Source organism: Coptis chinensis, chromosome 3, assembly GCF_015680905.1.
Source record: "Coptis chinensis isolate HL-2020 chromosome 3, ASM1568090v1, whole genome shotgun sequence".
Lineage (NCBI taxonomy): Eukaryota > Viridiplantae > Streptophyta > Magnoliopsida > Ranunculales > Ranunculaceae > Coptis > Coptis chinensis.
Window position 1 is genome coordinate 11,662,619 of NC_141458.1, and position 72,089 is coordinate 11,734,707.

The 72,089-nt window shown below is 35.3% G+C and overlaps 2 protein-coding genes, 1 long non-coding RNA gene and 2 pseudogenes across 4 annotated transcripts; 3 read left to right on the forward strand and 2 right to left on the reverse strand.

Annotated features, from left to right (window-relative positions):
• Window positions 1-12,279: 12,279 nt before the first annotated feature.
• LOC147507941 (cytochrome P450 71A1 pseudogene) lies at window positions 12,280-13,052 on the forward strand (annotated as a pseudogene).
• On the forward strand, window positions 13,000-14,101 carry LOC147507942 (cytochrome P450 71A1-like). Of its 2 annotated transcripts, none has more exons than XM_086600587.1 (2): window positions 13,000-13,116; window positions 13,326-14,101. In XM_086600587.1, the coding sequence occupies exon 2, from the start codon at window positions 13,329-13,331 to the stop codon at window positions 13,926-13,928; it is 600 nt and encodes a 199-aa protein (XP_086456713.1). In that variant the 5' UTR covers window positions 13,000-13,116; window positions 13,326-13,328; the 3' UTR covers window positions 13,929-14,101. The 2 variants fall into 2 exon arrangements, with proteins under 2 accessions (XP_086456713.1, XP_086456714.1); XM_086600588.1 differs by having other exon boundaries at window positions 13,088-13,225.
• Window positions 14,102-15,548: 1,447 nt separating this feature from the next.
• Window positions 15,549-18,243, reverse strand: LOC147507943 (uncharacterized). The gene is given in 6 exon segments (XM_086600589.1): window positions 15,549-16,062; window positions 16,552-16,623; window positions 16,716-16,795; window positions 16,910-17,215; window positions 17,217-17,702; window positions 17,797-18,243. Coding segments are annotated over 6 exon segments (1,623 nt in total). The 5' UTR covers window positions 18,121-18,243; the 3' UTR covers window positions 15,549-15,707.
• Window positions 18,244-23,567: 5,324 nt separating this feature from the next.
• On the reverse strand, window positions 23,568-25,232 carry LOC147507944 (uncharacterized; annotated as a pseudogene).
• Window positions 25,233-59,424: 34,192 nt separating this feature from the next.
• LOC147507945 (uncharacterized) lies at window positions 59,425-59,905 on the forward strand. Its single transcript, XR_015216268.1, has 3 exons — window positions 59,425-59,472; window positions 59,551-59,686; window positions 59,775-59,905. It is a non-coding gene; the product is annotated as an uncharacterized LOC147507945 (long non-coding RNA).
• The last annotated feature ends 12,184 nt before the right edge of the window (window positions 59,906-72,089 follow it).

The following is a 72,089-nucleotide window of genomic DNA, read 5'->3' on the forward strand; positions in this document are numbered from 1 at the left end:
CGCTTTAATTAAAAGTATTAGAATTTGTTTTAATAGGAGAAGAATTCTCGTTATAATAGAAGAGAAATTCCCGTTTTTCAAATAAGAGAGAAATTCTCGTTTTAATAGGAAATGACATGGAATTTTAATAGAGCTCAAAAAATACCCCTTGTGGGAGCTTTAATATTAAGATATAGATATAGATATCTAAGGATAAAGATAAATATTTGTTTCCTATTTTATCTCATACTTTTTCTTAACTAGCCATGACACGTGGACACTCTAGAAACGCTTCATCAATTGAAGAGGGTAGAGCTATAGGCCGGATCTTAGAAGTACGTACTTATTTTAAGTTAAAATAAGTACACAAGTAAAACTTCACCTAGAAAATGAATTCAAACCTAATTTTTTGTGGATATTATCTATTCACCATAAACATCATCTCTACAAAATTTTAAATCATTTGGAAATCTCTAACTTAGGCAAAAAATGATTGCAAAAATACTACTTTATGGACCGTTAGATTTCTTTTTAAAGATGACAATAATTTTTAACTAGGTTAGATGTTTCCAAATGAGCTCAAATTTTGTGGAGATGATCTTTATGGTATGTAGGTAATACCCACAAAAATTTAGAGTTGAATTCATTTTCTAGGTGATGTTTTATTTAATTTACTTATTTTAAAGTTAAAATAAGTATGTACTATATATATATATATACACACACACACACACACACACACACGCAGTAGGTTCCATTTACCACACTTTTTATACAATAGTTTATACCATGCCCACAACTTTACCTACATAAAATTGAATTATAAGCTGTTTAATAATAACTTTTAACACACAAGAGCAAATGATAAAGAATGCACTAAGAAACAGAGGAAATTGATGTTGGGGGAGATGAAACTGAACCAAGATAATGGCTGCCTACATACCCAAGATCTACTATCTAGGGATCAAGTTTCAACGTAGTTCACAATTCACATTATGAGAACAAATAGTTTTTATATGAATAAAGAGATTGAGTCCTACGAGGACTGTGTTTGTTTGTGTCAAAATAATTTTTATCTATTTGAACCTCTATTCTTATATTCTACAATAATGAACCTGGACATATTCATAAATATACCAGTTATTGGGTGTAGCTAGGATTAAGCCCTTGGGCTTAATTGATTTGAGCTAGATTCGTGGGCTTAATGAGCCACAAAAGGGGGTTCTATACAATAACCTAGTTTTTTGTGGATGTGTTCAACTAACCATGAAGATCACCCCTACAAAATTTCAACTAATTTGATAATGCTTAACTATTTGAAAAGATGATTGTGAAATTGTAAAATCTGAACCGTTTTAAAAAGAACAAAATTGAGAACGATTTTTAATTAGATTAGAGATTTCTAAATGAGCCGAATTTTTGTAGAGATGTTATCAATGGTTAGCAGATCATATCCACAAATTATTAGCACTTAACTCAGCTTGTAAGGGGATGTGGTATAAACTATTGTATAAAAAAGTATGGTAAACAGAATCTGCTTGATATATATATATATAGGCCCGATCTTAGAAGTACATACTTATTTTAAGTTAAAATACGTAAGTAAAACTTCACCTAGAAAATGAATTCAAATCTAATTTTTTGTGGATATCATCCACTCACCATAAACATCATCTCTACAAAATTTTAACTCATTTGGAAATCTAGGCAAAAGATAATTGCAAAAATACTATTTCCTAGACCGTTAGATTTCTTTTTAAAAATGATAACAATTTTTAGCTAGGTTAGAGATTTCCAAATGAGCTCACATTTTGTGGAGATGATCTTTATGGTATGTAGATAATACCCACAAAAAACTAGAGTTGAATTTATTTTCTAGGTGATGTTTTATTTACATACTTATTTTAAATATGTACTTCTAAGATCCATCTTTTATAAATATATATACGGTTAGGCTAGGATGACATTCTTAGCGTTACATACTTAGAGTGACATGCTACTGTTCACGTCCTTCAAGCCCAGCCCACGAACCAACAAAACACAAAACAGAATTTTTGTTTACAAACCTTCGTCAAACAGTTCAAACTCCAAACTCCAAATTCAAACCGAAACCAAACTCCAAAAACTCCACACTCTAAACTCCAAATTGATCACTCCACTCCGGCATCCCACTCTGACATCTCCCGTCATCGCAAGCTTACTTTTTTCAGGTTAGTTACTTCCCTTGTTTTGGTACTTTTCGAGTTTTGATATCAATGTTCTTCTCTCTGTTTTGTTCTACTAATAAAGCTATTATTCTTCTTTCTTTTTGTGGGACTTGTGTTGGTCTTCTCACTTGTTGAAATTTTTTGGTTTGGTAGATAAGAAAAACTTTGTTCAGTGAATGGACTTCAACGGTTTTGAGGCAAACCAACTTCTCTTTCATTCCATGCGTTGGCATTGTTGATTATTAGATATGGTCAATCACTCAATCCTCATATAGGCTTCACTGAATAGCATGAAAAACTAACTAAGGAACTGAATGCGAAAATAGGGGTGGATCCTGAATCATAATAAAAAACCGAAAACTTTGGATCGACCGAGGGACGATGTACTACTCTAATCATTCTTCAAAACACAAAGTGTTCACATGAACTTGGGTGGTAGTTAGAGTCAAAATAACGAACAACTATATACCAACTGAATATCTTACTCGTTCATCGCAAGCACATAGACTAGTTCACCACATGAAAGCGAAAATGAGAAGGCTATTGTATCACCTTTCCCTTGTTTTGGTAGTTTTCAGGTTCAGGTTTGATATCTGCTATTGTATCAATCTTCAAGCTTGCCAACTAACCTGATATAAGGGATATACGGTTAGGCTAGTACTATATCAAAAAATGTGTCAGTAAAAAAGAATCAAGAAAGTTTGGAGTTTCATGGCAAAGGTGAAAATTTGGAGTTTGGACAATACCGTATATCAGTGTATGAACAATACCGTATATCAGTGTAAGAGCTATAGATTTATCAGTGTATGCTTAAAAATGTAATGTATCCTTACATTATCCAATCTAAAAAATGTGGACAAGTAGTTGATTAGTCTACATACGAAGTTCACGAGAAGCTTCTCAAGAGTTTTGAGAGCTCAAGCTTGATTCATGCTTGTTTATTTGTATGGGTAAATTGAGTTTCCTGATATTCTTTGTTTATTTGTATGGGTAATTTTGAGAGCTCATGCTTGATTCATGCTTACCAATAAACTAATATTCTTCCTCTCTTTCATTAAATGCGTTTCATTGGTTTTATATATTGTTTTAGTCTCCCTTGTCATGCTAGTCTGATGTTGAATTTACCATGCAGGTATTATATAGTCTTGATATAATGGCTGGTGTTCATTGCGACACCGATATGAATCTGATAGAAATCGAAGAAGATGTAGTTGGTTCTTCGTCTACTAAATCTCCTGTTCAAAGCACGCCGATATTAGTTGCTCCGTATGTAGGTATGGCTTTTAGAAGTATTGACGAGGCAAAGACTTACTCTGAGAAGTATATGGTCAACAAGAGGGATTTGAGACTCGTGTTGGACGGACGGAGAAGAAGGGAACCGATGTGAATGTGGTTACTAATTGTTTATTTGTTTTGCGCGTGAAGGTGCCCTAACAAAGAGAGATTCAGTGAGATTAAGAAATACATCGACTATCGGTCGCGGTTCGCGAAGCTAAAATCGTGTTAAGAAAAGACTACATGAAGAAATATACGATGTCAGCATTGCTCATAATGAACATAGCCATAGTTGCGTGACTCCAGCGAAGAGAATTTGTATGAAAATTAACAAAACTATGCCTGAAGCAGCAAAGAGCTTGACTGAGATTTTCAGTGATAACAATTTACCTGTTGGGAAAGTGGCATCTGTTTTTCATGGGGAGGAAGTTGGGTTTACAAAGAAGGATTGTTGGAACCATCATTATGGTTTGTCTAGAAAGATGCCTAAAGAAGGTGATGCAACAGCCGTGCTAAACTATTTTATGCAGAGGAGTGCGGAGGATCCCCAATTCTACTACGCCATTGATCTAGATCAAAATGGGACTGCACTAAACTTTTTCTGGGTTGATGGGAGATCTTGAGTCCAGTATGAATACTTTGGGGATGTTGTCTCTTTTGATACCACATATTGTACCAATGCATACTCTATGCCTTTTGCCCCTTTTACTGGAGTCAACCATCATTTGCAGTCGGTTCAGTTTGGTTCTTGTATTTGTTGCTTGATGAGACAGAACATACATTCATATGGCTGTTTAAGGCTTGGCTTGCAGCCATGGGTGGTCGTGCGCCAATTGCAATTATCATTGACCAGGATAGAGCGATGACTGCAGCCATTGCTAAAGTGTTTCCTGATACTCGTCATCGTTACTGTCTTTGGCATGTTATGCAGAAATTCCAAGAGAAGTCATCTTTACTAAAATTGAGACATTGGTAAGCGACACGAAGAATACTATTTCTTTCATTATATGATTGCTGATTTTGAAAGAAGATGGTGTACAATCATAGAGAAAAGAACGAGTTAATACGAAAATCGTTGGTTGACAGAAATATATAATATTCGGGAGAAATGGGTTCCTTGTTATCTCAGTGACACCTTTTTTGCTGGTATGCATACGACTGGGAGAAGTGAATCGATGAACTCTCATTATGACCAATTTGTCAATTCGAGAACTACACCGATGCAGTTTGTACATGGTAATGAGAAGTCTACCGCCCGATTGCTAGGAATGAAAGAGATTTTGATTACCGCACCGAGCATAGTTCACGAATTGTGGCTGAAGATGCTTTCCTCCTTATGCATGCTGCGAAGGTCTATACGATTAGAGTATTCAATAAATTTAAGGAGCAACACCAGAAGACAAAGATGGAGTACAAAATTGATGGGGAACAGATTGACAGGTATGGAACTGGAAGCTACATGGTGAAATGGAGAGACCCGCTGAAGAAGTCTGTTTGGAAAGTGAGTTTCGATAGAGGAACTTTAGAGGGAGACTGCGAATGCAAGTACTTTCAGTTTATGGGGTTGCTTTGTGGTCATATGTTAAAGGTTTTTATGCGTTATGAGATTGAAGAGATTCCAAGGCATTTTCTTTTGAAGCGGTGGATGCAAAAGGCAAACACGTATAGAGCGGAGTTTGATACTGGATTAGTGGCCGGCCATGAAAACCATGAACCTTTGAGAGTGGCTCATTGTATCAAGGTTGCTTCTCAATTGGCTTACATTGCATCGCATACTGTTGAGGGTTATTCATATTTTATAGAAAAGATTGGAGAAATGGCTATTGGAGTTTCAAAGTTTAATGAAACTTCTTGCGAAGGAGATGCATATAATGAAGAGCCTCCAGTTGCAGAGCCTTCAATTCCTCGATTCTGCGAGAGCCTTCAATTCCTTCGGTTAATACCTCCACGAGGTTATTTGATTTTAATGTTTAATGTTATTTGATTTTAATGTTTAATTTGATATAAATAGTTTTTTTTTATTTTGATTTTCAAATCTTTATTTCAGATATTGATTTTGAATCCCAACATTTCTCAAACAAAAGGGAGGGGAAGAAGAGCGAGGAGAGATTTCAATCTCCCAAGGAGATAGCCCTAAACAATCCGGGGAAGAATGTGTAAATCCTGTAGAAAGATTGCTAAGCATGACTCGAGAAATTGTCGAGGAGAAAAATAACAAAGTAATCTGTGAAATGTAAGTATTTTTTGTGTTGTCAATACTTTCCACTATTGTATGACTTTCTTGATATAATCTTAGAAGTATGGAAGTATTAGAGGCATGTTTTTTTTTTTCATTTTGTTGTATAAATATCCATAACGGGATGGCCTTCGGACATATGAGATCCTGAGGCTTATGCATTTTATATTTTCCTTGATGCATTTTATATTTTCCTTCGGACGTGGTTCTTAGAACAAATAGAAATAGCGTGAACTATGATGTTTTTAATATGCAATTTTGAATTTTGATACTTCGCTGTATTGATTTGTCTTTAATTAGGCGATCTGACAAAGGTTATGTACTTGCAGTGTAAGGTCTATGGTGGCTTTAAATCTTCATAACTATGGAAGTTGAAGCCAGAGTATCTGGAAAAGGTACGTTCTTGGCTAGCAGGAGATCTAACTAGACATAATGATATTTAGACTATGTGGTTTTAAATCTATGTTTGAAGCTAAGTAGATTTAGTCGATCCTAGTGGAGTCTTTCTACTTACTAGTATAAGTTGTATTGTTAGTTGATATATACTCTCACATATGGAGGAGCATTTCTGTGTTCTAAACAAATAGATATATTAGATACTTGTTGTTGTAAATCTTGAATGTGGGAGGTTTTTGTACTTCAATTATATGTTAGGATTCATGTGTACCTAAAAGTTTGAAGTCTAATGGTTAGATATTAATCCGACATATAAAGACCCAATCGAGAGTGGATCAGGAGTATTAGGGGCAATAAAAAGTGTGTCTTGCGTCGTAACAAAGCGAGAGGATGTTCTTTCACATTAAGTCTGAGGGGTGGCGGTTTGTTTAGTGCTTGACATGGTTGGCACTCCATGAAGTGATCATAGTTTGCCTTCATGAGTTCTTTTATGAAGAAGTAATATAAAGAGCATAGTGTTCTAAAGTGCAGCTAAGACTAACCTAACATGAGAGTATTTGGATGGAATTGCATCCGTCAATTTGGTGTTGTTTCATGTCGACAATTTGATTATGTATGGGTTTTGTACCTTGCAGGTCTAAGACAATCCCTCGGACAAACCGCCCGACGTAGCGGCCTCAACCATTTTGTTCATATACAATGGAAAGCAAGGCAACAAGGCAACAAGGCAACAAGTTTTGGGGTATACAATCAGCTCGAACCATTTGCTTTCCGGCCCGGTAGGCGCAAAGAAGAAAGACTTGCTTTCCAACAAGATGGCAGGCGGGCAACAAGGCAGCAGCGGCACTTGCTTTCCAACAAAGCGGCGGCAACAAGGCAGCGTGATGCAGTCACTATAACACACCGATCCACTACAAAGACATGTGTTGTATTTGATTATGTTTGCTGTCGTCGGTGATCGCCTTTTTATCTTTGCAACTTCTTTGCTTAGGATTGATTGAGGAATGCAAATCTCTGTACTGATCCAAACTTCAACGCCTGTACTTTTTGGTTAGAAGAATTTCAATGTAATTTACAACTTTATGCTGTTAGGCAATCTTCTTGGAGTGCTTTCTTTTCATGTGGGTACGTGTACGTGTAAATATTAAGTGTATCATTTAATTTAGTTTTTAAGGTTTTTCAGTTTGAGCTTAGGCTCTTTTATTTGTAGTCTGTTGTCTTTGTATTGTAGGCTATCAAATATCTCGGTGCACTTCTTCTTCCTATTAACGAAACTTCTTTATACCAAGACGAAAAATATAAGTAATAAAAAAACGAAATGTAACACAGACCATTGAAGGTTTATGACTTGGGCAGAATGTGCCTCAAGCCTTTGAGAGAAAATTCATTCCCTAAAAGCCTCGTCCTTTTTTGGAAAACCTAGGGGCGAAGACACGAAGTCCTTTGAAAGTCTTAGTAATCATCAAGGTTTTATCACTATACCAAAATCAGTTACTACACTAATTCACTGCTTTCCACAATGAGATACATTATGTTGCCTTGAGAGGATGAGATTTTAGGGTGAAGAAAAAACAGAAAACAAGTGAAGTTGAGAGCTAAAAATACAAAAGGAGCATCAAGTTTTCCATGACTGACAAATCATCAGAATAACACTCCATTCAGGCCTCTTAGCAAGCCAGTCCACCAATTCAATGGCAAAGATCTCGAACTGAAATGTTGTATCCCCAAAGATACCGCGGAAATCTCCAAGCCGGCATAAAAGGAACAAAGGCGGCAGCCGCATAATAGAAGAATCTTTTGTCGGACATTCATTTGTTTCATTCGGGTTGTTGAAGATCACATCGACAAACAAATTGATTAGATTGCATACCATCCAAGATTTGAGAATACCCCTTCAACATTCTCAAGTGGAGGACCAAGACCAACATTACTTGTAAATGTACACATATTGGTCCAAAGACTAATACTCTTACATTCCTTGAGCATATCCTCATTGAATTTGGGAGGAAGGTCATGTACATAAATATACCTTCCTCCACACGGATCACTCTTATTCTCTATCGCTTTCAGCGCTTTCATAAACTGAAAACTCTCTCCTTCACTCGATCTTTCTTATTCAACTCTTTACCAACCCTAACTTCCGGAACTCCATCTACCCGACTCTTGGAAACTAGACCTTTCATAGTAGTTTCAGATTATCGGCCGAACCTCGAAACACGAAACTTATCAATGAACTCATTTTTACGGATTAGTAGAAGGCGGAAGCTTAACCGGAATCATCAGCGGAACCATTACCAAGTACAACAAAATGGAAATAAAACAACAAGAACCAAAACATGACAATCACCGGCTCCTTTTTGATGATAATTCCGGCCGGTGATTGTACTACTCTCTTCAAAGAACAAGATCAACAACACTTTTCAAGCCAACCGGATGAAAAAGCGTTGGCGGCGGCGATGCGAGATTCTCGAGCCTACTAGAAACTTTTCTCTAAGACACTTCAAATCCACATCGAGTTTCATAACACACATTCAACACACACTCAACAGATTCATAATAGATAACCGAAAAAATTCAACAGATTCATAACAGATTCTTAACAGATAACCGAAAAAATTCAACAGATAACAGATTCAACAGATTCATAACATATTCTTAACAGATAACCGAAAAAATTCAACAGATAACAGATTCAACAGATTCATAACATATTCTTAACAGATAACCGAAAAAAATTCAATGTAACGTGATTCAATGATTCATAACATATTCTTAACAGATAACCGAGCAGTTAGACCATCCTCTTCAAAACCATCAAAAGCACCATATCACCTTAATTAGGTATTTGATAATATAGATAACCACTAAAAGCATACACACCAACAACAACCTCAAAATGAGCATGCCGATCCAGTGAATAAATGAATCAGTATTTATCTTCCTTATAAAAATGGAAACTTCACTTTCGATTCCGAGTCGCAGAAAAGAATTTGTGGATGGAGTTAGTGTCTTTGAAAGGCGACGAATAACTTCCATAATTTATCTCATCCTCCCATATAAAATATCTACATCTATGTTCTATCGGTAAATGATATGTATTTCTTGCGCCAAATGAAAAACGCCGTTCGTTCAGATTCAACTCGGTTCTTGAAGTTCTATGGAATACGGTGCTTCCACATAATGGACACTTGCTCTTATTCATGGATGTAGAAATACTACGAAAGTTTAAAAGGCGATTACTATAAAATTCAACACGGACTAGCATGACAAAGGGAGACTACACGATTGATTTGAAAGTAATAAAATTTATTTCGATAAATTTGCCAATACAAATTTGCTTCGGAATCAATATGCCTTAAAATTTCATAAATATATAGCATTTGGAGTTAAATAATTTGGTACATAAGCGTGCAATATAATAATTTCACTTAAAGTTTTATTTCATGATTAGCAATTTTCATGCTATTCAGATTGAATCCTATATGAGGATTGAGTGATTGACCATATCTAATAATCAACAATGCCAACATGGAATGAAAGAGAAGTTGGTTTGACTCAAAACCGTTGAAGTCCATTCAGCGAACAAAGTTTTTCTTATCTACCAAACCAAAAAATTTCAACAAGTGAGAAGACCGACACAAGTCCCACAAAAGAAAAAGAATAATAGCTTTATTAGTAGAACAAAAGAGAGAGAAGAACATTGATATCAAAGCTTCGAAAAGTACCAAAACAAGGGAAGTAACTAACCTGAAAAAAGCAAGCTTGCGATGACGGAGATGTCGAGTGGGATGCGGATGGGGGTGATCAATTTGGAGTTTAGAGTGTGGAGTTTTTTGGAGTTTGGTTTTGGTTTGAATTTGGAGTTTGGAGTTTGAACTGTTTGAAAGAAGGTTTGTAAACAAAAATTGTGTTTTGTGTTTTGTTGGTTCGCGGGTGGGCTTGAAGGCGTGAACGATAGTATGTCACTCTAAGTATGTAACGCTAAGAATGTCATCCTAGCCTAACCGATATATATATATATATATATATATATATATATATATATATATATATATATATATATATATATATATATATATATATATATATATATACAAGACTCTTAGGCGGACGTCGTTTCTGGACTTTAGTTAAAACCGAAATTTCAAAATATAATCTCATGAAGGGTTTTCTCAAAACTCTCTCACTTTCAGCTCCCTCTTTCCTATTCTCTCTCCAACTTCTTTTTTCCACGGACAAAGTCAGCTCTAGTTTTTTTTTCTACAAAAAGCGTTAATAACCATGTCTTCTTCTTCTTCTCTTCATGTTATTCAACTTCACGATGCAAAAGTACTTATAGAGAAAGAACAAATAAAGTTTGAAAAAAAAGCTATGGATAGTAATGAAGAAATGATCTTTTTCTTTTCTTTGAAGAGATGGCCAGAGATCTTCATTCAACATTGAAACACCGCAAATTCTCTTTCTCAACTTTACTCTCAATCTACTAGTATGCAAAGATGCATCTTTGAATTTCGGGAAAAACATGCATTGGTAATATATGATTTTAAAACTAATGGAGTTACATTTTATTTCGATTTCTCTTTTAGTTATGTATCCAAATTATGATTTTTTCTTGCATGTGCACTTGATTTAGATGTATTGAAGTTTTCTTTTTCGATAATAGGATGAATGGGGTTATGTTGTATCTTTACGCGGCTTGCATGGTAGAGGTTTGTTTGAGTATGATTTGATTGGTTAGTCGATTGCCTGTATTGAAAAATGCTTGGTTTTGAATATGGTTTTTATATGGGATATTGAAATGAAATATTTATATATCTGATCTTGATTACTTGACATTATATAATTGAGTTGATTAATTAAGTCAATCTAAATTTCTCATTTATTTGTTGATTCATCTCAAGGCTTAGTCTTGATCAATTGTTGTAGTCAATCGGTTGTTATAATGCTATTAATTGATAGAGAAATCTTTTCTTATTTTTGTTGTCTTGGCGGTGAGGCGGTAAAGCAAGTCCAATGTAGATGGAGAGCTTTCTTTTGATTAGGTTGATTGGGTTATGGTGGCCTTAGTTTATCCGACTCCTAAGGCATGCTTTTGATTGAAAGTAATTCAAATTGCTTTCATGGTCTTTTCTTTGTTATAGATAGTTGTGGATACATGTGATTCTGCTAGATTTTGTCTGTAATTAACGAGAACACTTGTAGCTTGATTGTGTTAAATGGATATGATCGGTTCATAACCGTTGTCGCCAATGTTTTCAATTGAATTAAATTTACACTCTTTTGTCGTTTTAATGGCCTAGCTAGTTGTTACATTTAAATCCCCAAGTTCTTGGCACAGATTTGGAATTAGTGGTTATCTTACTGTACTTGAACTTAGAGTCTGACACGTAAAGGCGTTATACCGTAATAATTTGGTCAAAGATCCTAGAACAATAACGACCTAATTTGTACGTAAAATATTTGTTCTCCATGGAGGGGAGTTTCAAAAGTCAGTAAGAGAGGAACACTTACCTTCTCGATGAAGTCCCAACCAATTTCCTATTCAAAAAAATTGTTTAGTAGAATATATAGAAGATGAATATGAATCATGTTGTTCTCAGACCATTTTCAATTAATATTTTTCATGTGGTTTTGTTGTTCTCATTTTTGGAAACTTTTTATGGGTTTTTGGATTTAATATATACTTATGTTTGACTAATTAAAAATGGCAAAGTGATTTTTGTTATCTCTACTACTTATAAACAGGGTGGGGGCAGTTAGCCGAATACGCTGTCTTCGGTTATATTCGTTCGGTCTTTCGTGACGCCCCTGTTTCTTATTTTTTTGAGCCCGTTTTGTTTTTTTTTTCTTCTTATGTTCGGTTGGCCCACCTCAAACAAATATGAGAAAGAGACCGTAAAAAAATATGAGATGAGAGAGAGAGGCGACGTGCCCAAGGCTAGTATTAGTAGGATTACAGAACGTAGAATGTGATTTAGTAGTTTACTCTTGACAAGTTTTTGTAAGAGTAGAGCTTAATGTTCTCACTGGTCACGTACATCAGTGAGTTAAGTGCAAAAATCGTTTACATAATAATGGCGCTACCATCTATGGTGCTAGAATGGTTTGAAAACCAGCAAAGAACAGGTTTTAGCCATCCAGCATCCCTCTCTTTTTGTCTCTTCTTCACTCTCGTCTCTTTACTTTGGTTCAATCGAGTTCAGTGGCAAGGTCTACTAAGTTACCTCCTGCTCCACCAAAACTTCCCATTATTGGACACCTTCACTGCCTTGGTACGCTGCCGCACCGATCCCTTGAAGCTCTCTCCCGAAAGTATGGCTCATTGATGCTATTGCATCTGGGCTATACACCAACTCTAGTGGTATCATCAGCCGATATGGGTAGAGAAATCATGAAAACACACGATGGTATATTTGCAAATAGGCCAATTACAACAGCAGCGAAGGAGTTTCTATATGGTGGTAAAGATGTGGCGTTTGCACCACATGGTGAATACTGGAGACAAGTGAGAAAGATGTGTGTTATAGATCTTTTGAGCGTCAAGCGCGTGCGTTCTTTCAGATTTGTTAGGGACGAAGAAATACGCAATATGGCTCACAAGATTAAACAGGCATGTGACATGAGAAGGGATGTCAATTTAAGTGACTTGATTGCGGGTGTCACCAATAATGTTATTTCAAGGGTAGCTTTAGGTAGGAGTTTTGAAGGAGAGCATGGGAGGAGTGAATATTCAGAGTTGACCAAAGATGTTATGCAACTCTTTGGAAAGTTTAGCATGGAGGATATGTTCCCTTCTCTGGGATGGGTTGATGTGCTCACTGGGCTTAAGAGAAAAAATGAGAAAGACTTCTAAGGCAATGCATCAATTCTTAAATGAAGTAGTGGAGGAGCATCTGATGGCAAAAAGGATGAGGCTGATGAAGCAGATCAAAAAGGACTTGGTAGATCTTTTTGCTTGAATATGCTGAAGGTTCATCGTCAAAGATCGAATTTACTCGAGAAAATCTTAGATCAGTTATACTGGTAAGAATCTCTAGGATGCTATCTCAACTATTAAACCAGCAGAGAATCTCAAGCTGTGCTCATTGATTCGAGAACTGAGCCACTTAATTTGACAATCATAGCAAGAAAAGTAATTTACTTCTATTAACTATTACCGAGTTAGTGTAAACCTTGTATTTTAACTGAATATATTTAAGTCTATAACCAATCTTCATCATTCCCGTTTGCAGGACATGTTTGTTGCCGGAACTGATACTACATACACAACTTTAGAGTGGGCAATGGCTGAACTTATCAATCACCCGGATGTGATGAAGAAAGTACAAGAAGAAGTACGAAGAGTCGCTGGAAAAAATCCTACAGTCTACGAAAATGATATAAGTGAAATGGAGTACTTCAATTGTGTGATTAAAGAGACTCTTAGGTTGCATCCTCCTGTTGTCTTGTCCCTCCCAAGAGTATCTACCACAAGTGTAATCATAGAAGGTTACCATATTTCTGCTAAAACAAGAGTAATAATCAATATATGGGCAATATCAAGGGATCCCAAAATATGGGATAAACCAGATGCTTTTATCCCAGAGAGGTTTCTCAAAAATCCAATTGATTTCAAAGGTAAAGATTTTGAATACATCCCCTTTGGAGCTGGTCGAAGAGTTTGTCCTGGAATTTCATTTGGCATCGCATCTGTTGAATCCATTCTAGCTAATCTCTTACATAGATTTGACTGGGAACTGCCAAACAAGATGGATATAGACATGACCGAAGATTTTGGACTTAGTGTTAACCTCAAATATCCTCTTCATCTGGTTCCAGTTTCTCACTTTTCTTAGTATTGCTACCTGCCTACCAGGTGTTCCTTATTTGTTGTTGTATTTGTTTTCTTTTTGTTTTTGTAGAACCCGGCCAACTGGAGCTTCCGTAAACATAATTGCTATTGAACTACTAGTAATTGCAGCTTTGGTTCAGGCATTATCGTTATATATATCCAAATTTCTTTAGTGTCTGTGTGGATATTCCAAGTCCGGAGTCTCAAAAGCTGGCGTTCGTGAAATCCAGTTTAATTCTGACGCTGCCGGCCTCCATATCTTTTCACCTTCAAACTCATTCACCAATTTAGAGTAAGTCCAATATTTTGCTGAGCCAATGTGGAAGAATCCACTATATGTTATGTACCCTCATGTCAATTGGATCATCTGGATGCGAGGATTTTTGCCATGTAGATAATCATCGGCTCCTGGCCAAGACATTTCTGACCATGTCTTAGAGTTTTTCATATGTGAAGGGTGCGCCAGTTGGGGCAGTCCATTTTGTCATAATCTGAATATCAGAGATTTGAGCGAGGATGATCACTGGTTGCAAAGATCTTTCTCATGTAGATAATCCTCTGCTCCTGGCCAAGACATGACCATGTCATAAAAGTTTTTCATATGTGAAGAGCGCATGGTTGGGGCTATCCACTGTCCATTTTGTCATAATGCCTGTGGATTTACAAGTGTTTCTCTGAAGTCTTTTCACTTAAATTGCCTGGCCTTGAGACTTGCTTGGCAGTGGTCTATTTGTTTTTTTTTTTAATTTTTTATCGCTAGAAGGTCTATTCGTGCTTGCTTCTGTGTGGATTATAAAAAAAATATTTCTTATAATTTAGTAATATGTTTGAAAAACTTTTTTTAAGAGGCTACTTAGTCCCGTTGTATATATCTTGGAAGAAACTAATCTGAACTTCACCATCGCTGACTGTCTTTAGTGGCTACTGGCTAGCCACTAGCTAGCAATCACTAGTATTATAGTATATCCACAGGCACATGATGAAATGTGTATCTTGACAAAATAAGGAATAAAAGGTGTTCATACACTTAAAGTATCTAAATACAGGAAACATGCTATGTACTACTATTGTTGGAACAGCTTAATCAAATTCACTTCATCCAAAACAAGAACTTCCTTCTCATTATCTTCTCGCAATCATAGTCTAGATAAATCAGCCTTTGGACTCCAGAGGCTACTTAGTCCCGTTGTATATATCTTGGAAGAAACTAATCTGAACTTCACCATCGTTGACTGTCTTTAGTGGCTACTGGCTAGCCACTAGCTAGCAATCACTAGTATTATAGTATATCCACAGGCACATGATGAAATGTGTATCTTGACAAAATAAGGAATAAAAGGTGTTCATACACTTAAAGTATCTAAATACAGGAAACATGCTATGTACTACTATTGTTGGAACAGCTTAATCAAATTCACTTCATCCAAAACAAGAACTTCCTTCTCATTATCTTCTCGCAATCATTGTCTAGATAAATCAGCCTTTGGACTCCAGAGGCTACTTAGTCCGTTGTATATATCTTGGAAGAAACTAATCTGAACTTCACCATCGTTGACTGTCTTTAGTGGCTACTGGCTAGCCACTAGCTAGCAATCACTAGTATTATAGTATATCCACAGGCACATGATGAAATGTGTATCTTGACAAAATAAGGAATAAAAGGTGTTCATACACTTAAAGTATCTAAATACAGGAAACATGCTATGTACTACTATTGTTGGAAGAGCTTAATCAAATTCACTTCATCCAAAACAAGAACTTCCTTCTCATTATCTTCTCGCAATCATAGTCTAGATAAATCAGCCTTTGGACTCCAGAAAGGATTGTAATCGTGGGAGAAAGCTGACTCAGATCTCAAATTATCTCCATCACTCCCACTTAAGAAGCTACTGGGAGCAAACCATTTAGTGCTACTGCCGTTAGTAGTATAGTTAGTCGTGAAGGCAGACGACTGATCTTGACTAGCAAAGAGATTAGGATGATAGTTCTCACTGTTGTCATCGAAAGAAACCCATCTTGTAGAATCTTCTTGCTTATCTCTAGTGCCTTGTCTCAAATTCTCCATCTCACCAACATGATCCTTGAATTCCTTTTTCACCACATCTAGGACAACGTCACCATACCTGTCGCACCATGACCTGAAACCAACAGTATTTGTTTCTTCATTCAGTTGGTAACAAATATATTCTTAATCAAATTCAGTTCATATGAAAGTCCAATTGCTTCATTGCAGTTGGTTAAAAAGTAATTTTCCTAACACATTAAACAACGACATCCCTTTGTCCAAAACCAATCCATTTGATTAAAACCATAGGTCTTTCAAACGAAATCCATGACTGAAAATTGCTTAATGATCATTACTTTATCAACGTCATTATTTTTCGTTTGTGCATATAAATGAGAAAATGTGTTGAACATTGGCCTGCCTCAGAATTATGTTTGATATTTCCTCTGGTCTCTCAAAAACTGGTATACCTTGTTAAATTTGTGAAAATTATATGACAATATGACATGCTTGTGTTGGTATTTGTGTGATAGTAAGTAACTCTTTAGCACAAATGATACATCCATAAAACAGATTAAACTTGCCCAAAAAGTAATTTATAGTATAAGCGGAAGTTGCGTACTTGGGAAAAAACTTTTTCAGGTCTGCTTTATCGACGGGAAGCCTTGTTGAAATTGCTTCAATCTGATCGTTCCTGATGAAAACACGGACAGACGCTAAGTAACAATAATGGAGAAATACATATATCAATACACTGTACGTGGAAGTAAAGAGCTAAACATTTACGAGAATTGTAGGTTCGGGTTCTTTGTGCATAGTTCTGTTTGGATTCTCGACAGCTCTTTCTTTATGTTCTCTCCAAGTACCTTCAAAAAAAATGTGCAACAGCCCAAAATCAGGTTGATGAAATTCCTATACAAGTTTAAAGAACATATGAAACTCGGTAAGAATTTGAATAAAGTTTTGTGATAGGACCTAACCTTGTCGATAAAGAAATCGGAAGCAGAACCATCAGAATGAATCTTCTTCTTAATCAGTTTAGTGTCGGGGCCTTCGCCAATGGGGCTAGAAACAAGGTGGCAAGTGGTTGTAGAAACTTGGTCATCTGATCTTTCCCCCAAGGGCAGTGGAGCCGCTTCATCTTCCGAATCATTTTTTTTCCATTTCTTTAGTCCATCAAATCCCCATTGCTTCTTAGCCGATTTAGCCCCTCTTTCTTCAGGACCAGGAACATTATTCTCACTCCCATTTCCTTCTCTTTGAAACAAAGTACTAAACGGTTTTTTTCTTCACTTTCTCAGTACTACCCCTCTCCTTCTCAACCTGAATAGGTTGCAGTGGTGTGCTTTCAGGCATAAGGATTGACGCGGTTTCACTTTCTTTTGCCTTCATTGGCACTCCCCAATATGAGTTCTCTTTGCCAGCTTCATTTGCATTTGAATGGTTGCCAGCTTCTATCCCCATTTTCGCCTTGTGTTTACTAGATTTATGAGGCGAGACGAAATTAATCATGGAAGCTGCTCCCTTAATCCGTTTCATTGGAGATCTATGCTTTGACTTTTTGTTAGATTCCAAGTTCTCCTTATCCATCAAACATTCTTCATCTTTGAAATCAATATTAGACCATTCTTCTTCTGAATTCTCCGCAATCTGCCCTGCTACAATTACATCTCTAGCCTCAATTTCAGCTCCTTGAACTGCAAGTCTCTGTAACAAAGGCCTTTTCGAAGAATGATACTCATCAACCGAAATACATTTCGCGTAAAGTAGCTCCTAAACAACAAAATCATCCAAAAGACTGAATCTCACAAACCAAAATGAAAAACAAAATGGAAACTCAGCTGCCAAAGTTCAGTAAGGCTATTACCTGTAAGAAAATTAACTTATCTCTGATAATTGTGAGCTGTTCTTGATCTGCAGGTGACGCGATGAGCGTGTCCAGAAGATGGGACCGATACGCCCAGACATCTTTTTCTGGTACCATTCCTTCCTTGTGAAGTCCTATTAAGTTCAAGATCCTGTGGAAGGATTCTTGTTGCCATTTGAGATTCTCTGATTGCTGTTTGGAAAGCTTTTTCTCGGCAGTGGGTAAGCCTCGCTTTTTTAAAGAGAAGGGAAGAATGTTTTTGCATAGAGAAGTGATTGTATCATGGAGAGAAGAGTAGTAAGTTGGTGTGTAAGTGTAGACCATTTTCTAGCTTGTGTTCTTAGATCCTGTGAAACTGATGGATTCAAAGAGAGCTTTAGATGGTTGTGAATTGAGCTGCAGCGTTTTGATTTCAGAAATGTAGTTGAAAATGGCTTTTTTTGCTAAAGGAGTATAGAACTTTGAATTTAAATGCTCGCAACGGTAACTAGAACTAGCCGTTGTGGTCTTGTTCTCTTCTACGTAGTGGCGGGCCTGACCCGAGCCCAGATTGGAACCTTAATGGGTTGGGCTTAGACTAAGTTGAATTCTGCACTATCAAGCCGACGCTCTGGAATCTGGATGCAATCATCTTAGTGTATAGATCATCTGTGCACAAAATCAAATTATTCTGAACCAAATGCTGTCTCCAATTGACGGTGAAATCAAATGGTCCACACTAACGTTTATTTTGGTAAAATTTTCATATATGTAAAAGTTTTAGTGGAAATGTATTATATTTTATGTAGTTGGAAGATCGTGCCCTCACAAAGTTATCAAAATCAAATGTAGTTGAAGTGTGGTGGTAACTATGATGAGTTTGTTTCCATGCCCAGTCTTTGGAACCCCTCCGTTCATCCGCTGTACACTTGTACATAGTGCTTGAATTCATGGACAAGATTTTCTCTGTAATGTTGATAAGTTCCCATGTTAAAATGCACCTGAAGGCAATACATGTCCAACTTTCAATGTTCTGATTTCACTGCCGTTTGAATACATGGACGAGTGATTGGGCTTTATGCTCGAAGATACAGTATTACAGTATATGTAAGGTACACGTATTGAATCATTGATGTTTATGGATTACATGAACAGCATATAATTCTAAAGAATTACAGGCAAAGATGTAATTCTGCTTCAAAAGTCCCTAATAACCCTGCATTTAAACTTGTGTTACTTCGTTATCAGAGAAAAAAATACGCAAAGAGTTACTTTTCACAACAGGGCTAATTCAGTCAGGATAGAAAATCACATGTTAGAAACTTCCCTTTCGCACACACGAAAAAAGTAGTTAAAACTTCCTAACGATTTTGATTCTCTGACACCAGATAGTGGGAAGCGGAAATTTGTTACAACTAAGCGTAGCAAGAATCTACATACCCAATCTTACCCTACTGCCACATGGCGTGATAACATAAAGTAGTAAATCAAAATGAAAAGAGCTTTATGTTAAGAGAGGGTGCATCATAATGAAAAAAAACAGTGAGGTAGCAAAAAACAATTAGCACACCACTCTCTTTCTTTTAAGACCCAGCAGAGCAAAGAATACACACACACTCTCTGTTTCATTCCAAGAAGAAGAAGAAGAAAGCAAGAAAAGGAGCAAAGCAAATAATATATCAGGTTATTATTTTGAAACCCAAGCTCGCTTCAGTTTTCATATACAATGCATGTGTTTACTTATATAAACTTTCTTTTCTTTTTGATGTAAATAAGTTTTTTCTTCACTTGCTTGTTGTATTAATATTCAATGTGCTGCAAAAATGAGTTTGGGTATGTAAATAAAAAAAATGAGTAAAGAACTTTGCTCTTATATATTGGTTTCATCTAGCTTATTTGGTGTACGTTTATGTGAAATGAATGAAGTTCATACTTGTAGTAAGCTATTTGTTAAGTATGAGGAACCGAATGTAGTCTTAAAGTTCATTGCCTGGCATGATATATATATGTTTGATATATACCGAGGTACCTTAACACAATTCCTTAATTACGTTCCTTGTTTGAATTGAAATATGTTTGGTTGGTTGGAGTCATATATGGAGGTTTGAAGGCTGATGGGGATTTTTATTTTTTATTTTTATGAGATAGTCTATGTAACTAATTTCTACCTTCTGGTCATTTAGTTTGTTCGTCCGGAAGAAAGGGATGGCCATTTCGTATCGATACATCAGAAATGAAGTTGGTTCAGTCGGAAGGTTCATCCTCTGGTTCTGGTTAGCAGGATACATAATTACTCTTGTGCCTTATCCAACCAAGATTTCACCAGATCCATCAGCAATGGTCATCTCAATGTTTGTCATCAAACTCTTGTGGACGATTGGTTTTGGGATGTACCTACCTCTAGTTGGATTTCTGTTGGCATATTATTCAGGGGACATACTAAGAAAACTGTTAGGACTGTTGAATTCTGAGTATGTGCACAATCATCATAATCATACATGGCTTTTTGGTGTTGGAGTTTATGGAGTTAGTAGTTGGGTTGAATCACATTCGTCTACTGTCGTCCTAGTTTGTATCTCACTTTTGCTATGTGCAATCATATCTACTATAATGTCTGAACTGGATGTGGATACTAGTGGATTTACTGAAGGTGTCTTAATTGCGTATATGGGAATTTTTGGTGGCAATCATCATTCAAAGTTCAAAGTTGGAGCTGTTATCTTCTTTGCATTGTACGCTAAAGTAAGTGTTTCCTTTGCTGTTCAATTACTACTTTTGTGTAGCTGCTTTAGAACTTTCTTTTACAGCTCAAAATTCGTGCAGGCCAGTGAGTCCATCTTGAAGCGTTTGCTGGTGCATTGGAAGTGGGTTTACTTGCAGGATAATAGTGATGCTAGTCACATTGAAGAGTTCAGGACCTGGCCAACCTCCCATCCTTATCCTCGCCGTGTGCATACAGAGTAGGCAATATGTTCTTGAAGTTAGAAATGCATACAGAGAAGTAAATGGATGAGATCGATACTGTTTTACTCATACTCATTGGTAACACATACCAGCGTAGCAGTTTTAGTTTTGAGTATTATTCCAACTGTTAATGACTCTTGAGAGCTGTTTTGTTTTGCTTTTAGTTTTCCTTTTAGACTAATCTCCTACTTGCAAGCTACAGCCTACATGTGAAAGTTTCTTTTTAATCAGTCATCGAAAATAATTGATATCATTGGTATATTTAGCCCAAGGATGCTAGTTTTATTTCTGATTCGAATGACTCCTTTGCCTTCATGAATCGTGCATGTGGGCTGTGGCCGAGCTAGGGGGCAGATGCATGCCACTTAATTTCTTACAGACTTTCCTATACTGCAGTATGCCATTTTCCTATATTGCTACCGCAGTGTTAATTTCTCACAACTTAACACTGGTTTGGCATTTTGCCACCATATGCAAAATAAAATGTTCACACCGGTGTAGCGAGCTAGGGACACTTAACCATTGTCTCTACTCTCATTGGTAGCCAACTTTAGGTTCCGAAAAAAAAATTTGTTAAATATAATTATGGATTTATGGTTCGTGCCAAATATCTTTCTCAAAGATTACCACGTTAATTGACTTGACTATACAAGTGTTAGAATCAAAAACTGGGGAAAAGTTGGTACCAGCAAGCAGCAATCTTAATTATATGACTACATATTATAGCTGATAGAGCACGGTTTTTAAATTTGATAAAATGGAATAGATCACGTTTTCATCCCAATTTCAGAGCGTTTTCTACCATGGTGTGATAAAATGAAGACGAGATCTTAAAACAGTATTATCGTCGTGGTTGTATAAAATGAATAAGAGGTCTAATAGGTTGCCAAGTGTTTAGTGATCAATCTCATGACGACCTCTGTATGGCCTTGTTTCCCTTAACACTGGAATGAGATCGAAAACACCAACCACTAAGAAAAAGCCTATGCACTTATCTGGGAAGCTCAAGCGGCTCTTTTTACTCATCAACTCAGACACTCAGTTGTTAAATTCTAGGTCAATATCGATCACTTTCCTCAAAATTACCATTACTAACCAAAACTGCAAGGTTGTAATGGGGACATGAATTCCATGTTGATGTTGTGGTAGAAACCTAAAGGAACAACTGAAAGAACACGCTGACCAACGGAAAAAGATGACGTACTAGGCATCATCATCTTAGGTAGAGTTGAACGCCTCAACTGATTCATAATGAGTTAATAGACTAAAAGAATTAGCAAGCTAAGTTTAAATTACGGATAATCATATATGAACAGGCCATTCTATACTACTACGATCGATTAATGATAATGCTAATAAGTGATAAAAGAAAGTATAGTATCAGGCTATCAGCATACCGGCATACCCTCCTGTTCACGTTTTGATGTTTTGCTGCTGCTTCTTCGACAATAATACTCTCTCAACCTCACGTTCTAAAAACATACATCTTTCTCTAACTTGCTCTATTCCTTTCTTTAAACCATCCACCCTCTGATCCATCTGTGTTTCCCAAACTCGAAGTTTCGGAATAACAGGCTTTGACTCAACAGCAACCACAGGTTTAGAGAAACTAGGATTTTCTTCAGGGTATTTATTGTATTGGAAAGCAAAGAACGGTATCAAAACATAAAGAGAATGTACGATGACGACTTTCCATAAGGGTTTTCCTTTTCTTTGGGCACTCGTGGGAAATCTCCACTGTTTCACATCTTCAAAGAAATATTTCATCGGTTTTTCGTGGTCTTTGAACCTTTTAGAAGCTGATTCGCCCTTGCTACTATTACTTGAAGAATCACCACCATCCCCAAAACAAGACGTCTTTCCGTTTCTCCTTCTTACTTTGCCTTCTTCATTCAACATTCTTCTTCTTCAAAAAATTGCAATCTGAAAAGAAAACCCTAGGTCTCCTTATATATGTTCATTATCCCCAAGCCGATCCATGGAATATCAACATATACCGCAAATTTCAAAGAGACCGACAAACGTCAAAGTCAATCACTCAATCCCGAAGAAGTTTGGGCATGCAGGCATCCAGCCTTGCCAAATTTGACGTACCACTTTCGTGTAATTTGACACAATTTGCCAATTGCAATAAACATCTATCAGATAATTTTGCACGGTTGCAACGATACAACTTTGTTTGTTGTATAATCCATAACCTATTTGTTGGTAACAGGAAAATATGCTCAAGTCCAATTAGTACCAACCAAAACAAAACTAGAGGACCAATGTCCTTATGTCCTAGCTATCATTAGTTGTAATGTAATTGGTTTATTTAATAGGATCCATTTTCTAGTGTACGTGGGTTATATCGATGATAATTTGGAGCAATAGAATCACAAGCAATAGTTGAGGGCATGTCTAAAGCTATCGAGTTAGGATGGCGCAATATATGGGTGGAATCTGATTCTACCGCAGCAGTAAATGTCTTTCACTCAGACAAGCTAGGTACATTTGAAGGTGAAGTCATAATGGAACAAATTGAAGACTTGAGCAACTATAATGGTGACAAGCACTTGGAGAGAAGTGAACTTTGGAGAGGATTAGTGCGTAAAGAAAGGTGCTACACTCCCACTTGGCTAGAAACAGGGGCGGCCCTGAGTTTTGGGGGGCCCTAGGCGAGATCCTAAAGTGTGGCCTCTGCCGATAAATGATGAAAAATACATAAGCCAATTTTTTTTTCTTATTTGATAAAAAATTAAGTCCAAATTCCTTCGTACTCTTACGAAATCAAATGTGTGCTTAACATCAACAAATTCACACCAAAGTTCAATTACAAAAACTAAGCACTACTGAAAAGCTAGTCTTCTTACATTTCTAGCTGCAAAATCACTAATTAAGTCTTTATAATCAAGTTTTTCTACTAAAGACTTTTTAATAGATAACATAGCTAATCCATTTAATCTTTCTTGAGATATGTTCGATCGAAGGTAAGATTTGATCAATTTCAGCTTTGAAAAACTTCTTTCTGCAGATGCGATAGTAACTGGTATAGTCAACAAAATTCTGTATGCAACCCAAACATTTGAAAACAATTATCCCGTGACTTCAAATAATTTAGCACGTCCATTGCTTTCTTTGTGTTATTTGGTAAAAGTTTTCTCATGATTCTTAACTCTAAAAATAAATCTATCCCGTCAATATTAGAAACACCGTCATGCTTCAAAAACTCTTCAAGATTAATGCAAGAAGTCTTTAAGTTATTTATATATGCAACCTTTAACTTCTCTAAATCAAACAAGAACCTAAAAAATTTCTCATACACTTCGAACTGCTCAAATCTACTCTTGAATGAAGAAAGAGCTTGGTCGACTATGAATAAGAAGAAGTTACCTCGAAATGATTATTCAGTTGATTGTGTCACTTCTTCACTAACGTTCTCGTCGAACTGTTTTTTTCTGCGAATGGTCTGCCTTTCATGAAAAACTGGTTGAATTTCCATCATAGTTGCAATATCCTTAGCTTATGTCATGGTTGCTTCGAATCCAGTTTCTCTATACTTCTCAAAAACATAAATAAGTCTTTTCATTTCATGTATGGCCACATCGATCTGCATGTCTTCAGTTTGAAAGTTTTTGCTAACATAGTTAACAACAAAAAGTAAATAATCCCAAATTACCATGGCAAGCAAAAACTCAAAACTCTTAATTTCATGTATCGCTAGTGACTCAGTTTCACTCTTTGTTTTATGATCGTCACTGTTTTTAGCCAAGTAAACCAACGCATCTCTTATTTTTGGAGCTTGATGTCTAACTGCACGAACACTGTCTACGCGACTCTCCCAGCGTGTTGCTGACAACGACTTTTAGTGAGAGACCTGACTTGGGCTTCACATCTTTCACATGATCTTTAAACACTTTCCACCTCTTTGTGGAAGACAAAAATAATGAATAGATTCGCTGAACCACTCCAAAAAAAGATATAGCTCTTGAACAAGAGCTAGCCATATCACAAAGAGCAAGATTCAGCCTATGACAACCACATGGGGTTTATAAGGCTCTAGGGTTTATTTCAAGTAGTCTACTTTGAAATCCTTTGAGTTTTCCTTTCATATTAGATCCATTGTCATAACCCTGCCCTATTATATCACCCATATCAAGGTCAAGAGTGTTCTAAATATTTTTGAGTGTATCAAAGAGGCCTAGTCCTTATGTGTCATTCACCTTCAAAAATCCTAAAAAAAACTCTTCAACCTTTGGGCAACTTGATGTAACATCTACAAATCGAATCACAAGCGACATTTGCTCTTCATGACTAATATCCGGTGTACAATCAAGTATTCTTGAAAAGTACACGGCTTCTTTGATTTTCTGGACAATGGCTTTCTTCACCTCACTTGCTAACAACTCTATCGACTCATTTTGGATCTTGTGGCTAAGATAATGATAATGGATTTCTTTACTTTGAATGCACCGAATGTGCTCTTTCAGTATTGGATCAAATTCAGCAATCATTTCGATTAAACTTAAAAAAAATCTCATTATTCTCATCATAAATCTTCTCATTCTTCCCACGAAAAGCCAAATTACCTTTAGCAAGTGCTTTCACTAAAGCAAGTATTCATAGTAACACTTGCCGCCAATGTTCTCTCTCTTTGTTGATTTCTTCTTGCAATTTTTTGTCAATTGTTTTATTCTTGTCAAATCTCTTCATTAGTTCATACCAACTATTCCAATAAAGAAGATGCTCTGGAGATGATTGATGCTCTGAAAGCCTTCTACTTAGGTTATGCCAGTCACAATACCCTTCACTGTCTAATTGAGAAGTGTTCGTGTGTTGCTTGAACAACTTAGAACAAAAACAAAAGACCCTGTCCAAAGAAACAGAATATACGAGTGATAAAAGTAAAAAGCCACGTTTCTATCCTATGAATAATTATTTATGTCAGGAATAAGAAAGCTAGTTATTCTACTCTTTTGATCAAAGTTCTACTCTCGTTTATCATGCGATATGGTGGAGTAAAGAATTCGTTCTACTCCTAGTTTTTTAGGCGTAATAATTTCACTAAATTAACAATTCTATAATATCAATAAGAGCATTTGATTAAATTATACTAATATAGTGAAAATAGCTCATTACGATATGCTAATTTATACTATGGCAATTTGATTATAAGATGTGAATGAGAGGAGAGGTATTAGGGGGATTTGATTTCACCTTGATTAAAACTTAATAGGCTAGCATAGAATTGTTGTAATTCTAATCTTTATATTTTCACATAAAGGTTGTGTCTTTTTAATCCCTAATTATTCATGGCAATCTCTACAAACTAATAATTAGTATGAGAGACAATTTAAACCCATTCTCATGGTGAATTAACTACCTTCTAGTGTGGAATAGATTACTACAACTTATTCTACACCAACACATCAAGTCTTCATCAAGGCTTTATCAAACCCCTCTAATGGAGGTTTAGCTATGAATCATGAGACTTTCATAATTAAAAGAATAAGAAGAAGAATAGACATAATTGAAACAATATAAATAACTTGGCTTTATTAATGGTGATTAGGCTAATAAAACAATAATTATGGTTTAACTAAAGAGGAAGACTAATTTATTATCTAATTTATTAACTAAAAAGGGGATTCTCTTGAGTTTAGTCTTAGTCTTCTTTATATAGGAGAGGGCTAGGTTTACAATTTCGTGCATGGGTTTTGGAGCTATGTTTTGGGCCATTAAATCAAGCCCAAAACCTAATTACTTAAGTCCAAAAAGGGTTTCTCTGCTGAAAATTACTGCAACAGCTGTTTTGTCTACTTTTATTTATCTGATTTGATAAAGGCCTCAACCATTAGAAATCTCTTTCCGAGCCGATCATTTTGACATATAGTAGGCCCAATTCTGCGGTATGAGTCTAAAGATACGGCCTGCGGAAGTTCTATTGACTTTTCTGCTCTATTTCTGCCCACGTTGACTTTGACTTTTCAGCTTTGACTGGGTTTTCAAAAGGCTTTTTCTCCTTGAAACTTAGGCTTTAATCATAGGGGTCTTAGTAACCAATCTTTGCTCCTTTCTCTTGCAAAAGTGACATATTTCTTCACATATTTGACTCCAAGACTTGAAATACACAAGAGCACGTAAACAACACTAACTCTTATTTATTATACACATAATTGGTCTAAATGTAATATTATTAAGGGGTTAAAACTACAGTTTTGGACTCTTATAAAACCACCCCCAAACATATTAAGGGGTTAAAACTACAGTTTTGGGCTCTTATCAAACCACTCCCAAACAGCATTTTGCTTGTCCTCAAGCAAATATTAGAAATTAAAATAAGTGACCAAAAATGGAGTTCTAACTAATCTCGTTTCGCCGAGTGTGATTGCATTGATCATATGCATTAATGCCTTAAACCACTAGGAATTCCCTAGTGGACGAGTTATAGTCTTGTGAGAGTTTTCCAGTAAAGGTACTCACAAACTTTATTTATACTACAACGACTAAGAAATAAATTTACTGTTTCCTTATTTATTCTCAAATATCTATACATCTCACTAGCAATGAATACAGAATAATCAATTCGAAATCTAAGCTAATACGTGCATAATAACTAATCATCTACGGATAAACATATATATATAATGAACTATGCTATGAAATGCAATAACAGGTCCGTTTCTGAAACTTTAGAATAGCGTCCTTAAGTAGGTTCTCACAAATATGTCAAGACAAAAACACTCTAATTTCCCATTAGTTATTCTCTGACGTTAGTTTAATGCAGTTGCAGTCAATTTCCGATTTCTAGTTAATTACTTTTTGAGTTTAGTTTATTGTATTTGTATAAAGTTTACGATTTCCCATTAATTACTTGATTTTTGAGCTCAATTCATTCTATTTGAATCCAGTTTTTAATTTTCTTTTAATTATCCAATGTGGTGTGTAATACCAACTTTCTACTGATCCATCTGTAGTGTCTTTGCAAACATGACATAAAAATAAATTATACTTGATTTACTATATGGGATCATCAAAGATTATCTAGTTCTCAATTTTCCGTTAATTATTCTTTAAATTATACCTGACTCACTATGTGGGATCTTCAAAGATTATCTACGAACGGGTCCTGTCACATTAATTATTCTGAAAAATATATGCAACTATATATGCAGAACTATTATATACAAATATTGTATTGATCACTCATCCAAATTTCTTATAACATGAAAACCCCACGTACTCTCTAGTAAAAAAAAATAACTCGTCATTGATAAAACCTTTCAACTTCATTTTGTTATTTAATAATAGAAATTTGATCGAAGGTTTATGAGATTGTCTAATAAGACGAAGTTCATATTGAAGCTACTCAAATAGCAAGGTGTTCCCAATCATAAGAAAAAAGATAAGATAAACACCGTTTTAAATGCAAAACTATATATACTTATCGAGACATTCCCACAATATATAACACAACTATATTTTAAGGTTAGTTTAATGTATTTGCATCCAGTTTTTGATTTTCTGTTATTTATTTTTTGAGGTTAGTTCAATGCAGTTGCATCTAGTTTCCGATTTCTTGTTAATTATTCTTTGCAGTTAGTTCAATGCATTTGCAACCAATTTCCAATTTCCTGTTAATTGTTCTTTGAGGTCAGTTCAATGCATTTGCATCCAGTTTTCGATTTTCCGTTAATCATTATTTGATATTAGTTTAATGCATTTGCATCAAGTTTCCGATTTCTCGTTTGTTATTCGATGAGGTTGCATTTGTATCTATTTTCTGATTTCCCGTTAATTATTGTTTGAGGTTAGTTCAATGAATTTGCATCCAGTTTCTGATTTGCCGTTAATTATTTCTTAAGGTTAGTTCAATGCATTTGCATCCAATTTATTTTTTGAAATTAGTTCAATGTAGTTGCATCCGGTTTCCAATTTTTCGTTAATTATTTTTTATGATTAGTTTCACGTATTTGCATCCTGTTTCCAATTTATAGTTAATTTTTTTTAGGTTAGTTCAATACAGTTGCATCCATTTTCCGATTTCCCATTAATTTAATCTCTGAGGGTTAGTTCAATGCATTTGCATCCAATTTTCGATTTTCCAACAATTATTTTTTGATGTTAGTTCGATGTATTTACATCCAAGTTTTGATTTCCCGTTAATTATTCTTTGAGGTTAGTTTAATGTAGTTGTATCCATATTCCGATTGTCCATTAATTACTTTTTAAGATTAGTTTAATACTTGCATGTGCATCCAATTTTCGATTTCCCGTTAAATATTATTTGAGGTTAGTTCGATGCATTTGCATATAGTTTTATGTTTTCTGTTTCCCGTTAATTGTTCTTTGACGTTAGTTTCATGAAGTATTATATATATATATATTTTAAAATATTTGTTATTATTGGTTTACTGTTATTTTTTTTTTTCATTTTCTATTATATATTTTGTGATGTTTTTTTTTGTATAATTTAGTTTTCCACATGTAATTTGTTTTGGTTTGGTTTGGTATATAATTTATTTAAGCCCAACGTCCACTTTAACTAAATCAATTGATTTAAGCCTCAGCAGTTCTGTCTTCCCGGCTTCAGCAATTGATTTTAAGCATCAGGGAGTCTCTGATCATACTCCCTTAGTTCTATCTTGGTATCCAAGCACAAAAAGCATTTTACCTTTCAGATTTGCTAACGCATGGACTCTCCATCCTTCATACTTGGACACTGTAAAGCAAGCTTGGAATCTCAACTTGCTTGGCAATCTTGTTTCTATTCTATGTCAGAAGCTTAAGGCCCTAAAGTACACCTTGAAGACATGGTCCAGAACTCACTTCTCTGATCTCTCTCGTAGAATTGAATCCACCAGAATCTCCATGCATACCCTACAACTTCTTATTCAATCTGTGCCTTTTGCTGCTAATATAGCAGCTGAGAAATCTGCAAAAATGATATACTGTGAACTCCTTTTGTATGAATATGAAGATATCAAACAAAGGGCCGGGACAAAGTGGGTGGTCCATGGAGACAAATGTACTGCCTACTTTCATAACATAGTGAAGGAAAGAAAGTGTAGAAACAAGATATGGTCTATAACTGATGAAGGAGGCAACCGACAGGAAGCTCATTCAAGTGTAGTGGAAGTATTAGTTGATCACTACAAATCCATTCTAGGTGAGGATCATGGACCTATAGATAACAGAGAATTCTTTGAGAATCTAAGAGTAGATTCAAAGATTAGTAATGAAGAAGCAACCTACTTGTTACAACATACTCTCAAGAAAATATCAAAGATGCACTCTTTGATATGGATAATTATAAAGCCCCTGGGCCAGACGGCTACACGGCTCACTTCTTCAAGCTCAATTGGAATGTGGTTGGGGAGGATTTCACTAAAGCCATTATGTTTATGATGCGCTCCAATTTTGTCCCTAATGGTATAAACTCCACTTTCTTATGTTTGATACCTAAAATCCCCAATCCTTTAAAGACATCGGACTACAGGCATATTGCCTGCTGTAACACCATCTACAAGTGCATTACAAAAATGCTTACCAAGAGAATGAAGCCTCTTATGCACTATTTAGTCAACTTGAATCAAGCTGCTTTCATTCCTGAGAGATCCATACAAGACAATCTGTTGATTTCGCATGAACTTATGAGAAAATATAACAGAAAAGGCATCTCCCCTAGATGTTCCTTGAAGGTTGACATTAGCAAGGCTTTTGACACTGTCAGTTGGATTGCCATTGAGAGCCTTCTCCTCTGTCTCAACTTTCCACAACCTATGGTGCAATGGATCAAAATGTGTTACTCCACACCTTATTACTCCATTATTGTGAATGACTCTCCTGAAGGCTTCTTCAAAAGCAAGAGAGGATTATGACAAGGTGACCCTATGTCCCCTTACCTTTTTGTGCTCATCATGGAAATCTTTAGTATACTATTGAAAGAGGGGCTCAATTCCAGAATGATCAATGCTCATCCCAAAATGTTTAACAAACACAATCAATGTCCGCTTTTTCGATGATCTCCCTCTTTTCTTCAAGGGAGATATGCAGTCTATGCTCACTTTTAAGGTGATCCTAAACACCTTTGCTCAAGTAACTGGTCTTAATATTAACAACTCCAAAACTACTCTCATCACTGGAGGATTGAATCTTGAAGAAAGTCAATTCCTGGCTAACATCATGGAGGTTAATCTTGCTCAGCCACCTGTCACTTACCTTGGGCTGCCTCTTGTTTCTTCTCGGTTTGGCATAAGGGTATGCCATCATCTCATTGAAAATGTTACTAACCGTATTCAAAATTGGAAGTCAAGGTGTCTTTCTCATGCTGGCAGACTTGAATTAATTCACTCGGTTCTCTCATCATTTCATGTATACTGGGCTAGAACCTTTATTTTGCCATTTTCTATCCTTGATAAGGTCACAATAATATGTAACATATTTCTATGGAGTGTGCCTAAAATGGAAGGAAGCATACACCATGCAAGTAGGGCCAGAACTGCAATGAGTAAGAAAGAAGGTGGACTTGGCATCATGAATCTTAGACTCTGGAACAAAGCAGCATATCTGGGGCTGGTTTCCAAACTAGTGTCTAAAGAAAACTCTCTCTGGACAACATGGACATGGCACAACCATATTAAACATCAGTTTTTCTGGCACCTTAAAGCCCCTAAAGACTGTTCATGGGTATGGCGCAATATTTTGAAGTCTAGGGATGATGCTAAGAGGTTCATTAAATACAACATCTCCAATGGAGAAAACACTCTAGTCTGGTATGACCATGGTGTTCTGAGACTCTGCTTATTGACATGCCTGAAGCTAGAAATCTTTTGCATGTGCCTCTTGATGCTAAAATCAGCTCTTTGCTCTCTACGGGGTCTTGGAATGATCATGTTATGTCTCTTCCACTGGGACCTCTTTAAAACATAATTATGGGTACAAATATATATCAACAGATTCCTACATGAAGACAAGATTATTTGGACTCCAAGTTCTAACGGGCTATTCTCCTCCAAGTCGGCTTATGAAGCTATGAGAATCTCTAGAGAGAAAGTGATTTGGTTCAACCTTGTCTAGGGTAAACTTGTCATGCCCAAGCATTCCTTCACTGCTTGGTAATTACTTGCCAATAGTCTTCCCACTCAAGATAGGTTGATTAAAAAGAAAGTCATTCATTCCTCAAGCTGTTGTTTGTGTAACATGGCTAGGGAGAACTCACATCATCTCTTCTTTGATTGACAATACTCTATGTACATTTGGAGCCGCGTCAAATCTATATTAGGCGTCAATGCATCAATTTTGAGCTCAAACAAAGTGAGTGGCACCATATCATGAGCATCTCAGAGCTCTAACTTCAAAGAACAACCGACATTATCAAAGCTTTTGCTTGTGCAGCTATAAGCTTCATTTGGAATGAGAGGAACCAGAGACGCTTTGAACATAAATCACTGCCATGGCAAATTGTCTATACCAATCTCATGAACACCATGAAGGTCTATTTGCAAGAGCTTTTAATTCAGGTGAAGCTCAATCCAGATGCAAAGTCCCTCTTGGACATGCTTGGCATTGAGGCTTCCTACAACAATGCATTCAATCTAGTTGCATATGGACCAAACCGGAAGTGGACACTGTCAAGCTGATCAACTCGGATGCTTCACTGACTAATGATCACACTGGTACTGGAGGTCTTATCAGAGACTCTAATGGAGAAGTACTTCTTGCGTACACTGGCTCAGTGTTATATCAAGAGATGAAAGCCATTTATGAAGGATTACTTGGTTGCGACTTGATCCAAAAACGAAAAAAATTAGTTGCTTATGACTCCATGAATGCAATTCAAATCTTGATGGGAAAGGAACTAGCCTTGGTACTGCTGGGACATCCATGCGGCCATCAAAGATGTTGTTTCTAGGATGCAAAAGGTGGATTTCATTCACATTTTCAGAGACTGTAATCGGGCAGCTGATTACTTGGCAGCTCTTGAGATTTATAATGGCTGCAACTACTTTGTAACCCCTACTTCAAGACATTGTGGGTAAGGACAAAGCAGGACACTTGTATTTGAGACGTTAATTAATGAACAGGGGGGGTCTGTAACCCCAAGCTTGATTAAAAAAAAAATCAATAGTTATATAATTTATTTAAACCAACGTCTACTTTAATTGATTCTCGTTATTCCGCTAAAATTGGAAATTATAAAATTCAACTCTATAATTGGAATATGTCGTAATTATTGTTGCTGGAATTGTAGTTTTTGAAATTCTTAACTATGACTAAATGTCTAAATCCCACAGTGGATGACACATCAAATTGATCCAACTTTATTTGTTAGGCCCATATATATAGTGCATACAATATAATTTTATTTGTTTTGGGTGTACACCCGTACTGTTACTTATTTTATGATTAGTTTACATTTTTTTTTTCTTTTTTTCTCATTCACATGTGTGGTTAACAAATGCATAAAGTAAATGTTCAAGCAACTCCATTTATTTTTTCCTTTGTTCTTTCATAGTTGCATTGTCATTTTCTAGAAAGAAACTTTGTTATGTTAAACTTCACCTGATATTAGTGTGAAAACTATTCTTTGCGGTGTAAGAGTTTTAGGAAAATTGTTTTTGGCTGAAACTATTGTTTTTAGCAATTTAGTTTTTTGTCTATTTTTTTTTCCATAATTAGCAATATTGCTTAGAAAAAGTTGGAGACTCTATGAAACTTTAGATGAGATTGGTTCTTTATTTATATCCTACTTGTTCATAATTAGTAATAGAGTTTAGAAAAAACTGAAGTCTATATGAGTGCTCCAAAAAATAGATTGGTGAGGGTATAGCTATAATATATATCTAAGGATTTGGATTTGGATTTTTTTTTTCCGTAATTAGTATTAGAGTTTACAACAAATTGGAGACTCTGTGAAGCCTTGAAAAATAGAGTGAAGAGGGTATAGCTATAACTAAAAAGTAGACACGTGCATACACACTGACTCTTTTAAAAATTTGCTCAACAATCATAACAAATCGTGATTCTTGTTTTCATCGCTAACCTATTTTAATTTTCTAACAAATTGTTTTAATCACGTCTTAAAAACCCGTTTTAATTTCTTAACAAATTGTTTTAATTAAGTTTTAAGAACCCGTGTTTTTTTTAATTAGGGGAGGAATCCCATTTTAATTTGAAAATAAAGAGTTTTTATGCTCCTATTTGAGTTTTGGTTTTAAAAGGAAAGGAGATTCCCGTTTGAAGTTGGATTCTAAAAGGAAAAGAGTTTCCCTGTTTTAAGTTAACTATTAAGTTGATGACGTGGAATTTTAATAGAGCTTGAAAAATACCCCTTGTGGGAGCTTTAATATTAAGACTAGCTTGTAGGCCCATGCATACGCACCAGCTCTTTTGAAAGCATTTAGTTTTTTTTTAGAAAATTGGGACTACCGTTTTAATTTTATAACAAATTGTTTTAAATGAAGTTTTAATTAAATTTTAAAAACCCGTTTTTTCAATTGGGAGAGATATCCTGTTTTAATAGGAGAATAATTCATGTTTTAATTAGATAGGCTAGATTTTCCCTTTTCAATAGGGAGAAATTCCCAGTTTTAATTAGAAGTGTTAGAATTTGTTTTAATAGGAGACGAATTCCTGTTATAGTAGGAGATGAATTCCCGTTCTAAAAAGAAATATTCTCGTTTTTCAAATATGAGAGAAATTTACTATTTAATGTAGAATTTTAATAAAGCTCGAAAAATACCCATGTAGGAGCTTTAATATTAAGATATAGATATAGACTAGTTTTCGAACCCGTCCTACGAACGGGTGCCGTTATATGAAAATATTTTTTTTCTTATGATTTGAAAAAAACATATATTTTTATTTTTGCTTTAATGTATAAGTAAAAAAAATATATTAATATTATATTTATCTATTAACTTTTACTTATGATAAATTAGAGATCATACTAAAATCTATTTTATTTTCAAAAACTTAGTGATAGCTTAAAAGACAAACTATATACTCAGTAGTTGTCTATCGGCTCAAACACTTGTCTATACATACAGTTTTTCGATTTTCTTTTTTTTTAGCTTAATTCAATGCATTTGCATACAATTTTCAATTTTCCATTAATTATTCTTTGAGGTTAATTCAATGCATTTGCATCCAATTTCCAGTTAATTATTCTTTGAGAATAATTCAATGTATTTATATCTAATTTTCTGTTACTTATTCTTTGAGGTTAGTTCAACACATTTTCATCCAGTTTTATGATTTCTTGTTAATTATTCTTTGAGGTCGAGTTAAATGCAATTTCATCAAGTTTCCAATTTTCCAAGAATTATTTTTGAGGTTAGTTCCATGCAGTTGCAACCAATTTTTGATTTATTGTTAATTATTTTTTAGATTAATTCCTTACATTTGTATCCAGTTTCCAATTTCTCGTTAATTCGATGCATATGCATCATATTTTTAATTTCATTTTAATTATTGTTTGAGCTTAATTCGATGTAGTTGCATCCAGCTTTCGATTCCTATTAATTAGCATTTGTATCCCGTTTTCAATTTTTCGTTAATTCGTTGTATTTGCGATTATGCATCTAGTTTCTGATTTTATGTTAGTTAATGATTCTTTGAGGTTAGCTCGATGTCATTACATCCAATTTCTGATTTTTTTCGTTAATTATTATTTGAGGTTAGTTCGATGTATTTGCATTCAGTTTTCGATTTCCCGTTAATAATTTGTTGAGGTTAGTTCTATGCATTTGTATCCAGTTTCCAATTTTCCATTAATTGTTCTTTGAGATTAGTTCGATGTATTTTTATCCAGTTTCCGATTTTTCGTTAATTATTCTTTGAGGTTAGTTCGATGTATTGGCATCCAGTTTTTGATTTACCATTAATTATTCTTTGAGGCTAGTTCAATATGTTTTTATCCATTTTTCTATTTCTCGTTAATTATTCTTTGAGGTTAGTTCCATGCATTTGCATCCAGTTTCTGATTTCTCGTTAATTATTCGTTGTGTTTAGGTCAATGCATTTGCATTCATGTTCTAATTTCCATTAATTATTTTTTGAGGTTAGTTCGTTACATTTGCATCAAATTTCTCGATTTCTCTTTAATAATTTTTTGAGGTTAGTTTGATAAATTTGTTTCAGTATTCGATTTAGGTTGGTTCAATGCAGTTGCATCTAGTTTCTGATTTTATGTTAATTATTATTTGATATTAGCTCAATGCATTTGTATCCAATTTCCGATTCTCCGTGAATTATTCTTTGAAGTTAGTTCAATGCATTTGCATACAGTTGTTTGTTATGGTGAAATTTATTGGAATTGGTGAAATTTCTTAACGATATGATTGGATAAAATCCGAACTAAATTGAAGACTTGGCTGAATAAGCAACGCATTTTGCTTGACCAAGTAACTTAATTTAAAAATTGAGTTGGTTAGAAGCTTCTGTCGAATAAATAATGCATCTGATTAAACATGTTGATGTGTTAATTCCTTTGATTTGTATTTGTGTTTAATTTTTCTGCTTGTAAACTTTCAGCCCCTAAGCCAGCTTTACATGTTGTTTTGTACTAATGTAAAATATCAAAACAAACCTTAATCCAAAAAATATAATTTTGATTTCGCACCCTGTGTTTTCCTCCTCCATCTACATCCAAAAAATTTAATATGGATATGTTATCTTTGCTTGGCAATTTTTTTTTGATATCGAACACAATATAACTTGAAGTAGTAGAATTGTAAAAGTGAGCGTGCTTATATTATAAATTTAAACTAAAAATTAACTGACTCTATAGTGACAAACTTTCATAAATAAGAAGCGTTAAACCTTGGCCATTAAAAAAATACTATGTGACCAACATAATAAAGTTTTGGTATTAAAGTACTAATCCTCATGGTTTTCTTTTCTTTATTATGGAACTCTCAATGCCTTTCATTCCTTTAATTTTTTTCTTGAGATAATATATTTTATCTTTGTTGTGTTTATCATCAACTAAACAATCTAGCATAATATTTTTTGAGGATGTCGAGTTGATTCTGTTTCTCTTCAACTTCTATTCTTTTTCTTCATAAGTTCTTTGAAATTGAAGTCTTCAATTTCCATATCACGTTCATCCTTTATAAAGCGTATTGCGTGAAAAGTCTTTGAATCTTCTCGCTTTTGCAACAGAATATGTTGGGCTTCCATCAATTTCTTTAACTATGACGCGTCTTCACCTGTTAAAGAATAAGTCTTTTGGTAACTTTAATGTCACAGTGCTTTTGAATCGTCCGGCTCTCTAATTACGTGTTGTAGAATTTGGATCTTGTTGAATGTTAAGTCCCGCTTCTAGAATTTCCTTTAGCATTTTTTTTTACATAAGCTGTAATTTTCATACACCATTATCTGCAATATACATAATAAAATGAAGTCAATAAACAATTGTAAATAATAGAGAAGAGGAAGAAAATAGGCTACCTGGTTTTTCGATATGTGTAGTTATTTTTTTTTTTTTTAGGTTAATAGATTATGTTTTACTAAGTGATTGGAAGTTCAATTTTCATAGGTTTTTAGTTTCGTATTTGTCTTAAATTTTGATATTTTGGAACAGTGGGCTTCTCCTTTTTTGCAACCTCCACTTTATCAGGAGCATGGATTATGACACGTGTCGGGTATTTTAAAATTTTGATTTTGAATTTTATAGTGTGGGCACGTGCAAAACGTGTGAGGGTCGTTGTTGCATTTTGAAAGGGCATAACACCATACACACCACAATAGACGGTCAAACTTGGTAAATGAATCGTTAACTAACGATAGAGTTACCTAAAGCTAAGAAACGTAAAACTTTGGGTCCAATGCAAATACCCATATTATTGGGACGACCTAAAACTAAATAACCTTATTTTAAATTAGATTTTTTTTTTAATTAGGTAGAAGCTATCGGGTTTAGAAACCTATAAGTATACTATTACTGTTGGGCCTGGGCCCAACAAATTATAACTTATGTTTTAAGCGGGTAATCGTATCAATTCAAATTTGAATTGGTACCACTTTTTCCGACGACGGTGATATGTAGCCATCTTTCTCCTCGCCTTTCTAGTCGAAAAGGCGCTTTAGAATAGCTTAATAGCTCGAAGCGCAGGGGAAGGTATACACCTTTTAGTCCCACCCCCCGTAAACACCATATAGGCACAAAGAATACCCGGGAAGTAGATTCAGAGGTTGAATCCGTCTTGTCATATCTCTTCCTCCATTATCTCTCTTTGTCTAAAGCTTCGAATGAGATGAACCCTTAACCGTGGGGTGAAATGACTCAAGCAAGGAACTGGTCCCCCCTCGTATGACAGACTTCCTTTCAAACTAAATTGTCAAACGAGCCACAATAGACCCCCATTGCTCTTTGTTACATTAGCTCTCATCTTATTTTTCCAAAAGAAGTAAAGATGGGCTGCTTCTTCAGAGTGGGGATTCGTGTTTGGTGTTTTATTCTTAGCATCGGGAGCAATGAGTGCGGCCCAAAGAAAGCCGTTCATGTTACATTTAACAGAACTATGTGCCCACATGGGCTTTTGATCACATTAAGTACTTCAATGGTGGTAATGAGATTCAGCTCCCTCGTTGACAAAATACACCGGTAAGACTGTAAGAGCAATACTCAATTATGTTTCCTATTTTTTTGTTGGGAAAACCCGAGTGTCTTGATAGTGTTTAACTTGGATCCGTATCGTCTCGGGTTTCGATCAAAGGGGTCTTACTTGTTTGGACACTTCAAGATGCAAATTAAGATGGTATCACCGTGATGAGACATGGTGATCGGTTAGACTGCGGAAGATCCACTTTGGAAATCAACAAAGCCAGAAGCGACCATGGGATCTGCCTCTATCGGACACGTAAAGCTAGAGCTTTCGCCATAGGAAAACAATTCAAGGACAATCTTTCAAAGACCAATCCCGCGAGTTATTGTATCGCCTTTCTTGCGTTGGCGCATAAACGGCTTCACGATTGTATCGGCACTATGTACCGTCGACAAAACGCATAAACTACATGGACGCCGATAATGAGGTCAAGGTAACGATCGAGTATGGATTGTGTGAGGTCTTCAATAGAAGAAACTTGGGCGGGCCCCCCCGAACACGGGAAAAACTTCTCGATTTAATGTCTCGGAGCTTGAAGCTATGTTCCCGGATGGGACAATGGAAACAATGGAACCTATATGCTACAATTTGCCGATTGGCATGAGCGACTGAATCTGCAATGCCTTCTATGTAAGTGGTTCTGTTCACCAAAAAGTTCTTGTTCACTTAATCACTTGGGAAGTATTCCAAATTTCTTATATTTCGCAAATGTGCAGAAATGATGTTAAACTATCATCTCAAAACTCAAAGCATGATGAGATAGATTTTGAGTTCTTGGGAAACAGGGCCAGAGGCCTTACATTTTACGCATCTAATGTCTTCATAGGAGAAAAGGGAGATTCCGGATGTAGTCTACTTAAGAAAGGTTTCACACAGAATGATTGCACATGTTAGTATCTTTTTTTCGCATTATTAATTTGCTTTATTGATTATAATTTCTTAATTAGTGTTTAATTTGCATTGTATGTTCTAGAAAAGTATATAATCGAGTAATGTCGAGCATTATTTTTTGGCCTCGAGTTATTTGACCGGGTACACTTGTTAGAATGTTTTATTGAATTGTCGCAGCTTGTGTAATATACTTGTATATTATGTTATGTCAACAAAATGCAAATGATTGGAAAAGAGAGTTGCATTATTGTTGTTAGAAACACTTTGAGAAAGGGTTGCCGTTAGGGAATGGTTTGGGTTTGAGTGTGGCGAAGTGCTGCCGTTGCACTGTAGCAGCCAATGAGATTTTTGGTGGGAGAGTGGTTTGGGGTCGAAGGCGGCGAAAGTGCTGCTGCTGCAGCTTTATCCGTTAATGAGATTTTTGGTGGAAGAGTGGTTTGGGCTCTAGTGGTGTGAGTGCCGCTTGTGAATGAGATTTTTGGTTGAGAGATGTTTGGGGTTTAGTGGTGCGAGTGTGCACCACGCACCGTGTAGCTGTGGAATGAGATTTTGGTGGGAGGTTAACCTGTTCCTTATCTTGTTCATGCCGGGTTGGATTGAAAGCGCCGGTTTGGGTTATCATACTCATGTTCCAGATTTTCCTGTTTCACCTACTACTACTAATCAAGTCAATAATACCGATAATATTGGTGGTGGGTTGGGTGGTGGTCCTGCTTTCGTTCAGTATCGAGGGGTTGATGATGGCTCTTTGCTGTGAGACCTTCTTCAATACCCCGAGTTTCGCTTTTTAGGAGATTGATTGAAACGAATCAGAGACGAGGGTTAGGAGGTATAGGTCTAGGGTTCCTTATGGGGTGGAGTATGACTCGAAAAGATTTTCATCTGCAGCAGCAGAAGTCAATCCGGTGTGGTGTTCGTGAAGTGGTTGTGGTACTATAGTTTCGAGGGGTTGAATGAAATGGATGGTGTGTCCCCAAAAGATAGCGCAGGAAGGCGCCAGGGTTGAGGATTTAGGACGAGGATGGAAAGGAGCAAGGGAATGGAATGGCTAATTTTGATTGCAATGTGTGTTTGGATGTGGCTAAGGAACCAGCTTGTTACTTCATGTGGTCATTTGTTTCCGGGCGTGTTTATATCAGTGGTTGCATATTCATCGTGATCATAGGGAGTGCCCCTGTGTGTAAAGGGGAGGTAATCGAAGCTGATATTACACCCATCTATGGGCGCAGGCAATTCAAAAAGGAAAGTGGAAGAGAGGGAAAGAGGTTGATTTTAGTTTGTAGATACCCCCAAGACCTCGTGGGTCGAGGGTCGGAAGGTTTAAGACAGCGGATAAGCAGACCGCTTCTAAGGAGACCGAGGGAAGACTTAGGTTCATGAAGAAATTATGTATCTATGATTGCAAAGACCGACTTAGGGGGTTATACATATGGGGGTAGGCTAACACGGGATGAGCAAAAGGTTTTGTTTCAGATGACCTTAGAGGTGGATTCAAGCCAAAACAGGTTCTTAATGTTATCAAAGAAAATTTGAACGATTCGTCAGATATGTCCTAAAATAAATATTTCATTAAGTTATGATGAACTATAGATAATTCAAATTGAAAAACAAAACATAAATTTGATGGATCTAACAACGTGGTAATCCTCATCCAATATAGAATTCAAATTTTGAAAAAACACTACGTTAATCCTCATCCAAATCGATGAATTATTTGGGATGCTTAGGTAGTCCATATCCCAATTTGGTCCTCCTATAAGCAATGCTTCATTTATTGACTTCAAATAGGCATTTTCTTTTCTCAAGTTTTCAATATCTTGATGAAGTTGTTTTTCTCTAGTATTTGCTTCATGCACTCTTCACGCTTAGTAATGACTTCTTTGTGGTTGACGCCTAAAATCTCAAATTTGTATATCGTTGTAGAAAGCGTGATAGCATTTCTGCAACCGCATTTTCTCGAGTCCACTTTCTTAGTTTGATACGCCCCCGAAATAATTGCCTTATAGGATAATTCGGATTTTTGAAGATTTCTCTCATTATCGGCAAATCTATTATGACATCTCAGAATGAGATCGGTTGTTTTCAATCTTTGATATGTAAACCGGTTCTCCCTGAATTTTTTCCTTGATTAGAATTTCTCAACAACTGTCTTGAGTGAAATTTTGTGTTTGGTTTCATACTCCATGAGCTGCATTTTAAAAATTACATTAGTTTATATTATCCAGAAATATACAAATCCTCACCATTGTCGGGGCATATTGTAATTTGGTATTTTTAGAAGATGTAAATTTTAGGTTTTGTTTTATTGATGGATCTTTTTATCGTTTCAGAAGGCTTTGTGGGAGGATACCAAATGTGTGTCAAAGTGGGCTATAGTGAATAAGTGCAGGTATATATATACCACTAAACTTGGTTTCAAAGCATTACATAATTTTGATATAAAACATGCATTTTGTTATACTCTATTTACACATATATACTATCGCATACCTTATACACACACACCTTTCCCCTTTGAAATTAATTTTAAGCATATGGATGATTTGAAAGTTGATATGTTCTCCTTTGGTCGCTTTTATATTTCATATAATTTCATCAAAAATTGTCGTGGTTGGATTGATTAACTCAATAGCTTCAACTCGAGACTTGTCTATCCCCACCCCAATCCGATTTCACAATATTGAGAAGCTTACTTTTTAATCAAAACTCTAATTAATGAGCTTCATAGTATCTCCTCCTTCCGATTGAATCCCGTGATAATAGAATCTGAGCCTAGTTATGCCTCTAAATCTCTTTGGTTCGGAGACTCCTAATATAAGTATGATTTACCCTATCGGCCCGGTGCCTTTAGGTAAGGATAGCTGAAAAAGAAAGTGATTACTCTTTCAGCCTGGGGCTTCTATACTCTAAGCGTAGTGATCGGTCCCGCTCATGGTAACATGAAATCCAGAGATGACTAAGAAGTCAGATCGATGGACGAAGAAAGAACTACGAAGTCTAGTCTAGCTAAGAGCACTAAGCCCATCAAATGCGGTCCTCCCCGGCTTATATTCATAGGTGTTGGGAACTTTACTTCCTTAAGAGGGGCTCATGTGACATACCGAATATCTTTCTTTGAGTATCAATTGGCCCATGAGTGAAGGATCAATCTCGGGAGATCCGCCCCCCACTTAACAATTAATAGTGAGTGGTTGTTACACTAATACAGGTCTTAAGTTTAATATAGTTCAATATAATTTTGAATTAAAAAACGCTAATATCTCATGTGTTTAAACTTTAATATTATCATCGGTTGAATCATAAAAGAGAAATAATGGAAAAGAAATTGTTTACCTTATCGATTTTGTTAACTTTTTTCCTCAAGCCTTGATTGAATATCTTCTATCAAGCGTGAAAATGAAAAAAGAAAAAAACTCGCTTATATATGTAAAACTAATGTAAATCGGACTAAAAGAAAAACCTGAAAGTTTACCTTTGTTTTTGTTTTGTGTTAGAGGATCGTGGTTTTTTTTATATATAGGTTTGTTTAGGTTTTATTATGTTATTAGAAGTTTAGTATTAATAGGATTCTTATTAGATATGTTTGTTTAGGAAGTTAAGTATAAATAGGATTCTTTTAGACCGTGATACTTCCTTGCTAGTTCAGAGGATATCTTACTCAAAGCAAGTGAAGTTCGATTACAATAATGAATCCAAAGTCAAGATGCTTCTTGAAGTAGGATCCACTCCACAAATTGGGCCCGTGAAATACACCCATCACCCTTTATAACGCACCAATAGGTAACGATGTTCTTTGTGAGTTGAGTTCAGAGCCTAGTAAACCCTTGCCGATCGCAGAGAACATGGGAAAGTATATGAAACAAATATCTCGAGTGAGTAAAGAGAGCTAATGGGAATTTGAATAGAACTTACTTCCATCTTCGTGAGAAACCGGGAGATGAAAATTATTGATTTCTCGATATTTTTCGCCGGATTCATCGACGCCAAATTCTAAATTGGTCTGTCAGAGAATATACGTTGGTCATGATTCATTTAAGTAGTATTGATTCGTGATAAGCGCCAAGATTCGAATTCTTGCGACTTGGACTTGAGAAAATTCTCTATAGTGACATACACCAATGCCGGCCCCAAGCTCCTCGCCGGATTCATCGACGCACCAAATTGGTCTGTCAGAGAATATACATTGGTCATGATTTCATTTAAGTAGTATTTGATTCAAGATAAGCAGTTAGTATTCAATTCCTCGCGACTTGGACTTGAGAAAATCCTCTATAGTGACATACACCAATGCCGCCCCAAGCTCCTCGCCGGATTCATTGAATCCGACCTGAAATTGGTCCGTCAGAGAATATACATTGGTCATGATTTCATTTAAGTAGTATTTGATTCGCATAAGTAGTCGTAAGATTCAATTCCTCGCGACTTGGACTTGAAAAAAACCACTATTGTAGATTGTAACTGTGGAAAGTATATGATCAACGGAGGATAATTAAATGTTTTAGAGTTATCGACTTATTGCCATTGAGGTTCCTTTGTCTTTTTGGTTGTATATTTTAATTCGAAAGTAAAGTATGGAAGACGGATATAGTTAAAACGTTCCCTATTTTTTTTTTTTTTATATTTATTTCTTTCCGGTTATGCTTTTCAACCTTCCGTAACGCGTTTTGCTAGCCTCTCGTCCCTTTTTTTCTGCTAGCATTTGTGCGATATAAGTTGATACCAAGAGTATCAAATAAAGGTGGGGATGACTTTAACTTGAAATTTTGGGATTCATCTGAGAGTAAGCTTTTGGCATCTAAAAAACGAAGTATGATGAACGACTCTTATGTTCCTTTGCGTTCTGTAGTCTAAAAAATGTTCTTCTTCAATATTGTGGGTGTGTTCAACATAGTATAGTTTTGTCCGGTGAAGAGAAATCCATTATCCATGACTTTGTTTGACATTTTTTCAGTGAATAACAAATAAAAGTTTAACAACCGGATAGTCTTAAAAACTCATTTGGTATTTTTTTTTCACTAACCCCACCTTTGTATAGTCTTAGTCCCTAGAGTGCCTTCGTCCTTTTCATATGAGAAATCTAAGGATTTCACAATGTTTAGCGTGGAGAAGAATGTCGACACCTGCTTAGAGTTGGTTGAATTTGTTGATTTACTCACACTTATCCAATGTGTCGAGGAAGATACCTACGCTCATATTGCACAAAAAAAGGTAGCTGGGAGTTTCTCGTTTAAGCCTAGTTTATCAAATAAAAGTGAGATAGAGTAAAATCCCCGCAGACTTATTCGTGATTCACTGATTTATACTTTATACCCCTTTCCATTCTTTTCTTGTTTAGCAATCATACTCATTCTCTCGATTTCTACGGAAAAAAGATAAAATAAAAAATCATACACCGAGCTCTAACATGAGTGTTCTCATCCATCCCAGATTTTGCAGCTTTAGTTTTCGCATAGAAAATGCAGTCATACTTGTTATCTTTATTGCCTTAGCTTAGAAACCCAGAGGATGCAACATAGGCAATGTTGGATATGCAGAAAATGTATAATGAAAAGTGGTAATCATCCCTCTGCCTAGAAAATAAATTAAAATTTATCATCTATTCCAAACTTTTGCCTTGGTTTGTTAACATGTTTATGTGGAAAATTGAATGGAAAGTTATTCTATACCACAATCATTCTTGACATGATATATCCGACATAGGTCTTTTATTCTCATTGTAACAATCATGTATCACCTAACTTTTCCGTGTCTTCTAATAGTTCAATAGGTTATTTCCCTAAGAAGTTTTAATGTTGTCTCTCGTAAAAAATGTGCAACCAGTTAGATTTAGCTGCCATTTTGCAATGGAGAAAATATTTCCTTCATGACGGTGTAGTGATGCAATACATTGGTAGAGAAGAGTTGAAGAAGGCGAGGGATTAATAGGGGTGCATGCCCATGGCAACTCTTGACTGGAGGGAAATATGGGTCCGCCGCTGAAGTCCGTATAATATTTTGCGGTGGCGTCGACTATTTTGAGGATCAGGTTCATATATTTCATGCCGAGGTGATTTTTGGGAGCTCTTTTCATCATTATTAATGAAACTTAGTAGTGTTCAATTGCCAGAGATTTCCATGAATATAGAGAGGAAACTGATGTTGGCCTGGTGATCACTTGGTTGAATAGTTGAGGTATATGTTGGCCATACATGATTGAAATGGTGGGTTGAATATAAATATGTTAATTCCCATATAAGTAGAATTCATGCGTGTTAGATTGGGAATATTGAAGGCATTGAAGGCTCAATAAATTTCGATGGTGATGATATGACCCATTCATTAGGCAATGGATATGACCCATTGAAACCGGTATGATATGTCTCAAGTTTATCAACAAAACCTAACAATTTAATATTGAAATATGATTTAACCAAAAAATCTTTAAAAAGATTGACGATGAGAGAAAAACCAGTTTTAATTGCCAAACTCATGTTGGAGATCAAGGAAGAAGATAGCGAGAGAAGATGTGCTAGCTACGCATAGTGTTAGCTTAGAGATAGAAATCAATTATTCAGTTTTTCATCCTTGGTTTTTGTTGGGGGTTTAGAGAAAGCAGAAGGAACATCTTTTTAACCGTGGGTTTTATTGGGAGTTGGGGGTTTAATATATATATATATATATCCTAAATTGTCGCGGAGTAAAAAACTGACGTGGGCACCTCGAATACTTGCTAAGACAAATCCCCATCATCCTTTCTATACTTTCTATCAGAAGAAATACTTTTGAAATCATTAAAGCAAAGATAATAACTGGAACCTTTGACATGGCCCGACAATCTAGCCCTTTGATAAATTATATAAGGGAGACTCATAATGTTTAAAACTAATAGGGGTACATGGCTTCTATTTCATATTAATCACAACTTCACAATATATATATAATTGGATTCATCAATCAGTCTACCTCATTGTCAATGACACTAATTGAATAGACGGGGTTTATTCTCTACATATAAAAAAAGGCAAACATGCTACTAAGGCTACATAATTGAAACAAAATGAAGTAATAATTTAAGTTATACCAAACGTGAACTGGAAATGGAATTAGATGAGTCACACAACCTATGTGCTACAAATAATGGAATACAAAATACTATATCTTGGCTATCATATAACTATCTTCCTATCATACACCAAACATGGACCATTGTAAAAGCAGTCACTAACAACAAATCAAAACAGTTCGATTTTTAGACCATAAAGCAAAAAAAAGAGATTGCAGATAGATGGTACTGAACAAAATAAACAAATAGAAGGATCCTTGCAGTCGTCGGGAATTTGATCCTACAACCTTGCCCATGAACTAACTTTATATTGTTGTTTCAATAGGGAAAAAAAAATTGCTAGCATCAAAACGCGTAAAAATATTTTTTACCAAAACAAACAAAAAATACAATGGATCGTTAGAAGAATAAATGAATTATTGGTTGGAGACATTCATTAGTAGAGTCCGACTCATACTGATGATTCAAACTAAAAAATAGAGAATAAACCCATTAGTTAATAGCACTTGATCAAATACAACATCACTAATAAAAACCAATCAAAACATTTTAGAAAAATTAATAAATAATAACAAAAAGTCTACTATCATTCTATAGTTAAAACTGGATTCCTTAGTATAAGAAAGGCAAGGAATGTATGCACTCATGTTCAAATGTGAGTAGTTGGGCTGTAAATAATATATATATACAAATGTTTACGTACTAAGAGAAACTATATAGGCCTATCAATAAATGTAGGGTAAAAATTAAAAAATAGTACCTCCCATGCTTCTCCCCTACGGCGTTTACTTTGTGGGGCGTATTCTGCGCCATAGTTTCCAAGCTCAACCACGGACCGCCTATTTTTGGCCCGTTCCCTTCCTGGCAACCTACGATCAGTTCTGCTTGGCTTGGCATCAAAATACTTGTCCACCATCTCAGGTCTTTTTGTCTTTTCTTCTTCCCGGCTTTTCGATGGTCTTCTTCATCTTTCCACATGGCTTCTTGCCTTCTAAGTTCAGCTAATCTTTGTCGCTTCGCTTGCATCCTTTGTTCCTCGATAGCCTCTACCCGAGTATCTTCATGTTTTAACTTGTTTGAGAAGACGATTCTACTAATCCTATTAACAGATCTAGTCCCAGAATCACGCATCAACAACAACTTGTTTTATCGGAATTCGGGATTCCTTCCGTGGAACGATTCGATTGAACGATCACTAACGGGACTCCTAGAGTAGGTAACCGTAGGTCTACCATAATCTGTTCTCAAAACACTGGAATGCTATCTTGATGAGCAAGAAACCTTCGAAAGAGTTGCCCCATACTAATAAGGTCGCGGCCTTGATGGGGTCGAAATAATAATTTCTACGCCCTTGGTCGCCGGAAGAAAGCCGCAAGAATTTGGTGGGAACGGATAAAGCCTTTAGGGAGGAAACAAATAAGGGGAGAATTTATGCTTTTCCTAGTATTCTTGTTTGAAGCACAAGATGCATTTAAACATGCCACTCCTACTTCAAGCATTGGAAGCTAGAGTTTGAGCAGATCCTCAAGAAGCGGCGAGTGGGAAACGAGAACTCTAATTGGCTATAGTCGGTGAAGTGGGGATAAAGCAAGTAATGAGTTTAGTCAATGAAAAATGAAATGGGAATAGAAGGATCGCCCTTACTCTCTCGGGATGTGGGAAGTTGAATGATCAATTCAGAAAAATAGCCCATCGGGCGCTCAAATGAGGGTTGCCACTTGAATAAGCTTAGGTAGTGCTTATCGGCCCCATTTCTCTAAGGAGAATGAGCAATAGAGAGCTCAAAAAGAGCTACTCTATGAGATCATTCTTACGAAGGTATTTCTATACCTTGAAAGCCGTGAATCTTGGGGAAACATTTATATATAATAGGTTTTTCCTAAAAACACGGGCTTGAGTAAGTGTCAAGGCTTTGGCACATTATATAGATAAGCCTCCGACAAAGACATAGCCGGAAGTCGAGGAGCCATACTACCTGCCTAACCCTTCGACTCGAGGGACCGTAGATCGGAAAGCCTTCTAAACCCACTCGGCTTATGTATTTGAAGGAAGGGGGCCTATGTATTTGCATGACTGGTGGAATGATATTTGACCCTATCTACACCTCGAGCCAATCCCAGCGGTCCCCGCCACCACGCAGAATCGGGAGTTCGTGTGGAAGCTTTTCTTTTCAAAACATGTGGAACGTAACAAAATATTATCGTCGAGTCCTAAAACCGCGAGAGCTTAAGGGGATATGGTACTCTGGGAACTCATTGCCAAAAAATATACACCCAAGCCAGGGTTTGGCCCATTAGTTACATAAATCCTATCCTATCCGAGTTTAGACATTGCACTTGGAGGACCCCGTCCAGCCTAAGCATCATAAGGAGCACCTCCCTTTTGATATACCAAAATGGTAACACTGTTAATGAATCCTTAATGCAACACAAAGTAACAACGGAAACTTTATTGGAACCTTTTCCTTAAAATCATGTTAAGAATTTCCCATGACACAACTTCATAGCATGCAAAGAATTGCAAGATGTAGGACTTGTGTACACAAACTTGGACAAATAAATTATCATAAAGATTTCAAATTGAACTCATAAATTTCAGATTGAATTAATGAATTAAAGTAAATTAATCCAAAGACACTACTAAATACCTCAAATAGTTTAAAACCTAAACATCATTAATGTATCTCAAAGTACGATGTTGTTGATGAAATATGAATAAATCCTAATAGAATTCCTAGTAATCTTCCATTCTAAGGAGATATTTTTCATCCTTTGATCTCTTTGTTGTTTCATTTTCCTCCTGCTTTCAATCTTTACGGGGTTTTTGATGGATCATTTTCTTCAAATGAGTCTTCATCGTCTTCTAATATATCCCAGAATTGCTTGAATGAAGGGAACTTTCTTTTTTATACTATACTCATTCAAATTTTAACTTTGAAAATATACTCCTTCCCCAAGATTCTTTTCAAGTTTTTTTTTTAATTTCAAGATTTTTCCCTCGTTTTTGACAAAATAAATGTAGGTAAGGTTCAATTACTTAACTTTGTATCATTCTATAAAATAATTTTTCGTATTTAGTCATGTACTTGCCTCTTAAGTCACTCCATTATTTTTTGGATAGGAAACTCGACTATTTTTCTAGCCTTTTACCAAAGGCGACAAAAAGTCGCTTTTGATCTCCCTCTCATCTTGTAATGATAGTTTAAGTAGGTTTGTTGATGTTTTAAAGTTGGAATTAGTAATGAATTATAAAACCTGAAGATGTAGTATTTATTAGTGATTCCTTTACTGCCTTGTGGAGTCTTGTATGTTGTTTCACAATTAGTGCAAAAGGTTCGATCCTTTGTCAACATGCTTATAAGTGTTCTCACATGATTTGTAGCTCCAATTGGTTTCCAAATATCTTCACAAACTTTGCCCCGCAAGTGAATTGCTTTCCCCGCAAAAATATGTTTATTAGTTCAGTTTTTATTAATTTCATCACGGTATTATTTAGGCATTTACTTGGTATACCTGATTGTGTGTTTCTTTTCCTAGTGAAATTAGCTCCAAAATTGAGACTCTGTCTTGATTCATTAGTTCCTTCATTGAAGTAGGCTCGTCTGTCACTGCTTGTTCAATTTGAACTCTTGTATTTCTAATTTGATATCTACTAAAACAAATTAGGGATAAGTCATATTTGTTAATGCTTTTGTGAGGAATAGTAATGCTTTTGTTAACTAATATCACCTGTTTCTCATCTGGGTCGACGTGGCCAAAATGTTCCAAATTCAAGTACAACCTTGTCGCAGATGTTAAACAAAGTTTGTATTCCTCTCAGAAAATATGAAAATTCAAAACATTAGATTTGTACTTACTTCCATTATATATGTTTTAAGTCTATATAACCGATGATTAAGAATTGTACTTACTTCCAATCATTTTAGGTATAATGATGTGATGATGAGCATCATATCTTCTTCTTGATTGTCGATATTTTTGCCCATCGGAGTTGTCACCCCATAAGGCTATAGTAAGCTCACTTCCCCGACACGTATTTACATAGTTAGTCGGTAAGAAATTAAGTTAAAACTAATTTATGTAGATTTTGTTTACCTTTCGCTTTGTATTGTGATTTCCCTAAATCCTTGAGGTTTCTTTGGCCCGACGATAAGTTTTCCTATGAAATCTGATTTGTAGACATTGTTAGAAATTAGTTATAATAAACAATATTGGTATGTATAAAGAACTCACCTTTGGTATGAAAACTCGAGATATCCTTTGTTTTCATAAGATCTTCAAATTCTACTTAACGAAAAATTATATCTCGTTGAATGTCGCCCCAATTCTTTTTTCAAGGAGATACTATAGTATCTTTTGTGAAAGAAATATTGTACTTAGATCTTACCGACGATATCTTAGGTTGTTTCTTTGACTTCAAATTTATCAATTACAAATATGTCTCCTTCTATCGGTTTCTTTTCAAACATGTGTTGGATTCTGGTGAAATCTTTTGCATGAATTTGATTCGACCGCACAATGTAATATAAGTGGATTAAAATTCAAAAATTATTTTGATATAAAAAGAAGTAATTTTTGAGTCCGTTTCTACCTTTTCGTCAAGTAGCAAAGCATGTGTAGACCATATGATTGTGTCTTGTCCTAGATTAACAGCCTTCCCACATTCTCGCTTATCGTGCTCGAACCTTCCAACCGCCGATTTGTCGCTTACCCTCATCTAAAAAATTGAATTTTCGGTCATAATGTTCATTCTACAAGATATCCAAATTATTAGAATTACAATTGTTATCACAATTATGATGAATATACAACCGTTTTTGCTATGTATGCATGGACATGGATGTATTATTTAGGTCGAGTTCATGGATTGAAATAACAACAGCTTTTACTAATACTATTAAAAATCTAATAAGATTGAAAAAAAAGAAATTATTGTCATGTGTACCTTTTTCCAGTAGTAGCTCTATAGTTTTTCTGCAAATTATATTAATCGGTTGTCTTGTATTTATAAGTTCAAGGTGTTGTTCTAGTTTTAGAAGTATACCCGCTTTGGACTTGTACCGTATGTATAAGTTTAATTAGGCAATACTTATCTAAATTTGAAACCGAACGTAGGTAGAAGTTGAATTAAGGAATACTTCTCCGAATTAGAAACGGATAAGTATATAAAATAGAATTAATTTTAGTATGGTAAGGCCGGACCAATCCAAGTTTGGCCTGTGATATAGTGCAAATCTAACTGAGTTAACAACAATTTAAACTTGTACAGAGATTAAGAATAGAACAGCTCAAACTCTAGGTGCTCTTGAGTGTTTTTAAACTCGGGACACTTGGCCTCCCTCTTGTTGGCAGGCCATTACCATTCGGCTTGATTTTATCACGAAAGTTTCATTTCTTGTGCATGGTGGAAAACCAATTATGGAGTCGACGCTGATGTTCTGTGTTTCACTGTTTCGTATGGTTCCACGTGCATCCGCAAATACAGTGTAGGAATTGTATTTGTTTTGTCTTGCATCCGTCCCCTCTCGTTATCTAAGAGCTTTGTAACAGATTCTATCCTGGGCTTGCATGCATTTTGCATCTCTCTGTAGAATATATATAGTCTAAATTCCAAGTGCATATTCATTAACATATATGGAGATAAAATAGGTAGGGCAAACAGGCTAGAAGTAGTAGATCATGTCACACTCATAGTAAACATATAGCAATAAGAGACTAAGAAATCTCAGAACAAAGATGCATAAATGTAAACAAAACTATGTAGTATCTAAGTTTCAAGCCCCTTTGACTATTAGTCCGAAAAGATCATATATATTCTTGTTGAGGCCGTTCATTGCTCCGAAGACGCCGGGCCGCGCTTATTCTTTTAATGATTGATAGAGTTGGACTGAGGAGCTTAACTGGACTTGATAGTTTCTTTGGCCCTCCACTCCAAATTATTCCACCAATCAGGGTCTCCTACAATGAATTGCAATCGGTTCTGGCAACTATCCGATTGAAGTGGTAGTCTCCTTAGACTTAGGCACTTATACATGACTTCATTCACTTGATGGAAGGGAAATGCAAGGCACTTTTACATAGGCAAAAATGCAGTTTTCACCCTTGAACTTGGCGCTTTTTATCACTTATCCCCAAACTTCTTTAGACTTGTTTGTAAAACGATATCCAGCTTGTAAAACTTCACTTGGACTTGTAAAACGTATCCAGCTCCATTTTCAGCGTAGGATATTGGCCTAAAGTCCTTTCAGATCCGTAAAATCCAACCGAGAGAATCTGCTAACAATGGGTGCTCTCCCATGGAAGGAATCAACTCTTCCTTCATCTATTGATGCTCGACCCTTGTATATGGTTCTACCTTGGCGTCTTTGTGATTCGGGCTTCAAGAGAATTATTTTTAAGATTAAGAACTTGAAGGCTAGACATTTGGTAGAGGATTTCTAGCTATTCTCCGATTATATTGTTGTTATGGAGATCGAGGTGCTCGAAGTTAAGTTCGGGGCTGCTAAGATTTTGAGGTTAGGGAGCTGAAAACTCATTTTGACCTAATGCAAGTATCTTTGTTTCTAATGCAAAGTTTCTTTGGAACCTCATCAGACAATCTGTTGGAAGAGACGTCTTCATAAGACGCACTGAGTGTAGGTTGCACCTCTTCAACTCTAGTGAACTGAAGTTTCCACCGAGGGCAATAAATAAGATGATGATCTACTCCACTCTCTCGGTTTGCAGATGGGACACCAAACGTAATTTTGCCCAACCGCCACAGGTTGGATGACATTTTCAGTAACCAATCCAAAAATATCGAGTCAAGCCATTACGTCGTAAAAACACGTAGTTCTTCATCCAGCGTTCTCAATATCTAGCCTGTAGTTTTTTTGCATATGCATATTATTATTTATTGAGATGTTTTGTCCGACATTGTAATTGTTAAGACACGCATAATTTTTATCGTTTAGAAACTGATGTTGAGGAGGTTTATTGCGACAGGTCTAACAATAGTAGTCGATAAATTTTTGAGATCGTCTTAGGAATGGTACCTAAAAAGTTGTTGTTTGATAACATAAGTATCATGACGGAAGTTGTATCTCCCATGTTTCTAGACAATTTGCCAGAGAAATAATTTCTTGACAAAGCAAGTACTGACAATTTGAGAGACTAAAACAGAGGAGGTGGCAGAGAAGCTGTGAGCTTGTTATCTGATAGAATTATAGTTTCGATATTGTGTTCAGCAAGCCATTCATGGAAGTTTCCATTGAGCTCATTCTCGCTTAGATCAACGGGTTCGACGACATGACCTCAAAGATAACTGAGACAACATGCACTTTGGAGCTACATTAGCATTGTTGGTCCAAGTAAGGTTGTTTCCTCCAAGGTTGAAAACCCTCGGTTGCAGATGGGACACCATACGTAATTCTTGCCCAAGCGCCACAGGTTGTATGACATTTTCATTAACCAAGCCAAAAATATCGAGTCAAGCCATTACGTCGAAAACACGTTGTTCTTCATCCAAGCGTTCTCAATATCTAGGTGTAGTTTTTTGCATATGCATATTATTATTTATAGAAGTGTCTCAAGTTACGCTATTAAGCCACAAAAATTCACAACCCTATTCTATGAAATGTAGTTGAAACAATAAGAGTTGTGAATGCAAGAAAAAAAACTTAGAAAAAGTAGTAGTTACAGAAGATCTGAATTAATCTGTTCTGAAAGGTAAGTCTAACATCACAACTTTTTATTTGCTCCTTTTCATCAGTATTTCATCTTCTTCTTCCTATTATTCTTCTAAATTCTTATTTTCTGGTTTTTTTTCTAAACGATCTCGCCGGACTTTATTTTTCACTTCATCTGTCAATCCTTTGTAGTCTTCACAATAAATAGTATTCTTGTGTATCCTGCAGTAACAGAGTCTGTTTTGCTCAATTATAATCCACGGATCACTTAATTTTTGAGTAATCATCATTCTATTGCAGTTGAAACTATTTTCGTCAACATCTATGCTATCCATGTCGCTTTTTCGCATTATTTGATCGAATTTTAGTCACAATTAATATAAAATTTGATTCCTATATAACAGAAAATATGAATATGATACTGAACTATATTTTTCTTATTATTCAAATTCGGTTTTTAATCGTATTAGCTTGTAAAACATGCACTATTGTTTCTATTGCTAAGAACAAATACAGCGAATAAATACCATGGTAGATTATGAAATTACCTCGTAGATGATTTTATCTCTTATTAATAATCTGCAAAGAAAATAAAATTGTGTAAGTTTTAAAAATAAATCACTACGATACTTATGATAAGCCTGTATAAAAATTGTTAGTATAATTTTTTTTTTTTTTACCTTCAGCTACTGCATTGTGGTATACGGGAAGTTGTGTTGTTAAATTTATAAGGATCTATTGTGATATGGTTTTAGAAGTTTAGTTAAACTCATCTTTATAGTGTTTCTATTTTATGAAAACTCTAAGTAGGAGTCCATTTGATATGTAGTCTTCGGTGAAAGGTGTAAATGGGTCTACCGAAGATATTTCATGGCAATTACAGAGTCTTTTGTTAGAGTTGGTCACTATGCATTAGTGTTTTGAGTCTTGTGTAGTTGTCTCATGACAAGTCCAAATCTCTTCAGTCTGAGTCCAAAGACTCATTATATGAACTCCTTTGCTATTCCTTCATGAGCTCCGTACCAATTGACTCCCATCAGCCCATAGCCAATATTACGCTTAGATCAATTTATGATGACCATGTCTAGAAATAACACCGATAAACACCGTAACGCAGGACGCATTTCACTACTTTTAAAGTGCTCTATGTTTGGCAATATCTATTAGCCCGCCTTTACCATGTTAAAGATCATTTGCACACAAAAAAAGGTGAGCCCCTAAAGTCAGAAGTTTAGGGCCCTGCTTGTAATCAAAAGTTTAAATGTATGGAAGTTCCGCTTCATTTTCGCTCAACTTGATACAAATAAGTTTATATGTTCCCCTCCTTAAATAGACAAATAGTGGAGCAAAGTTGGAACCGCTAGAAGTTTAAGATTGTTATGGATGATGGCGCAGCGAAGCTTCCAAAGAGTAGAACCTTGGTTTAAAGTTACTTTAAACAATCGTAGAATTAAAGTCAAAACAGAAAATATCGGCCGACCGTGAATTGCCCGAAGTTCATGAGCATGAATACGCAAAATGATGGAGTTCGCACAATTGCTCAATTTAGTTACATTTGGCGATAGTCCAAGTTTACCATCTTATACAAGGTTACCATATTTTTCCTTAATTCATAGCTCTGGCGACAAAGAAATGATCTATCCTCTGTTTTGTAACCCTTCAAGAAAGAACTACTCTTAAGCTGTCGAATGAAATAGCGGTCTAAGGCAAGAAACATTACACTCAATACAAGATATATCTTGTATATAAAGGGACTTCGATGAACATCATATATATCTTGTATATATATGATGCATCATATTGTATTTAATGTGACATAATGTTGAGTTTGCGAAATCGGTACTTTACCGCTTTTAAGGCTTCTTTATCTCGCTCACTTGATTTTTTTAATGTTTGTTTATTTTATCGCCACTCTAACCAATAACCTAGCTCTCTAATCGTAATAAATTTGTTCATCTTAAACAAGTTAGTCAACAATGCACATCACTCCCTCGGTAAGTGAGTTTTTATTTAAATTTCTTATCGGTATTTGGAATTTTTAGCCCAATGCAATGCTAGAAAACCAAGGAATCCAACCCAACTGTCAACTTCAAGTGCAAAGATGAACCGAGATGACCATCCACCGTAAATCAAAGTCACATTTGTTAACGGAGTTGAGCAAGTTTTTGATGTTTGCCAACACATCTACACAGCATTAGATAGATGATTTTTGGAGAAGGGGCGTGTTAGAGACTGAAGCAAATGTATCATTGATAATAATGAGACTTTTGGCACATTATGATTCTGAAGAAAAGATTAATCGAGCTTTCCTCAAATCATAATTGTTAGGCACTTATTTGTTACATAGGGCTTAGGCATCAATTCAGTGTATCCGGTGCTGTTGGTTGTAATACAATTTACTCTCATGTTCACATTATGTTTGAAATCACTAACCGACAATTAAGCATAATTTATACTAATTGTTCAGTTCAAATGTTGGCCCTTTTATTTTGGACATAATGTCTTTATTATCGGTTCTAAGTCTTTTACTATGCCTTGGAATGATTTCTTTAGGTATTACAATTGTAAGCTGTCCTAAATTACAATTGAATCGTGAGTTTTTCCAGATATCTATCGCTGAGTTTTCCGGATATCTATCGCTCGGTTCTTAGACAATTAGAAGTCTTAAACAATTAAAACTCTAAAACTAACACAACACTTCACAGTCTTAGAAGTATTAGAACTCTATTACTACCTACACGGATGTTTATCCAAAACAACTATAAATCACAACCAAAACCATACTCCACTAATCTACAAAGCTTCTCTCCTCAAATTAACAAAGGTATTATTAGAAAAAAAAGAACTATAAATATAAATCCCTCGATTAATCAAAATATTTTGATGGTTTCTAAATTCTTCTATTGTATATTGCAGGTTATTCTATAATTCAAGTTAAGCAATCATACAGTACAACATATTCCTATAATTAACAAAATTTATAAAGTAACATGTTCCTCTTTTGTTTCTTCAACTTTTGTTTATGTAACTTCTATGTAACTTTTTTTATTTAGGATAACATATGTAACTTATTTTAAATTTCTAATAGACTTTGTATCATACCTAGATTTAATTACACGCTCACACCACAATTGCAAGTGTAGATTGTAGTAAAAATAATATCTCATAACTAGAAAATAACATCAATCGTAATCCTTTGGGAGACACACTTGCTACCTCCCCACAGGGCGCTAAAGTGCCCCCTCGCAATGTGCTCTCAAACCCAATAAAGGATAGGTGAGAATAGTATCAAATTAAGCCCTATAACTTTCTTACCCCTCGGGAAGAGGAACCAGATCCCGGCTGTGTCCACTATAACGGATCACTTTTCTGCCATTGCTTGTTTGAATGAGGTATAATGGATGCCTCACAATCACCATTGCTACTTTTACATTTGCATTGTTTAGAGTATTTGTGCTCTCACAAGCCGCATGACCGACTATTGTCTTACTATATTAAAAAGCATTAGTTGGATTTTGTAGTCATGTTGTTATTGTGGTTTTCTATTTTGCCTATTGTGCCATCATTTTTTTGTTTTACCGATGCCTCAAAATGTAGTTTATAGACTTCAGGTAACCTCCCTACTCGGGCCAAACACCTTGACCATAACATTTGTTTTACTACTCTAAGTGGTCATTTTGAGTTACTTGGCTATATCACGGTAGATAAAAAAAATGACTAGACCGCCTAGAGGTTTAAACGTCTAGACCCTCGGCCCTAATCAGTCGACCTAGACCCGTCGAATCGGTCCACAAATTTTTAAATGATTTGGGCATAGGCAAGTCGGTTGGACACGCTAAGCCAAGAGACCACCTAGACCAATTTTAAGAACATTGACCTTAGTAGTTTAAGTCCACTCTTACAAACCGTGTGTGGAAAATAAAAAGAAATATCAAATTAAGGCCCAATCGAGCGTGTCGTCAGATCCGGTTGTAATATGACAGCTGTAAAAGCTTACTAGCTTCGCTTCAAAGCAAAACCGTGAAACACATATAAATACCCGTGTTAGGCCCGATCATCTTGGGTGGCACATCGAGATGCAGTCTTTGAAGGTACATCAGGTGTAAAGGAGTCACATCAATCCCATTGCAGGTTAAGGCGGTGAGTTTTATCACAAGATCTGTGGCAAGCAAGACACGTCGGGTTCGGTTCATACTACTGGTAAACTCCTACTCCTCCTTCCCCATACCTCGCCACTCGATGATGATTCAAATATAATTAGCTTAATCTCTTACGGTGATGCGACCACCATCTCAATCGGTTTGACTACTTTCCCTATGGTCAAGCCGCTGTTTAACTCCTTAGCACAAGCACTAAACAATAATAATACCTTTTTGAACTGGACGTGAATCTTATGCCAGTCATCAAACTTCAAGATGGCGGTGCCCAAGTGTCTATTTGTGATTTATTACGCAATAATTTCTCAATCAATATATATTGATATTTTTTTGTTAAGGAACTAATTCACAATGTTATAATATTGTTTCGCAGGCATTACACTATGGAAAATAAATACACAGGACTTGCCGAGCTCAACCAAAAAACAGACAAGTGTATAGTGAAAGCACGTGTCAGCAGATTGTGGTTCCCTTTTAATCCGTTGAACAAAAAACAAACTTTTGGAATAGACATGCTTCTCATTGATGAAAAGGTCAGAAATATACATTTAATTAATAATCACTTTTTTTTACTTAATAATTTAATTTTGTAATCATAGGGAGATCAAATCCATGCCAAGGTACAGGACAGCCTAAAAGACAAATTTAGAGAAAAACTGGAAGAGGGAAAAATTTATACTTTTGAGAAATTTGAAGTGGACAAAGAAGACAAGAGTTACCGTCCTGTACGATTTAACTGCAAAATTTTGTTTACAAAAGCAACTATAGTAACTCCTACCAATGAAGATGACAAGAGTATTGAAAATTACAAGTTCACTTTTGTTGAATTCGAAAAATTCCTTACAACAGAAGATGCCTCAGCATGTGACTTGAAAGGTATTTTATAAACTTATTATCTGTTGTATATTTTAATAATGCATATTCGAATGATCTAACAATATTTGTAATACAGATATCATAACAATTTTGAAAAAATTGGTAATAAAAACCACAAGGTTTGGAGAAATTACTTTGGTAGAAGCGAAAGGTAAACATTAATTCATAAGTACACAATTTTTTTCTTCTATTATTAAATTGTATTTGACAATTTGAGATAATTAACAGGGGTTATGAGAAGACCGTGGCTTTATGGGGAGAAATGTCTGATACAATTGCTAATATAAGCAATAAGGAAGAAAATGTTATTGTCATTCTGACATCCCTATTTCTCAAAAAGATTGGAAGTAAGTTTAAGCTTTAACATCATCTTTGTATTAGTTTCAAAAATAATTCTTATCATACTAAACTATTTCCAATTTAATAGTGCAATTCCAAGTATGTGTCTCATCAAAGAACAAAGCTTTACATAAATTTGGATTTAAAATATGTTCATGAAATGAGAAAAAGGTAATTTATGATCAGTTTTATTTACAAAATTTTCAATTATTCATATTTCTATAATGATTCTCTTTTTCAATTGTGAAGATTTGAAGACCCTGATAAAAAAATTGGAATAGAAGAAACAGACAACGAAGAACCAATTTCATTAGAGGAAAAAATGAGCAAGGACAGGATAACAATAGAAGAACTCATAAGATATGGGATGGAACCAACAAATCAGGTTAGCCATTTACTATTACATTATTTGTCATATATTTTCAATATCATATGATTTATATAGTTAGTTTTGTAATCTATGACTTTTACAGGGAAAGGTCTTCACATGCAGAGGAAAATTTGTTAAGTTGTTAGGGACCAACTGGTACTACGAAACTTGTGTTAAATGTACTGTAAAACACGTTGATAGTGGTTCAAAACATACATGCACAGATTGTGGAGCCAAATATTTAAGACCAAAAAAAAGGTAAGTCTTCCAACAAATGTCTAATAAAAAGGATATTGAGTACAAATATTCTAAATGTTTTAATTTACAGATACCTTTTAAAACTACGGGTTGAGGATGAAACTGAAATGACTGCTTTCGTAGCTTTTGGTAACAAAGCAGAAGATATTGTGAAAGTACCAATTGCAAAAGTTCTTGATTTAGAGAAAAAGGCAAGTAAAGCATAAACACATTTAATTTTATTTCAATATTAAATTATTATTAACTATTTATTATATAATTTGGAGGTCAAGATTTTGATGACATTCAAAAAGAACTTGAAAAAATATTGGTAGTCATTGGATATTTCAAGTCAAACTCAATAAATATAGTATGCATGAAAAGTTTCCATCATTTACCATAACAAATATGGTATCCAAGATAATAAAGATGTTGAATCAATGACGTAAAATGCAAAGGTATGTTCAAATTTTATTAGAATTCCTCTTCTGAATATTTTATTTACAATTTTTAAGAAAATAAATAACCAATATATTGTTATGTTAAAATGAAGCAGAGATTTCAAAGAAATTCTCAAGAAATTAGACCATCAAAGAAAGCTAAAAAATAAAGAGTAAAGTGATGAAGACAAACAGAGTATCAAGCAAATGAAGAATCTTTTGGAGAGGAATAAATAATTCTCAGTAGTTGAATAATTGTTTTCTTTTTTATTAGGATTTTATCTTAATCATTAAGATATTATAATACATTCATTACTTTTTGATAATAATGTCGAGTCGAGATCATTATATAGAATGAAGATAATGCGATTCGGACTCGATCCCATTATGATAAGTAGCATACATCTTTGACAATAAAGATGTGTTATCTATCACACATAAACCTTGGAAAATTATGATATAAATATTCAATATCAAATAATCCAAAAATAATCCAAACAATGCTCAAACAACATTTAGCTTTTTTATTGTTAAATCTATCTTTTACCAATTGATAACCTCTAATTTTGATATCTATCTAATTTAGATTAGTATTAATTAATAAGACTTCTAATCAAAGTGAAATATCTAATTTTGATATCTATCTAATTTAGATAAGTATTAATTAATAAAACTTCTAATCAAAGTACAAGTCCAACCAAAAATAAAAGCTACAAAGCAAAGGTACCAAGATTTTTTTTTTTTTTTTTTCTGTGAATTAATAATTATTATTGTACTAAGATTATAGTATTATAAGATTATAATTTTCTATCAATAGCTACTAAGATTATTTAAAATACTGCAGGTAAACCACATGGATACCATAGATGTGGACGCAACTAATTGCGGATCAATAAATGCTGGAATGATGATTAGTGAAACATTAAATGATGCGTGGAATACAATTGAGCAAAATAGACTCTGTTACTACAAGAAAAACCAGAATACTATTTCTTATGAAGACTACATGGGATTGACAGATAAGGTAAGTTTTTATAAGAAACTAGCATTTTTCCTATATTTCCTAATGAATGCATCCTTTTCAGGTTTGATGCTTCCTTAACAATGGGAACTGGATGGGCTGCTGCTGGGAGCATAGTAGGGAACAGTGGAGACAAATGAGTAGGGGCAGCAGTTAGGACGTTTAGAGTTACAAATGCTAAAGAAGTAGAAACGTAAGCAGCCAGAAGTGGTAGTAAAGCTAGCTGGACAGTTCGGAGGAACAAAATTTGCTTTTGAGGGAGTGCGTGGAGGTCATTACGGCTTTTAATGAACCAAGATGTAAATGGGCACTGGAAGCCCTCAAAAACTCCATTCAGTATTTAGTTTCAATAATTTTAATCTTTTTAGATGCGTGAGTAGAGACTTTAATAGGGGCCTTTACTCTGGTATTTGAAGCTAAACCATCGGCTAGGGAGAGATGATCTTTCAAAGTGTATGCTTGAAGTGAGTCTAATTTATAGGATTAACTATTATTACACCTTAATTAGATGAGCTATAATAACTTAAGAATCAAGCAGAATTAAAACGTTTTATAGTTTATAGACATATCAACAGTATAAAGAAACTCCACTAACCAGAATTGCTCATCTTTTTTAACCCATGCGTCGTTCCATCCATGAACGAAATCCAACAAGAGAACAACTTGAACAAGCAAAAACATTCCTGAGCCAAATTTCGATCCCGATTCTGCATTTATAGAAACTAACAGTAAGCCACAATCCAAGCAATATAACATACTTGAATACATACTCTAACTAAAGTGGTAACAGAAAAGTCAATTTGTAATAGAATATATATAAGAGAAATAGAGGTTGTCTCATGTAATTCCTGCCACAAGTTTTTAGTGTGCAACTTCTAACAAATGTTTGTTCTTATCGAAACTTACAATTCAAATGCTTGATTTAGTCTAACTCATTGTAAGGTCATTAGTGTCTTGATAGAACTTGGACATTATAAATTCAGAATATATATCCAATGATATTTACTTATCTTCATGTATAGTTCCCGTATAATTTATAATTTAGATATGCATAGAGAACACTAACATTTTCTTATGATGACACCGATGTTGTCTTCAAGAATCAAAACCACTCAAGAATTTTGTACTCTACACATGAGAAACATTCCATACAAGATAAGTCAAGAAGTAAAGTTAAGAAATGCTATTTTGAAAGTAAAGTTAAGGGATGCTTTAAGAAGTGATATGCAATTCAAACTAAAAGAGGGTGCCCTGGTGGAGGTTGCCTGGAGGTAAGATCACACGCTTCTTGTCACAAACTGTATATTATCATATTTATGACAGAATGCCATTTTGCGGTTACAATCCTCCATTTACACGTCGTGCAATCATTTGACTTGAAGTTGAACGAAAGCAAGACTAGGGGCCTCACCTGTACAAATATCAAGTGCCTCATCCCCAATTCAACGCACTGAATATACATATGAAAATGCATACGACACACTTAGACTCAATTAGCTGGGATGTATCTATGTACATAAGTACCATTCCCCAGGGCTGGGGGTGAACTGAAGGAGCTCTTTACTATAGCTAGCATGTTTATGTTTCTTATATGTTTAGAATTTTTGTGATTGTGATTCATAAGTCTTCGTAGAGCATGCATTGAGCCGTAAGACAATTCCTATTTCAGATATTGATGGGACTAGGATTTCAATTTTTCCAAAAACATTTCATCTGGGAGTGCAATGTGTGAAGCTTGGTATAACTCTAGAACACCACCTGTGTCCTTTTGATATCCTTCAAGTGTATTCTTAAATACCATCACTTTCCAGTTTATTTCTCACACGAATTTGAAATACTTCTGGATCCTCTGTGAGCAAAGGAACGCCAGGAAGCATTTTATAAATCAACGCTGAAAAAAGGTTCTTGCAGGCAAAAATGTGAATGACTGTAACACTGGTTCTATTACAGGTTAGTCAACTTCCCCTGTACATGGTTGTTCAACCAAGTAAGGCCGTATCCTCTTTTTCTCTCTTTTATCACCAACCTTCTTCACCATTAACAACTATATAATATTAGTGTGGTTACATAAACAACGTAGTTAACTCTTCAGCCAAGAAGAGCATGGCATCTAAATCATTTTTGAAGACAAAACTCTATGTAATGTCAATATTTGAGATTTTTTTATGAAAGTACAGAATCAGCATAATAGCGATCGAGACAGGTATGCCATCCAAGCACCCTTCCTGAGATCAAGCATAGTGCCATGAAAGGGTGTCCGGGTGACTCGATGTTTGTAGGAAAACAAGTTACGATCTATCATAGATTATTATTAGTCATAGACTTATATCCATAAAAAGATATAGTTATTGGTTTATAGCACTTTTCAAGGATAACCCAACAAAAAGAGAGTGAGAGTTTAATGCAAACCTTAAGGAGAAAATAGAAGCGATGTTGGAACTAACAATTCCCAGAAGCAATTCGCGACATCCACTTGCCTAGAAAGCAATATCTACAAAAAGCCCAATGATCGGGTTCACAAAAATACAAAGGAAATCTACAAGAGAGACAAAATTAGAAATAATCACTTCAGTTGGCTTAATTTCAATGCAAGTCATCTCCATGCCATACCTTACCAAACCAACATATCCAAGTTCCTCAAAAAACATAATTTTGTCATGTAAAACCAGTTTGATAACAATGATTGGCAACTCACTTGAAATAAGAATGAACAAAGGAATCATTTTGCTCTGTGGTCGGGGCGATAATCACATAGAGATTTCTGAATTGCCCTTTCAGCTTCGTACCTTGAGTAACATCATGATGTCGAGACCGAGCTCAAGGAAAAAAACGGTTAGAATAAAAGAAATAAACATATTACCTCGCTAAAGATGGAGAACATGCGATCGGAATCGATGACGTCACAAAAACAAATGCTCTTGATAAGTCTACCACAATTGAATATGAAATCCTGTAATCTTAATTTCCACAACTATAAATGAAAAACAAATTTGACATATGTGAAGAGAAAAAAGAAAAAGCACTTACTGGCGATATAGGGACGATGTTAAGTCGGAATGAATTTTCCCTGAGAAAGGAGAATATCATAAAGAAATCCTTTTCGCAACAAAGAATCCTATATGACCTTTAAATACTGTGAGGAAGAGCTTACCTTGACATAATGAGCAATCTTAACACAATAAACAGGAAATTCAGTGTAACATTTTAAGGCTCCTCCTGCTTTCCAAGTTTTAAGGACAAAGTCCAAAGAGCCATTGTAAGGGTACTTTCCGATCGCATTTTACTTCATCTTTTGTATTTGACTTTTAACGTAATCAAAGGGCAGACCGGGCTTAAGAATCCCAAAACAGCACTTGCTCCTAGAGAAGCAAATGAAACGAGAACAGTTCAGCAAACAAAAAAAGCGTTATGCATGAATATCAACTTGAAGTCAAGCAATTGTTTGACACGGTGTCTCGCAAGTAAGACTTTGTTTCAAATTTGCATGTAGTTATATTTCTTTGGTTTATGACCTGTTTTGTCAAGTTAAATTGTTGTACATTTACTACACTTGGTATTAAGGATATTGATTTGGAAGATGAATCTATAGATGTCGAGATACTTATACAATGAGCAAACCCGACAGAAAATTTGATGATGTTTCTTACGAGTTTGATAATCTTATCAAATGTGCAAAACAGAAACTTGGTGAGTAATAAATTATTATTAGCGGACATATATTTTCTATTTATACTACCATACATTGAGAGTGAAATCCCACCTTTCGCCGAGAAAGTTCACTTATCGGACAATCGATGCGCTTTTGGACCTCTGCGGAAGTGCAATACGTTTAATGAATCGATCGGGATCTATCCCAATAGGAAACCAAGAACAAAAGCAAAACAACCAAGGAAAATAAGAGCTGGGAATAAATAAGTAGATATTCCATATACCATTTCAAATTCTTGAAAAATGTTAGTTCCTTTATAAGTAGAACGGCTATTAAAAAAGAAATTTGATCATAAGAATCATAAACAATCGAGGAAAAATGTATCTTGAACTTCTGCGCCACCCGAAATGGGTTTCACACAATCGTCTACTCCTTCGGTGTGCCTTCAAGCCCAAGAATACGATTACAAGCACTTACAAAGTGTCTTGCATAATCATATGTCCGGAAGGCTGGAATAATATTTATGAGTTAGAATCATTGATGCCCTACAAGCTTGAGTATAAGGAAACTAGATAGAGTAACACATTCATCCACATAACTCACGTTATGAAGAATAGATCTAAATGGAAGCATGAGATGCAGTGAAAATTAGAGCAAGGAACTCTACGTTAAGGGCCTTCTGCCAATATAACTATATATTAGAAAACCAAGCATTGCATAGTTTAATATACTGAACTTTTCAATAGCTATTTAAGGATACAACTTTAGATATTTTACATATTATATCTATATATGAACACATAAAATGAGATGAAATCTGCTATATAAGCACATATCTATGCCAAGTGGACACTTCTCACTTGGAACAAAAAGTTTATCCATGCAAAGGCATTTCTAATCAAAATTAGAGCATTGTCGTTGAATATACCAAACAGAGTACATTAAATTAAACAGTACAAACAAGGTTTAACAAACTTTGAAGTTCGTGTGAAAAAAAAAAATCATGACATACCCAACCAAATCAGCGTGGAGAAACGACAAGAAAAGCGACTCTTTTTTCAATGCGGAAGTATTATATAGACTTCAAGAAGGAAACGGTATGAATAAACCAACCAACTTTCATTTCACTGTTGTGCTTTTTCAGGTATTCAGGAAGAAACATGAGATGGTAATCATGGCACCAAACAATGTCCCCTGCTTTATAGTTTTCAATTACCACTTCAGCAAAAATTTTATTTGCAGTCTCATATGCCTCAAATTGAGACTGGATTGTGTCAAGACGAAAGTTCTCACTTATTTCTGCGCGAGACGGTTGTTGAAGTGCCTAACATAACCTACAAGGATACGCATTTAGAAAATTTTGAAATGGACGAATTTAGAAAACAAGCGAACAAGTTCAAAGAACAAGTGGCGAAACAACAACAGGAGGTAATAAAGCAGTTTAGTGGGACTGGATACGAACATTCAGACGTGGTGGTCATTGATGAGGTCGAGCTTCAAAGACATCAACAAATTGAAAAACTCTACAGGTCAACTCGATCAGGCAAGGTAGTAATACATATATAAACATATTTCTTCTACACAATTTATGGATCACTTGGATGTTTTTTTTTTATTATTCAGGAGTTTCAAAGAGATATAGGGTAAGTCAAACCTATACTAGGAGTCTTAGAACCAAAGAGATTTAGATGCGTAACTGGCCGAGCCTCCGATTCTATTATCCGGGATTCAATCCAGAAGAAGAAGATACTATGAAGCTCATTAATTAGAGTTTTGATTCAAAAGTAAGCTTCTGAATATTGTAAGAAACATGAGAACACACTCATCAGGGGTCATCACAGGGCAAAAAATACAAACTTATTAGGGACATAGGCTGTTAAGTGTGGTGTGTACATGGCCTTGATGACGGCCACTTGGGTATTAAGCACCTAGCCAACACCCAAGTCAAAATATATACTATAAAGTTTCTCCTACAGAGCTTAATTTTTGTTATAATTAAGCATAGTTAATTTCACACCGTAGTTTTTACTACAAATTTGTCTGAATAGAAAAGTAAGATGGGTCTAATTGACTGAACTTTAGATTGTCCAGGTAGTCGTTATGCCTTTAGATTGTTGCGAACCGGGTTTAAACTTTAAAGTAACAGTTCACAAATACAAACCATATATAGGTGATCTAATGGGAAAATACTTGACTTCATGCTATTAGGTTCGTGAAGTTTCTCAAGTTGAAGCTATTGAGTTAATCAATCCAACACGATAATTATTGATGAAATTATATGAAATATAAGAGCAAACCAAAAGAGAACATATCAACTTTCAAATCATCCATATGATTAAAAATTTATTTCAAGGGGGAAAGGTGTGTGTGTATAAGGTACGGTATAGTATATATATATGTAACTAGAGTATAACAAAATACATGTTTTTATATCAAGATTATGTAATGCTGGAACCAAGTTTAGTAGTATATATATACCTACACTTATTCACTATAGCCCACTTTGACACACATTTGGTATCCTCCCACAAAGCTTCCAAAATAGTAAAAGATCCATCAATAAAACAAAACCTAAAATTTACATGTTCTAAAAATGCCAAATTACTATATGCCCTGACAATGGTCAGACTGTATATTTCTAGATAATATAAACTAATGCAATTTTTAAAATGCAGCTCATGGAGTATGAAACCAAACACAAAATTTCACTCAAGACAGCGTTGAGAGAAATTCTAATCAAGGAAAAAATTCAGGGAGAACCAGTTTACATATCAAAGATTGAAAACAACCGATACGCTGCAGATGTCATAATAGATTTGCCGATAATGAGAGAAATCTACAAAAATCCGAATTATCCTATAAGCCAATTATTTCCGGGGACGTATCAAACTAAGAAAGTGGACTCAGAAAATGCGGCTGCAGGAAACGCTATCCGCTTTCTACAACAGATATACAAATTTGAGGTTTTAGACGTCAACCACAAAGAAGTCATTACTAAACGTGAAGAGCTGCATGAAGCAAATACTAGAGAAAAACAACTTCATCAAGATATTGAAATCTTGAGAAAAGAAAATGCCTATTTGAAGTCAATAAATGAAGCATTGCTTATAGGAGGACCAAATTGGGATATGGACTACCTAAGCATCCCAAATAATTCATCAGATTTGGATGAGGATTAACGTAATGTTTTTCAAGCTGAATTATATATTGGATGAGGATTAGCACATTGTTAGATCCATCAAATTTATATTTTTGTTTTTTCACTTTGAATTATCTATAGTTCATCATAACTTAATGAAATATTTATTTTAGGACATATACAGAGTCGTTCAGAATTTTCTTTTGATGACATTAAGAACCGGTTTTGGCTTGAATCTACCTAAGGTCATCTGAAACAAAACCTTTTGCTCTTCCCGTGTTAGCCTACCCCCTTATGTATGACTCTTCTTTATATATATATATAATAGCAGTCCCTTTTCAAGCCCTCTAAAGGTATCCACGTCAACAGGGAGATTACTAAAAATTTGAAGAAAAAAAAGGGAAGTTTAACTCAACTCCACAAAACCCGACTTTATTCTTCACGTAGGAAACCAATAAATCAGGACAGAAAAAAAATGGAAACAAAACCTACAAAATAATTCACATACACTATCTAAAACCCATCGCACCTTTTTCCAAAACCAAGCAATGTGCTCTCCCATACTTGAAAGAGAATTCCATGTCTAACAAGCATTGATATCCATTGTTTCAGTTTCGCCTGATGATTCATCCCTCAAAGCTAGAAAATTAATTTGTTCATCTCTCTTGCATTCCCTATTTCGGGAGATTCCTGAAGGTGGAAGTTTTTCACGGCACTCATCATGATAATCAAAATCAGGTAGTAGTGTAAATAGCTTTGCAGATGCACTTTCCTTCAAGTTGGAGGAAATGCTTGACTCTCTCAAGATTTGCTTTCCATTAGACATGTTTTTGGGTGACAAATGGTTGGTTATCTGAAAGCTTTTTGGACCTCCAGATGCTACATCCATATAGGCCACGCTGTTTTGACAATCTCGGTTTATCACTATGATGAATAGGCCGAGGAACATCGATGATGAGTGACATCCATTATTCAATCCATCCAGTCTTCTTAATTTTCTAGGACAGCTAAATTGCTTGGTGAGAAATCATTTAGTTGTGGAGTCCCACTCTTCTGCACTCCATTCTAGCTTTCCGAATTCCGGGGAGCCGAGATTGTCATTCATTTCCTTATTACGTAACAAATATGAAGAGTAGTTGAGATAATTGTGGTTTTCATGTTGCAAAGGAGTGGAATTAGTACTTTTGAGGTGTTCTTTAGATGTGACCTGAGAACCTAAACCATCCATGTCTTTCTTTCTGCACACATAAGATTGGGCTTCCCTAGATTTAAGCATATATGGCGCAGAATCAGAATTTGACCCACAAAGGTTGTCCTGGAAAAGGGATAGAACAGGTAAGCTACTCTTCTTATCAATCGACGTTAACGGTTTTGCCAACTGCCTCTGACTTAGTAATCTAGCATCTGACACAGAATGATGTTCCTTCAGTGGGGATGTTGCTTCTGTGGGAGCTAATCTAAAACAGTAGAGAGAAAACGGGACTTACTTGCTTCCACAGCTGTAGAACCCGGTTCTACCCCAAACCACTCTCCTTCCAAAAACTCTCCCACCAAAAATCTCATTGACTGCTACAGCTGCAACAGCAGCACTCGCAACACATACCCAAACCACTCCCTAACGGCAAACCTTTCTCAACATAAAGCAAGCACTCTCTTCGAAAACGGCTAGGTAAATTTGTAAAGGAACACGGAGGAAGTCAATGAGTTCATTACACGAGTATGGTACCAGCCTACTAGGAGTTTTATTTAATCGTTTGAACATTACCACGTCTAAATGTTGCTCATGAACATATTCTGCCAGGTTAACAGCTGTATTAAATGAAATGACTGAAAGCAACAAATTAGCATTTTGAAGAGTACCTGTGACCCCTGTGTAGAAAAACAAGTAGTTCACCAACTGGGAAAAGTGCTGAGAAATTGTAGACGGTTTCATTAACACCAATTCCATGAGCTGAACAGCACCAACTTTAGACGTGGTTCCTGAAAAATGTAAATGACAAAATTAAGATAAAAGCTAAAGATACAATTATTGAGAATTCATTCATCTTCGTGTTCAGTTCTTACTTGCTGCAACTCTATGTCGGCAATCCAGACCAATATCGGTATCGAATTTCCGTCTTTCGAAACTCCAACTTAGTCAATATCAAGCTCCAGAACCCATCATCTCAAGCTTTATCATTAAATACCCCAACATTTATATAACCAAGATTTATCATCAACACCTTGATTATTTATATCCTTCTATACATTGAGAGGAAGTGAGCGAGTGAACCAATGTGTTTTCACTGTAGAAATAGAACAACGTCTTGCTGGTGAAGATTAGCATTCGGCTTTAGCTACAACATCCACTTTCCGTACTTGAAATGAGTAATGGTATACTTAGAGAGTCAATTGGAGCTATTTAGTTCAAAGGAAGCTGCGGGGGGAAAAAGAAGTAGAAATTCAAATTTGTTAAGTTGACGATCAAATTTTTCGAAGGAACCGTCAATGTTAGGTTGTTCGGCCCAGCCCAACACTAATAGTATACTTATGGGTTTCTAAACCCAAAAGTTTCTACCTAATTAAAAAATAAAAAATGTAATTTAAAATAAGGTGATTTAGATTTTTTATTTTTTAAATTAGAAAAATAATTTAAAAAATCTAATTTAAAGAGAAGCTCGCTGTTCCAAAATATCAAAATTTAAGATATATACAAAACTAGAACCCTACGAAAACTGAACTTTCAATCACTTAGTAAAACATAATCTATTAACCTTAAAAAAAAACAATTGAACTACACATATCGAAAAACCAAGTAGCCTATTTTCTTCCTTTTCTCCATTATTTTCAATTATTTATTGACTTCATTTTATTATATATATTACAGATAATGGCGTATGAAAATTACAGCTTATGTAAAAAAAAAAAAAATGCTAGGAAATTCTAGAAGCGGGACTTAACATTCAACAAGATCCAGGTCTACAACACAGAATTAAAAGAACATTAAAGGTACCATTCAAAAAAACAGCGTCATTAAAGGAATTGATGGAAGCCCAACATATTCTGTTTCAAAAGCAGAGGATTCAGCAGCTTTTCACGCAATACAGTTTATAAAGGATGAACGTGATATGGAAATTGAAGACTTCAATTTCAAAGAACTTATGAAGAAAAGAATAGAAGTTGAAGAGAAACAGAATCAACTCGATATCCTCAAAAATATTATGCTAGATTGTTTGGTTGATGATAAACACAACAAAGATAAAATATATTATCTCGAAGAAAAAATAAAAGGAATGAAGGGCATGTAGAGTTCCATAAAAAAGAAAAGAAAACCATGAGGATTAGTACTTTAATACCAAAACTTTATTATGTTGGTCACATAGTATTTTTTTAATGGCCAAGGTTTAACGCTTCTTATTTATGAAAGTTTGTAACTATTGAGTCTGTTATTTTTTAATTTAAATTTATAATCTAGGCACACTTGCTTTTCAAATTCGACTACTTCAAGTTAAATTGTGTTTGATATCGAAAAAACTATAAATCATTTGTCACCTTTGGAGTAGGTATTCGTATCATAGCATTGTTTCGTTTGCTGACCTTCTAAAAGAAGTGAGTAATTGTAAATAAGTGGATGCACTGAACATTCAACAATGTAAATACTAGACAGTGTAGTTCAAATATTAATGAGACAGAGAGTTCTCCTTCAGTATTCTAATGCCAAATACCAGATGATCTTTAAAAAAAAAACATCATTGGTAGTGGTAGTCTTGAAAAAATTAGGCGGCGAATGAACATTCTTAAATGTCTAGATTTTATTAGTATTTTCTGGGCAGTTTTGCAACTCTATTATATAAACTCTCCTAAATTACCACAAATTACCACAAGAGCACAATCAATTATGAGTTTCTTTACAATCCTAATGGGGATTCCAACAGTCGTACTACATAGTCCAA

Bases quoted from the DNA above. Each gene is read 5' to 3' on its own strand.
- LOC147507942 (XM_086600587.1), top strand. From the start codon at position 13,329: ATGTTTGTTGCCGGAACTGATACTACATACACAACTTTAGAGTGGGCA.